General features: G+C 41.4%; 2 protein-coding genes across 5 annotated transcripts; both read left to right on the plus strand.

Moving 5' to 3' along the window:
• The first annotated feature begins 1099 nt into the window (after positions 1–1099).
• Positions 1100–28258, plus strand: LOC145536941 (melanoma antigen preferentially expressed in tumors-like). Of its 4 annotated transcripts, none has more exons than XM_081567260.1 (4): positions 1100–1303; positions 23858–24157; positions 24594–25196; positions 26020–28258. In XM_081567260.1, the coding sequence occupies exons 2-4, from the start codon at positions 23868–23870 to the stop codon at positions 26531–26533; spliced, it is 1407 nt and encodes a 468-aa protein (XP_081423386.1). In that variant the 5' UTR covers positions 1100–1303; positions 23858–23867; the 3' UTR covers positions 26534–28258. The 4 variants fall into 4 exon arrangements, 3 of the variants coding, with proteins under 3 accessions (XP_081423386.1, XP_081423387.1, XP_081423388.1); XM_081567261.1 differs by having other exon boundaries at positions 1153–1303; positions 23855–24157; XM_081567262.1 differs by lacking the exon at positions 1100–1303 and adding an exon at positions 2765–2988 and having other exon boundaries at positions 23855–24157.
• A 468-nt stretch (positions 28259–28726) lies between these two features.
• Positions 28727–46361, plus strand: LOC145535651 (T-complex protein 11-like X-linked protein 2). The gene is given in 8 exon segments (XM_081564048.1): positions 28727–28817; positions 32484–32590; positions 42217–42437; positions 43328–43464; positions 43734–43951; positions 44047–44228; positions 45223–45386; positions 46195–46361. Coding segments are annotated over 8 exon segments (1287 nt in total).
• The last annotated feature ends 20537 nt before the right edge of the window (positions 46362–66898 follow it).

A 66898-nucleotide genomic window follows, 5' to 3' on the forward strand; every position in this document is an offset into this window, starting at 1 on the left:
AGTCGTGTCCGATTCTTTGCGACCCCATGGACTATACAGTCCATGGATTTCTGCAGGCCACAATGCTGAAGTGGGTAGCCTTTCCCTTCTCCAGGGGATCTTCCTAACCCAGAGATCAAACCCAGGTCTCCCACATTGATGGACAGATTCTTTACCATCTGAGCCACAAGGACAGCCCAAGAATACTGCAGTGGGTAGCCTATCCCTTCTCCAGTGCCTCTTCCCAACCCAGGAATCGAAACGAGGTCTCCCACATTGCACACTGAGAAGGTTGGACACAAATACCCTGAATGCCTCTTGTTCTTAAAGGGGTCACAGTTTTCTCCTTCCCCAGAGAGGGGCATGGCCTCACACTCCAAGATTCTTGCCTGGAGAAGCCCCTGGACAGAGGGACCTGGTGCGCGACAGTTCATGGGGTCACAAAGAGTCAGACAAGACTGAAGTGACTTAGCATGCATGCCGTTTTCTCCTTTATGCTGCTTTTGTCAAATGTCAATGTCATTGCTATGCTGGCTTTACTGCACAGAGGCCAGAATACATTTTCCCTATCTGGTGTGGACTCAACTCCTTATTTACCATAGGAGAGGCCTGTGGACACTAGAGTCTGATGGCTTTTTTCATCAAGTGCTAGGTCGCCCGTCAGGCTCCTCGTCCATGGGAATCTCCAGGCAAGTATACTGGAGTGAAAAATAAAAAAAGAATACTGAAGTGGGTTGCCGTGACCTCCTCCAGGGGATCGTCCCGACCCAGGATCGAACCTGGACTCTGGCATCTCCTGCACTGGAAGGCCGATTCTTTACCACTAGCGCCACCTGAGAAGCCTCTTTTTCATCAAGGGGCCAATCGTTTTTAAGTTCAGTCTCTGTTGCAAAGTTCATCGATGTGGACATCAGTTCTCTGGGTTTGAGTCCTGGCCTGGCAGAAACCCTGGCCAGGCGGTATCTAGGCCACACGGAGAGACCTTTTGCCGAGCTTTCCACCCATGGGTTACAGAGACGCGGAGCTGGCATCTGAGAGGAACCCTCTCACCCATAAGCCTCTCTGCCTTCAGTCCCTGTGGGCGGGCCTGTATTTTGGCCCCGCCTCCCGGGACCGAACTGATTGAGTGAGTGGGTGGCATCTGACCGGAACTACACCAATCACGTGCTCTTCTGGCGAGGTTAGCTTGCGGCGGAAACCGTTAAGCCGCCAGCTGCCTCCAGCACTGCGGCTTGTTGGCGGCGACCTGAGGAGAGGGAGGAACGCGCTGCCACTGCTGGGGTCTTGGACGTCTCAACTATTTTCCGACTCTTCTTCCAGTCAGGTACATCTCAACAGTATTTTTTCTATAAACTACGTCTCTACTGATATAAATGAAATTACCTAGGACCAAAGCTTGGGGATTAATAAGAAAGGCGATCGATTGAATTGCTCGCCGGCCAACTCTCCTGTCCACCCTCTGTACAACCCTCTTTCCTTACCTGTGATTAGCTTCAATTTTGTGACTAATCATTTCTTGCTCTCTTTAAAATCCCTCGATCCAAAAAAAACAAAATAAAATCCCTCGATCATGTTGCGTTCCTTTAAAATATCATATTTCTTTGCATCGAATTATTTCTGTGGTTCATAGTGATACGCCAAACTTTAAATTCTAAATGTTGAGATGCATGTTTGTATATATGTGTGGGTGTATATACACGCATATGTGTCTCTGTGTGTATATATATACATACAGAGTCCAGGTTCGATCCCTGGGTCAGGACAATCCCCTGGAGGAGGTCACAACAACCCACCTCAGTATTCTTTTTTTTTATTTTTCACTCCAGTATGCTTGCCTGGAGAATCCCATGGACAGAGGAGCCTGGCAGGCTACAGTCCGTGGAAGCGCAAAGAGTCAGACATGACTGAGAAACTAACACTCTCACTTTCAAACCACTTTGAAATAGTTTGTTAATGGATCACGAGGCACGAACATTTATCCATCTTTATATCCCTCCTCCTAACCGTATTTCAATTGGTTAAACTATTACTAAAAAGTGAGATTTATAGTATAACCGTGGGGCTTCCCCTGTGGCTCAGCTGGTAAAGATGCCACCTGCCAATGTAGGAAACATGAGAGACTTGCCTTTGATCCCTGGGTCGGGAAGATCCCGTGGAGGAGGACATGGCAACCCACTCCAGTATTTTTGCCTGGATAATCCAATGGACAGAAGAACCTGGTAGATTTCAGTCCATAGTGTGGCAAAGAGTCAGACAAGACTGAATCAATTTATCACACAGATATCATTATGGTTCCTTTCAGCAGTGAGTGATTTTTTTAAAAAAATTTTTTGGAAATAACTTTAGACCCGAAAAATGTTTGCAAAAAACAGTATAGAAAGCCTTCGTCCAGATTTCCATAATGTTAACATCTTACATAGGCATAGAAAAATTATGAAAATTGGAAATTAATATCGATGCAGCACTATTAACTAATTTACATACTTTATTTGAAGTCTACCATTTATCGCGGTGATCTCCTTTTTCTGTCCCAGCATCCCAGCATACCATATTTGGCCATCATTTCTCTTTAGTCTCCTCCAGGCCGAGAATTCCTCAAGCTTTCTGGGTCTTTCCCAACGGTGACAGTTTTGGAGATACTGGTGGGGTGTTTTATAGAATGTCTGTCAATTTGGGTTTGTTGGTGTTTTCTTAGGATTAAATGAAAGTTACACATTTTTGGCGATAATACCTGTTTTATTTCCTCTCCTTCATTCTAATGGTGATGGAGTGATTTCTACCATAGGGATCTGGGGGTGACTGCTGAACATACACACTGGACAAGTGCTACCCGCAACAGCTTCTCAGTAATGTTCACTCACTGCCCTCACCGCCTGAGGGCAGAGGACACTACTGGCCAGGTCGAGCCTCAGGGAAGTCATGCTCTGGAAGAGAATGAACAAGCAGGGCTGTGGGAGGCAATCTGTGGTAACAAGACGAGGAGGTGACCCTTGCTTCCCAAGGAAAGATGTGATTAGCTTGTTTGAATACTTCTGTGGGCTGGTGGGGAACTGAAACCTGATAGTCAGGGGCAAGCAGACACTGTGGCTAGTTCCTGTGATAAGGCTGCTTTGGGGCTAGGGGAGTTCTTGCTGGGAGCCAAAAAGAGGGATAGGATTCATCTCAGACTTTCATTCACCGCTTTTACAATTCATCTGTTGATTTTGCCTACAACAAATATGACTAAAAGGTGACTTTCTATGTCCTATTCCTATCATATTTGTTCATTGGAATTCTGTAGAGCTGTCTTTTTTCCCCTCATAATTTTATAAATTTTCAAATTATAAAATTTTATAGAATGCCTTTCTAATTATCAAATCAAGTAATCAAATTCTTTATGTCAATATTGAATTGTGAATAGCTTCATTATATTGTGACTTATAATCAAATTATATCATTATTTAGTTTCTTGCCTTTTTCCAGCTTTGGTGATTAGGAACTCCTTCTTGTGGGGTTTGTGTTCTTTTAGCATGACCTGGTTCTTTTTTGTGTACTTCCCTGCTGGTGTTATAAGATATTCCTGTTCATCTCTTGTTTTTCTTTCCCCACCATGACCCTGAAATCAGAACACTTCTGCCAAAACCCATGTTTCCTTTCCTTGGAAAATGACATTTAGTAGCTGATATCTCCCTGCGTGTTCATTGCTACTGGCGTTTCCTTGCAGCTAGGTCCTCCTTCTCCATTCCTAAGTGAAGGAAATACATTTTGTGTATATGCTTACACTTCCAAATACATTGGAATTTCTCTAGCTATTTCTGTAGATAGTGAAAGCCAGGAGATCACACTGATACTTCTTTTTTTTAAATTAATTACTTACTTTTAATTGGAGGATAATGAGTTTACAATATTGTGATGGTTGATGCGATATATCAACAATCCACTCTAGCCTTATTTGTAACTTCTTTGTCTCACCTGGCTCTCCTTATCTTCAGTATTTACTTATTTGTTCACACCTGATTATACACGATGTAGTTGCAGAAATGCTACCAAATGGTTAGATAGTATGGCCGACCTAATGGACATGAATTTGAGCAAACTCCAGGAGATAGTGAAGGGTGGGGAGACCTGGTGCTACAGAGCTGGGGGTCGCAAAATGTTGGACACAACTTAGTGACTGAACACAAAAACACACCTGTTAGCAGCGGATCTGATGACTTGTGTTTGTGTACACTTCTTTATATCTTAAGCCTCAGAGGATGCAATCAAAGTACTGTTCCCCCAAGGTGCTTAGCTTAGCTATTTTCTTCCTCACCCCTTCTCTTGTGGTTAAGGCATTCATTTGTAATCTATTTAGGTTAATTTGTTGGTGTTTCTAATTTGAGCTTGCCCTCTCCCCGCATATCCTAGTTCATTTTAATTTTTCACTTAATCTTGGGATATGTGAAACACTACTGTGATTCAATCTCAGGGCTACACAAAAACACATGCTGTAGGAGTATGATTCTTTCCCCATGCCTTCTACAGCCTTCCCATTCCCCATTTCTTTCAAACAGTCCCCCTGTAGATAACCAATCTGGTTATCTGGTTGAATCTTCCCTGTATTTACTCTACACAAATGAACAGATACATATGGGTTGTCTTATGTTCCATTGTTTATTAAATGAAAGATAGCATTTTCTACAGCTTTTTTGCACTTTTCCTTTTGCAATAAACAGCATTCCATTAAAAAATAACTCCTTATTCTGTACTCCTTCATTCTTTTTTACAGCTACATTGGATTACACTGGCTTCTATAGGGGCATTTCAGTTGTTTCCAACATTTCGTAATTATTAATACAAACAATGCTGCAGTGAATAACCCTGGGTACACGTGTTTTTGTGTTGGTAGAAATATCTCTTCAAGTTTTATTCCCAACAGTAGGATTGTTGGGCCAAATGTTAAATGCATCTGTAGTTATGTTAGGTATTTCCAAATTTCTCTCCAGAAGAGTTGTACCACTGGCCACTGGGATTCTTTCCTCACTGCCTCACTATCAGAATGTGTTTCTCTATCTTTGTGACCTTTATTGTCATTGTAGGTGAGAAATGATATCTCCGTGTTGTTTTAGTATGGTGGTGGTTTACTTTCTCAGTTGTGTCTGACTCTTGTAACCCCATGGACTGTAGCCTGCCAGGCTCCTCTGTCCATGGGATTCTCTAGGCAGGAAGACTGGAGTGAGTTGTCATTACCTTCTCCAGGGGATCTGCCCCACCCAGGGATTGAACCCGAGTCTCTTGCATCTCCTGCATGCCAGGTGAATTCCTTACCACTGAGCCACCAGGAAAGCCCTTGTTTTAGTATGTATCTGTCTAATTATGAGGAAGTGACACATTATATATATATATTGCGAATTCTCTATTCATAACTTTTCCCATATTTCTGAGGAAATATTAGCCCTTTGCCCTGCAGTACTTGACTTCTCTGTGTATACTTGGACTATTATTCATTTGTCTGTGGGACATCCTGCAAATACTTTATCCCAGTTTCTCCAATGCCTTTTAATTTAGCTCAGCTGGTGAAGGATCCGCCTGCAAGCCAGGATACTCCGGTCCAATTCCTGGGTCGGGAAGATCCTCTGGAGCACAGATAGGCTACCCACTCCAGTATTCTTGGATTTCCCTGCTGGCTCAGCTGGTAAAGAATCTGCCTGCAAAGCAGGAGACCTTGGATCAATCCCTGGGTTGGGAGGATCTCCTGGAGAAGGGAATGGCTACCCACTCCAGTATTCTGGCCTGGAGAATTCCATGGAGTCCCTAAGAGTCATAGTGCCAAAGAGTCATGCATGGCTGAGCCACTTTCACTTTCATTTGCCTTACATTAAAAAATCATTTTTAGTCACATAGAATGTTCTTTCCTTTAACCACCTCTGGAAATTTCATTCAGAGTTAGAAAGCCTTTCCCAATGCTGATATTGAAGAAGAATTCGGCCATAGTTTCAAGATTTTGTTCTGGTTTCATTTTCTTGTTTCGATTCCTAAACCCATTTACAGTTTATTTTTGTGGATGGGAGATGATGGATCTACACTAATGTTTTTAATGTTATTCCAGCATCATTTATTAAATGTTCATCTTTGCCTCAGTGATTTTACATGCCTTCGGACCATATACTAAAATCCCCAACTATAACTGGTGTTATTCTGAGTTTTTTATTCGCTGCCACTGGCCTATTTGTCTATTCCTGTACTGCTACCCCACTGGTATAAGTTTGGGGCTTTATAGTGTGCTTTTATGTCTGATATGATTACTATTCACTCATAGGTTTTCCATTTTACTTATATCCTGGCTATTCTTGCTTGTTTTTTAAAAAATATTTACTAAATTATCCATTGCCCTAACTGGTAAAAATGTTCACTGATATTTTTGAGATTATATTCAATGTATACATAAGTTTAGAGGGAATGAATATCTTTTTAATACTGAGTTATTCTATCTAAGGTCATTCAAAATCTTTCTACTTATTCAAGTTTCCTTCTATGTTGTTCGAAAGTGTTTACAAATTATCCTTGTATAGATGCTCTCGTTAAGTTTATTTCTATACGTTTACTCTTTGTTATCGCTATTGTATATGGGATTTTCTCTCCTAAAGTGTCCTCCAGCTCTGTGTGTGTGTGTGTGTGTGTGTGTAGAAACAAAGACTAATAATTTTTGTATGTAACTTTATATCCTACTACCTTGCTGAATTCTCTTTGTTTTAGTTAATTTGTCATGGTTTCTATAAGACTGTTCAGGTGTGCTATGATATCACCTGCACATAGAGGTGGCTTTACCTCTCCTTTTCCATTCTTAAAAATCTTTTTGGTTTCTCTAGTCAACTGACTAGTGCTTGCTGTTGAAGACTGAACAGGAGTGATGTAGTAGGCATACTTCAGTTATTCCTGACCTTATTGGAAAACCTCCGGTATAAAGTACTTATATAAATAAAGTACTTGCATGAGGAGCTTCTTATATAGCTTTTATCATGTCATAATGCATCCCTGATTCCTATTTCTTGAGTTTTCTGTTTTTTAACATGAATGCCTATTGAAGTTTCCCAAAGATTGGTTTGGCATCTATGGTGATAGTCATATGATTATTGTTGTTCAGTTGCTGTGTCATGTCTGACTCTTTGCAACTGAGGCTCCTCTGTCCTCCCCTGTCTCCCAGAGTTTGCTCAGATTCATGTGTATGGAGTCAGTGATGCTATCTAACCATTTGATTCTCTGCTGCCCCCTACAATTTTGCCTTCCATCTTTCTCAACATCAGGGTCTTTGTCTTTAAATATGTTACCGTGGTGAATGATATCAGTGAAATTCCTAATATAGTGCCAGCCTTGTATTAATGGAATAAATCCCACTTTGTCACAGTATATTACTTTCTAAATGTATTGTTGGCCGTTTGCTAATATTCTATTTAGAGTTTTGGTATCTATGTGTATGTGTTAGTATCCTACTTGCTTCCTAAAAGAAGTTAGGGAAGTTTTCTTCCTTTCGAACGTTCTTACACAAGTCATAAAGCTTTGGTACTATTTGATCTTTGATAGTTTACTAGAATTCACCAATAAATACATCTGAGCAAGGTGCTTCGTGGGGGTAATTCTTATAATAACTTTATCCATTTCTTCTGTGAAAATTGGCTGATTTAAACTTTCTAACACTAGAGTCAGACTTTTGGTAGTCTGTATTTATCTAGGAAATTACCTATTTCATGTAGATTTTCAAGTTGATACAAATATAGGTTGACAAATAATCCCTCAGGTTTTAAGATTCAATGATTATTTCATCTTTTCACGTATTACTTTGTCTTTCTCTGTGATCTTCCTTCCTTCATCAAGCCAGCTTATGGCTTGTCTGCTTTGAAAAACAGGATTTCAATTTGTTATTCAATTTTGTGCCTCATTCATTTCTGCTTTTATCTTTTGTTTTATTTAGTTGTTCTTTTATTCCTAGGTTTTCTTTTCAATTTTCTGAGGCCAGACTTTAAGTCATTTATCTTCATTCCTTTATTTTTACACATAAATGGGTTTATGGCGGTGAAGTTGACTCAGATCACTGCTATAAATGTCTCCCATACATTCTGATATATAGTTTTTCATAGTCATTCTTTATAACTTGACTTTGTATTTCTTGAACTCAGAACTTTTAAAGAAAAGTTAAAAAATTTTCAGGTGGAAAAGCCTTTCTGTTTCAGTTTTTGTTATCAACTATTGTTGCATTGGGATTAGAAAAGACTGCTTGTAACATTTCTACTTTATAGAAATTAATGATATCATCTCTGTGAGATCATTACAATCCATCACTAACAAGTGTATATTCTCTAGCCTTTTTTTGTTGTTGTTGTAAATTTGTTTGTCTTAATTGGAGGCTGATTAGTTTACAGTATTGTGGTGGCTATTGCCATACATCAACAGGAATCAGCCATGGGTCTACATAGTCCCCCAGTCCTGAACCTCCCTCCCAGTTCCCATCCCACCCTATCCCTCTGAGTTGTCCCAGAGCACTGGCTTTGAGTGCCCTGCTTCATGCATCGAACTTGCGCTGGTCATCCGTTTCACATATGGTAATATACATGTTTCAGTGCTATTCTCTCAAATCATCCCACCTTCACCTTCTCCCACACAGTCCAAAAGTCTGTTCTTTACATCAGTCCCTCTCAGCTGTCTTGCATATAGGGTTGTCGTTACCATCTTTCTAAATTCCATATATATGCGTCTATACACTGTATTGGTGTTTCTCTGTCTGACTCACTTCACTCTATGTAATAGGCTCCAGTTTCATCCATCTCATTGGAACTGGCTCAAATGTGTTCTTTTTTATAACTGAGTAATAGTCCATTGTGTACATGTACCACCACTTCCTTATCCATTCGTCCGCCAATGGACATCTAGGTTGTTTCTGTGTCCTAGCTGTTGTAAACACTGCTGCAATGAACACTAGGGTACATGTACATGTGTCTCTTTCAATTCTGTTTTCCTTGGTCTGCATGCCCAGCAGTGGGATTGCTCGGTCGAATGACAGTTCTATTTCCAGTTTTTTAAGGAATCCCCACAGTGTTCTCCATAGTGGATGTACTAGTTTCCATTCCCACCAACAGTGTAAGAGGATTCCATTTTCTCCATACACTCTACAGTATTTATTGTTTGTAGCCATTTGGATAGCAGCCATTCTGACCAGCGTAAGATGGCACCTCATTGTGGTTTTGCTTTGCATTTCTCTGATGAGTGATGTTGAGCTTTTCATGTGTTTGGTAGCTATCTGTATGCCTTCCATGGAGAAATGTCTATTTAGCTCTTCGGCCCACTTTTTGATTGGGTCGTTTATATTTCCGGTACTGAGCTGCATGAGCTGCTTGTGCATTTTGGGGATGAATTCTTTGTCAGTTGCTTCATTTCCTGTGATGTTTTCCCATTCTGAAGGCTGCCTTTTCACCTTGCTTTAGTTTCCTTTTTGTGCAAAAGCTTTTTTTTTTTTTTTATAAATTTATTTATTTTAGTTGGGGGCTAATTACTTTACAATATTTTAATAGTTTTTGCCATACATTGACATGAATCAGCCATGGGTTTACATGTGTTCCCCTTCCTGGACCCCCCACCCACCTCCCTCCCCATCCCATCCTTCTGGATCATCCCATTGCCCCGGCCCTGAGCCCTTGTCACATGCATCGAACATGGAATGGTGTTCTGTTTCACATATGATAATATACATGTTTCAATGCTATTCTCCCAGAACGTCCCACCCTCACCTTCTCCCTCAGAGTCCATAAAATTGTTCCATGCATCTGTGTCTCTTATTCTGTCTCGCATATAGGGTTATCGTTACCATCTTTCAAATTCCATATATATGCATTAGTATACTGTATTGTTGTTTTTCTTTCTGGCTTACTTCACTCTGTATAATGGGCTCCAGTTTCATCCATCTCAGTAGAACCGATTCAAATGTATTTTTTTAATGGCTGAGTAATATTCCATTGTGTATATGTACCACAGCTTCCTTATCCATTCGTCTGCTGATGGACATCTAGGTTGCTTCCATGTCCTGGCTATTGTAAACAGTGCTGCGATGAACATTGGGGTACACGCGTCTCTTTCAATTCTGGTTTCCTCGGTGTATATGCCCAGCAGTGGGATTGCTGGGTCATATGGCAGTTCTATTCCCAGTTTTTTAAGGAATCTCCACACTGTTCTCCATAGTGGCTGTACTAGTTTGCATTCCCACCAACAGTGTAAGAGGGTTCCCTTTTCTCCACACCCTCTCCAGCATTTATTGCTTGTAGACTTTTGGAGAGCAGCCATTCTGACTGGTGTGAAATGATACCTCATTGTGGTTTTGATTTGCATTTCTCTAATAATGAGTGATGTTGAGCATCTTTTCATGTGTTGGTTAGCCATCTGTATGTCTTCTTTGAAGAAATGTCTGTTTAGTTCTTTGGCCCATTTTTTGATTGGGTCGTTTATTTTTCGGGAATTCAGCTGCAGAAGTTGCTTGTATATTTTTGAGATTAATTGTTTGTCTGTTGCTTCATTTGCTATTATTTTCTCCCATTCTGAAGGCTGTCTTTTCACCTTGTTTATAGTTTCCTTTGTTGTGCAAAAGCTTTTAATTTTAATTAGGTCCCATTTGTTTATTTTTGCTTTTATTTCCAATATTCTGGGAGGTGGGTCATGGAGGATCCTGCTGTGATTTCTGTCGGAGAGTGTTTTGCCTATGTTTTCCTCTAGGAGTTTTATTGTTTCTGGTCTTACATTTAGATCTTTAATCCATTTTGAGTTTATTTTTGTGTACGGTGTTAGGAAGTGTTCTAGTTTCATTCTTTTACAAGTGGTTGACCAGTTTTCCCAGCACCACTTGTTAAGGAGATTGTCTTTTTTCCATTGTATATTCTTGCCTCCTTTGTCGAAGATAAGGTGTCCATAGGTGCGTGGGTTTATCTCTGGGCTTTCTATTTTGTTCCATTGATCTATATTTCTATCTTTGTGCCAGTACCATACTGTCTTGATGACTGTGGCTTTGTAGTAGAGCCTGAAGTCAGGCAGGTTGATTCCTCCAGTTCCATTCTTCTTCCTCAAGATTGCTTTGGCTATTCGAGGTTTCTTATATTTCCATACAAATTGTGAGATGATTTGTTCAAGTTCTGTGAAAAATACCATTGGTAGCTTGATAGGGATTGCATTGAATCTATAGATTGCTTTGGGTAGTATACTCATTTTCACTATATTAATTCTTCCAATCCATGAACACGGTATATTTCTCCATCTGTTTGTGTCCTCTTTGATTTCTTTCATCAGTGTTTTATAGTTTTCTATATATAAGTCTTTTGTTTCTTTAGGTAGATATATTCCTAAGTATTTTATTCTTTTTGTTGCAATGGTGAATGGTATTGTTTCCTTAATTTCTCTTTCTGTTTTCTCAATATTGGAGTATAGGAATGCAAGGGATTTCTGTGTGTTAATTTTATATCCTGCAACTTTACTATATTCATTGATCAACTCTAGTAATTTTCTAGTAGAGTCTTTAGGGTTTTCTATGTAGAGGATCATGTCATCTGCAAACAGTGAGAGTTTTACTTCTTCTTTTCCTATCTGTATTCCTTTTATTTCTTTTTCAGCTCTGATTGCTGTGGCCAAGACTTCCAAAACTATGTTGAATAGTAGTGGTGAAAGTGGGCATCCTTGCCTTGTTCCTGACTTTAGGGGAAATGCTTTCAATTTTTCACCATTGAGGATAATGTTTGCTGTGGGTCTGTCATATATAGCTTTTATTATGTTGAGATATGTTCCTTCTATTCCTGCTTTCTGGAGGGTTTTTATCATAAATGGATGCTGAATTTTGTCAAAGGCTTTTTCTGCATCTATTGAGATAACCATATGGTTTTTTTCTTTCAATTTGTTAATGTGGTGTATTACATTGATTGATTTGCGGATGTTAAAAAAAACCTTGCATTCCTGGGATAAAGCCCACTTGGTCATGATGTATGATCTTTTTAATATGATGTTGGATTCTGTTTGCTAGAATTTTATTAAGGATTTTTGCATCTATGTTCATCAGTGATATTGGCCTGTAGTTTTCCTTTTTTGTGACATCTTTGTCTGGTTTTGGAATTAGGGTGATGGTGGCCTCATAGAATGAGTTTGGAAGTTTACCATCTTCTGCAGTTTTCTGGAAGAGTTTGAGTAGGATAGGTGTTAGCTCTTCTCTAAATTTTTGGTAGAATTCCGCTGTGAAGCCATCTGGTCCTGGGCTTTTGTTTGCTGGAAGATTTCTGATTACAGTTTCGATTTCCGTGCTTGTGATGGGTCTGTTAAGATCTTCTATTTCTTCATGGTTCAGTTTTGGAAAGTTATACTTTTCTAAGAATTTGTCCATTTCTTCCAAGTTGTCCATTTTATTGGCATATAGCTGTTGGTAGTAGTCTCTTATGATCCTTTGTATTTCTGTGGAGTCTGTTGTGATCTCTCCATTTTCATTTCTAATTTTGTTGATCTGATTCTTCTCCCTTTGTTTCTTGATGAGTCTGGCTAATGGCTTGTCAATTTTGTTTATCTTCTCGAAAAACCAGCTTTTAGTTTTGTTGATTTTTGCTATGGTCTCTTTTGTTTCTTTTGCATTTATTTCTGCCCTAATTTTTAAGATTTCTTTCCTTCTACTGACCCTGGGGTTTTTCATTTCTTCCTTCTCTAGTTGCTTTAGGTGTAGAGTTAGTTGATTTATTTGATTTTTTTCTTGTTTCTTGAGGTACGCCTGTATTGCTATGAACCTTCCCCTTAGTATTGCTTTTACAGTGTCCCATAGGTTTTGGGTTGTTGTGTTTTCATTTTCATTCGTTTCTATGCATAATTTTATTTCTTTTTTGATTTCTTCTGTGATTTGTTGGTTATTCAGAAGCGTGTTGTTTAGCCTCCATATGTTGGAACTTTTAATAGTTTTTTTCCTGTAATTGAGGTCTAATCTTACTGCATTGTGGTCAGAGAAGATGGCTGGGATGATTTCAATTTTTTTGAATTTACCAAGGCTAGATTTATGGCCCAGGATGTGATCTATCCTGGAGAAAGTTCCATGTGCACTTGAGAAAAAGGTAAAATTGATTTTTTTGGGGTGGAAACTCCTGTAAATATCAATTAAATCTAATTTGTCTATTGTATCGTTTAAAGTTTGTGTTTCCTTGTTAATTTTCTGTTTAGTTGATCTATCCATATGCGTGAGTGGAGTATTAAAGTCTCCCACTATTATTGTGTTATTGTTAATTTCCCCTTTCATACTTGTTAGTATTTGCCTTATATATTGTGGTGCTCCTATGTTGGGTGCATATATATTTATGATTGTTACGTCTTCTTCTTGAATTGATCCTTTGATCTTTATGTAGTGTCCTTCTTTGTCCCTTTTCACATCCTTTATTTTAAAGCCTATTTTATCTGAAATGAGTATTGCGACTCCTGCTTTCTTTTGGTCTCCGTTTGCATGGAATATGTTTTTCCATCGTTTCACTTTCAGCCTGTGTGTGTCCCTAGTTTTGAGGTGGGTCTCTTGTAGACAGCATATATAGGGGTCTTGTTTTTGTATCCATTCAGCAAGCCTTTGTCTTTTGGTTGGGGCATTCAACCCATTTACATTTAAGGTAATTATTGATAAGTATGATCCCGTTGCCATTTACTTTGTTGTTTTGAGTTCGTGTTGAAACATCCTTTCTATGTTTCCTGTTTAGAGAAGATCCTTTAGCATTTGCTGGAGAGCTGGTTTGGTGGTGCTGAATTCCCTCAGCTCTTGCTTGTCTGTAAAGCTTTTGAATTCTCCTTCATATCTGAATGAGATCCTTGCTGGGTACAGTAATCTGGGTTGTAGATTATTCTCTTTCATTACTTTAAGTATGTCCTGCCATTCCCTTCTAGCCTGAAGGGTTTCTATTGAAAGATCAGCTGTTATCCTTATGGGGATCCCCTTGTGTGTTATTTGTTGTTTTTCCCTTGCTGCTTTTATTTTATTTTATTTTTTTTATAAATTTATTTATTTTAGTTGGGGGCTAATTACTTTACAATATTGTAATAGTTTTTGCCATACATTGACATGAATCAGCCATGGGTTTACATGTGTTCCCCTTCCTGGACCCCCCACCCACCTCCCTCCCCATCCCATCCTTCTGGATCATCCCATTGCCCCGGCCCTGAGCCCTTGTCACATGCATCGAACATGGAATGGTGTTCTGTTTCACGTATGATAATATACATGTTTCAATGCTATTCTCCCAGAACGTCCCACCCTCACCTTCTCCCTCAGAGTCCATAAAATTGTTCCATGCATCTGTGTCTCTTATTCTGTCTCACATATAGGGTTATTGTTACCATCTTTCAAATTCCATATATATGCATTAGTTCCCTTGCTGCTTTTAATATTTGTTCTTTGTGTTTGATCTTTGTTAATTTGATTAATATGTGTCTTGGGGTGTTTCGCCTTGGGTTTATCCTGTTTGGAACTCTCTGGGTTTCTTGGACTTCTGTGACTATTTCTTTCCTCAATTTAGGGAAATTCTCAACTATTATCTCCTCGAGTATTTTTTCATGGCCTTTCCTTTTATCTTCTTCTTCTGGGACTCCTATGATTCGAATGTTGGGGCGTTTCATATTGTCCCAGAGGTCCCTGAGGTTTTCCTCATTTCTTTTGATTCTTTTTTCTTTTTTCCTCTCTGCTTCGTTTATTTCCATCATTCTATCTTCTACCTAACTAATCCTATCTTCTGCCTCCGTTATTCTACTGTTGGTTCCCTCCAGAGTGTGTTTTATCTCCTTTATTTCATTATTCATTCTATATTGACTCCTTTTTATTTCTTCTAAGTCCTTGATAAACATTTCTTGCATCTTCTCAATCTTTGTCTCCAGGCTATTTATCTGTAACTCCATTTTGCTTTCAAGATTTTGGATCATTTTTATTATCATTATTCTAAATTCTTTTTCAGATAGATTCCCTATCTCCTCCTCTTTTGTTTGGCTTTGTGGGCATTTCTCATTTTCCTTTACTTGCTGAGTATTTCTCTGCCTTTTCATCTTGTTTAGATTGCTGTGTTAGGCGTGGCCCTTCTGTATTCTGGTAGTATGAAGTTCCTCTTTGTTGTGGAGGTTCCTCACTGCGGTTGGGGTTGGACAGGTGGCTTGTCAAGGCTTCCTGGTTGGGGGAGCTTGTGTCGGTGTTCTGGTGGGTGGAGCTGGATTTCTGCTCTCTAGAGTGCAATGGAGTGACCAGTATTAATTTTTGAGATGTCTATGGATTTGGTGTGCCTCTGGGCAGCCTGTATATTGATGCTCAGGTCTATGTTCCTGCGTTGCTGGAGAATTTGCGTGGTATGTCTTGCTCTGGAACTTATTGGCTCTTGGGTGGAGCTTGGTTTCAGTGTATTTATGGAGGCTATTGGATGGTCTCTTATTAATTAATGTTTCCCCTGGCTTTCAGTCTTATTCTTGCAGTAGCCTCAAGACTTCTCCTTCCATACAGCCTCAATAATAAAACTTTTAGGTTAATGTTGAAAAGATTCTCCACAGTGAGGGATACCCAGAAAGGTTCACTGAGTTACATGGAGAGATGAGGTGGGGGGGGTGGTGTTGAGGTGACCAGGAGGGGAAGAGGGGAATTCAAATGTGGAGAGAGAAATCTAGCCAGTAAGCACTTCCCTCTGTGCTTTCCACAGTTTGGAACCCTCAGAGTGATTCACAGAGATACATAGAGAGGGGGGAGGAAGGTCAGCCCAGGAGGCAGCATCTCAGATAGCTCTGAGAGACTGCTCCCTGTGCAAAAGCTTTTAAGTTTCATTAGGCCCCCTTTGTTCACTTTTGTTTTTATTCCCATTACTCTGGGAGTTGTGTCCAGGAGGATCTTGCTGTGATTTACATCAGAGAGTGTTCTAATCTATGTTTTCCTCTAAGAGTTTTTAGTTTCCTGCCATACATTTAGATCTTTAATCTATTTTGAGTTTATTTTTGTGTATGGTGTTAGAAGGTGTTCTAGTTTCATTCGTTTACAGGTGGTTGACCATTTTCCCCAGCACCACTTGTTAAAGAGATGCTATTTTCTCCATTGTATATTTTTGCCTCTTTTGTCAAAGATAGGGTGTCCATAGGTGCACAGGTTTATTTCTGGGCTTTCTGTTTTGTTCCACTGATCTATATTTCTGTCTTTGTGCCAGTCCCATACTGTCTTGATGACTTTCGCTTTGGAGTATAGTCTGAAGTCAGGAAGGTTGTTTCCTCCACTTCAATTCCTCTTTCCCAGATTGGAGGTTTTTTGTGTTTCCATACATTTTTTGAAATTATTTGTCCTAGTTCTGTGAAAACCTTTGGTAGCTTGATAGGGTTTGCATTGAATCTATAGATTGCCTTGGATAGTGTACTCATTTTCACTATATTGATTCTTCCGATCCACGAACGTGGTATATTTCTCCATCTATTTGTGTCATCTTTGATTTCGTTCCTCAGTGTTTTAGCATTTACTATATATAGGTCTTTTGTTTCTTTAGGTAAAATTATTCCTAATATTTTATTATTTTCATTGCGATGGTTAATGGGATTGTCTCCTTAATTTCTCTTTCTATTTCTTCATTGTTATTGTATAGGAATGCAAGGGATTTCTGTGTATTAATTTTATATCCTGCAACTTTACTATTACCATCGATTAGCTCTAGTAATTTTCTGGTGGTTATTTAGGGTTTTCTGTGTGGAGGATCACATCATCGGCATACAGTGAGAGTTTTACCTCTTCTTTTCCAATCTGGATTCCTTTTATTTCTTTTTATTCTCTGATTTCTGTGGCTAGGACTTCCAAAATTATGTGAATCGTAGTAGTGAGAGTGGACACCTTTGTCTTGTTCCTGACATTAGGGGCAATGCTTTCAATTTTTCACCACTGAGGATAATGTTCGCTGTGGGTTTGTTGTATATGAGTTTTATTATGTTGAGGTATGTTCCCTCTATGCCTGCTTTCTGGAGAAGTTTTCTATCATAATCACGTGTTGAATTTTGTCTAAGACTTTCTCTGCTTCTATTATTTCCACCATTCTATTTACCACCTCACTTCTCTTGTGCCTCAGTCATTCTACCGTTGGTTTCCTTCAGAGTGCTTTTAGTTGCAGGTATGGCATTGTTCACGATTGATTGACTCTTCTTTATTTCTTGCAGGTCCTTTTTAAACATTTCTTGGGTCTTTTCTATCCTTGACTCTAGTCTATTTATCTGTAACTCCATTTTGTTTTCAAGATTTTGGATCATCTTTACTCTGATTATTCTGAATTCTTTTTCAGGTATACTCCCTATGTCCCCCTCTTTGGTTTGGTTTGGTGGGTTTTTGTCATGTTCCTTCACCTGCTGAATATTTCTCTACCTTTTCATTTTGTTTAGATTGTTGTCTTTCGGGTGCCCTTTCTTCAGGATGGAAGTTCATGGTTCCTTATAATTTTGGAGTCTGCTCCCTGTGGGTGGGGTTGGACCAGTGACTTGTCAAGGTCTCCTGGTTTGGGGAGCTTGTGTCTGTGTTCTGGTGGGCATAGCTGGATCTCTTCTCTCTGGAGTGCAGTGAAGTGTCCAGGAGTGAGTTTTGGCATGTTTATGGCTTTGGCATGGCTTTAGGTACCCCTCTTTAATGTTCAGGGTCTGTTGCTGTTTTGCTGGGGAATTAGCATGGTGTGTCTTGCACTGGAACTTGTTGTCTTTTTGGTGGATCTTGGTTTCAGTGCAGATATGGAGACTTTTGGGTGAGCTCTTGTCTATTAATGTTCCCTGGAGTCCGGAGCTCTCATATAGTCTAACGTTCTGGAGTGAAAGGTCCTGCATGTGGCTTTTGGTCTGACTCTTACAGTGGCTAAAGACTTCTTCATCTATACATCACAGAAGATGAAACCCCTAGGTTAATGGTGAAACATTTCTCCACAGCCGGGAACACCCAGAGAGATTCAGATAGTTATGTAGAGAAGAGAAGAGGAAGGAAGGAGCAAGAGGGGTCCAGGAGGAGAAAAGAGGGTGACCAAAGTGGTGAGGGCAATCAGCCATTAATGAAATCCCTAGGTGCTCTCCACAGCTCAGAACACCCAGAGAGATTCACAGAGTTATGTAGAGAAGAGAAGAGGGAGGAAGGAGATAGAGGTAGCCTGGAGGAGAAAATGGAGAGTGAAAAATGGGGAGAGAAGATAAGCCGGTTATAAAATCCCTAAGTGAAAATGGATACTAAAGATTTGATTCTTAAAGGTACAAAATTGATAACAAATATCAGATATAATATTTTAAAAACGTCGAATAGGGGTTAGACTCTCAAAACTACAATATAAAAATAAATGCAAAATCAATCACAAAAATAAAATATATATATATGCTATTTGTTTAAAAAAGTGTTTTTAAAGGTAATTGTAGGCTATCAAATGAAAGTTCAAAGAATAAAAAAGTTTTGAAATTTTTAAAAAAGTTAAAAAGTGATAATACTGAAATTATATCAAGGAATATGTCTGGAGCTACTATGGGCAGTGTGGGGTCACTTCAGTGTCAGATGATCCCTTGTTTCAGCTTATACTTGTTCTCAAGGTCTATTCACAGTCTCAGCATTAGCTGCAGTGTTTTAATCTGTTGCACCTGTCACTTCCAGAGCAGTTCCCCCTTCTCTGTTTATTTTGGCATCCTCTGTTTGCAGATCGCTTCAGTGTCTAATTTCTACCCTGACAAGAGGGAGTGAATGTGGCCACTGATTTAGGCTCACTTATTGATTTGTGTTGTGGGGAGAGAGGGACACTGCAAACATATACCACTGGCACGTGTGGGGAGTGATCACAGTGGATGGACCACAGTGGTTTGGCCCCAGCCCACAGTGGCGTGTACTTTCTGGGTCCACACTGCTCAGGCTCCAGAGTGCTCTGCAAGGGCACTGTCCCAAGTGCGCCCTGCATTTCATGCACTTCCCACTCAGGTTCTTGGGTGCTGCACAGGTGCACAGACCCAGATGGGCTGTGTGTTTTGTGCCCTTCCCATGTCCAAGCAGCTCAGGCGACCAGGTGCTTGGCTAGTGCACTGTCCCAGGTGGGTCGTGCGTCTTATGCACCCTAATGGTTACAGCCACTTGATTGCCCTGGTGTGCTGCAAGAGCACAGCCCCAGGTGTGCCACGTGTCTCCTCTCAGGAGCTGATCTCAGGCTGTGACATACGTGGCAGGTGTGAACCATCCAGGATCTCTGGAATACATGGTTAGCTACTGGGAGCCTGCTCACTGTTTGGTGGAAGATGTGGTCTCTGGGGCCGAGACTGCAGCAGCTCCTTGCCTTCTGGCCCTGGGTGTCACAAACCTACCTCTCTGTCTCCGGGGATGGAGGGCCCTATACAATAGCTGGCTTCCTCTCCTTTAATATTTGCACAATCATTTCTTCTGTGAGTGTGCCAGGGGTCACTGTGCGGCATTAGAGCCTTTCATGGGAAAGGGTTTTTTTTTTTTTGGTCTCTCTGGCGATCCCATGGTTTGGGTTGCTATCTCACATTAGGTCCCTCAGATTGTCCTCAGGGCATTCAGGCCCAGTTCTTACCCTAAGGACCGATGATGCAGCCCGCGCCTCCCTGCCCAGGCCCTCTTGCTGGTGGCGGATGCAAGCATCTGTGAACTTCTCCATCTCCACGTGTTGTTGCAGTTAGGTACGGGTATTCTATGTTTTTTTTCTCTCCTGGTTATGTTCCCCTCTGAGATTCAAAAACTCCCCACAGGCATGCCTGTGAGAGGGTTTCCTACTGTGTGGAAAATTCTTCTTCTTCACCACTCCCTCCCCAGGACAGGTCTCTGTCCCTAAATCTTTTGTCTCTCTTTTCTTCTTTTGTATGTTGTCCACCTCCTATCGAAGAGATTGGGCTACATTTCTGGGTGCCTTGTGTCCTCCACCAGTGCTCAGAAGTTGCTTTTTGGGAGTTGCTCAACATGCAAATGATCTTTTGATGAATTTGTGGAGGAGAGGCTGGTTTCCCCATCCTATTCCTCTGCCACCTCGGGACCACCCTGTTCTCTAGTCTCATACAATCTGATCAGCCGTAGACTGAGTTTGATGTATTAAATCTTCTATTGTTATTGTTTTCTCTTATTACTGTTATTTTATCTACATATGCTTCCCTATTTACTTTTTCTTTTTAATTAGTTTATTTTTTAACTTTACAATATTGTATTTGTTTTGCCATGCATTGAAATGGATCCACCATGGGTGTACATGTTCTCCCCCTCCAGAAGCCCCCTCGCACCTCCCTCCCCATCCCATCCCTCTGGGTCATCCTGGCGCAACAGCCCCCAGCGCCCTATATCATGCAGCGATCCTGGACTGGCGATTTGCCTCACCCATGATAATTTACATGCTTCGGTGCCATTCTCCCATATCATCCCACCCTCGCCCTCTCTCATAGAGTCCATAATACTGTTCTATTTATTTGTGTCTCTTTTGATGTCTCACATACAGGGTTATCTTTACCGATTAACTATACCATATATATGTATTAGTATACTGTATTGGTGTTTTTCTTTCTGGCTTACTTCACTCTGTATAATAGGCTCCAGTTTCATCCACCTCATTGAAGGAGTTTGCAGTACTCCTGGTGCATAAATATTTGTAAGGATTATATCTTCACTGTGAGTTTTTGCTTTTATGATTAAGACATGTTCACGTTTTATGATTAAGACATGTTTCAGTCAGTTCAGTCGATCGGTCATGTCCGACTCTTTGTGACCTCACGAACCACAGCACTGCAGGCCTTCCTATCTATCACCAACTCCCGGAGTCCACCCAAACCCATGTCCATTGTGTCGGTGATGCCATCCAACCATCTCATCCTCTGTTGTCACCTTCTCCTCTTGCCTTCAATCTTGCCCAGCATCAGGGTCTTTTCAAATGAGTCAGCTCTTCACATCATGTGGCCAAATATTGGAGTTTCAGCTTCAGCATCAGTCCTTCCAATGAATATTCAGGGCTGATTTCCCTTAGGATGGACTGGTTGGATCTCCTGGCAGTCCAAGGGACTCTCAAACGTCTTGTCCAACACCACAGTTCAAAAGCATCAATTCTTCTGCGCTCAGCTTTCTTTATACTCCAACTGTCACATGCATACATGACCACTAGAAAAACCGTAGCCTTGACCAGATAGACTTTTGTTGACAAAGTAATGTCTCTGCTTTTCAATATGCTGTCTAAGTCGGTCATAACTTGCCTTCAAAGTATCAGGGGTCTTTTAATTTCATGGCTGCAATCACCATCTGCAGTGATTTTGGAGCCCAGAAAAATAAAGTCTGACACTGTTTCCACTGTTTCCCCATCTATTTGCCATGAAGTGATGGGACTAGATGCCATGATCTTAGTTTTCTGAATGTTGAGGTTTAAGCCAAATTTTTCCCTCTGATCATTCACTTTCATCAAGACACTCTTTAGCTCTGCTTCACTTTCTGCCATAAGGGTGGTGTCATCTGCATATCTGAGGTTATTGATATTTCTGCTGGCAATCTTGATTCCAGCTTTGCTTCCCCCAGCCCAGTGTTTCTCTGATGTACTCTGCATATAAGTTAAAGAAGTAGGGTGACAATATACAGCCTTGAGGTACTCCTTTCCTATTTGGAGCCAGTCTGTTGTTCCATGTCCAGTTCTAACTGTTGCTTCATGACCTGCATACAGGTTTCTCAAGAGGCAGGTCAGGTGGTCTGGTATTCCCATCTCTTTCAAAATTTTCCACGGTTTATTGTGATCCACACAGTCAAAGGCTTTGACATAGTCAATAAAGCAGAAATAGATGTTTTTCTGGAACTCTCTTGCTTTTTCGATGATCCAGAGGATGTTGGGAATTTGATCTCTGGTTCCTCTTCCTTTTCTAAATCCAGCTTCAACATCTGGAAATTCATGGTGCACTTATTGCCAAAACCTGGCTTGCAGAATTTTGAGAATTACTTTATTAGCATGTGAGATGAGTGCAATTGTGCAGTAGCTTGAGCATTCTTTGGCATTGGCTTTCTTTGGGATTGCATGAAAACTGACATTTTCCAATCCCATGGCCACTGCTGAGTTTTCCAAACTTACTGGCATATTGAGTGCAGCACTTTCACAGCATCATCTTTCAGGATTTGAAATAGCTCAACTGGAATTCCATCACCTCCACTTGCTTTGTTCGTAGTGCTGATTCCTAAGGCCCACTTGACTTCACATTCCAGGATGTCTGGCTCTAGGTGAGTGATCACACCATCGTGATTATCTGGGTCATGAAGATATTTTTTCTACACTTCTTCTGTGTATTCTTGCCACCTCTTCTTAATATTTTCTGCTTCTGTTAGGTCCATACCATTCTGTCCTTTATTGAGCCCATCTTTGCATGAAATGCTCCTTTGGTATCCCTAATCATCATGTTTAATGCATTGTTAAAACTCATTCTGAACCACGTATTTCTTTAACACTTTATTCTCTAGTCTATGCATTTTTTCCTCCAGTATCATTTAACACTCCCCTATTGCATTATGATAAAAAGGTTGTTCTATTTTCTTATACTCTTCTCCCTTCTCTCATTTTTACTTGCACATTTTCTGTTTTTTCACAACGTAAAACTTCTGTGCATTAGTCTTCTCCCCTTTCCTCCATGTTCATTTTCATATTACATGTAAAATACTCACCTTGACATAGTTTGGTGAATTTTTCCTCCTCATTACCTGTTGGAACACAATCTGAGTTCTTCTTTTAGAAGATTACTTGCCAAATATTCTGTAAAGAGACGTGTAGGGAATATTGTAAGTTTCCGGGCCACAGTGTTGCTGTCACTCTGCTCAACTTCGCAACTGCAGTGCCAAAGCATTCAGAGACAATACATAAATGATAGATCGTGGCTTTGTTCCAATCAAACTCTATATACCAAATCCAGCAGTGGGCTTCATCTGGGTTAGGGGGCCAGTCTGAAGACTGATCTCTACTCTAGTAGCTTCTTTATTTGAATATAAAATCTTTATGACAGCCTTTCATTTTGTTTGTTTTGGCGATTCAGGGAGAAGTCATGAGTACTCTGATTTGTGGTTTTCTTATGTATTGAAAGAGCCTTAATTTTCCCTTCTGTTTATTTTTCCCATCATTACCCAAGTGCCTACTGAGGCTTCTCCCTTCTTCATTGCCTTATTCTTCCCTAAAAGCTGTATCTTTCAAAAACTGCACTTTTAATAAATCCATGACCCTTAAAGAATTCCTATTAGGAATTCCTCCCCTGTAGTCCATGCTCTCATATTGTAGGACACCTTTTAATATTTTTAGATTTATTCTGTGCTTAGTCATTCTACTGTATTTTTAGATCTGCTTTAAGCCCTTTCCCATCTTCCTTCTTCTCTAACTCTTGGAAGATTTCTATGTCTGTCTTTCTTCTTACCACAAAGCCTAGTCATGGGAGTATGAAAAATCATGCTGAGATTTCATGATTTTTGTTTTATTGACAATTATTTTGAATTTTTGGCATTCTCCATTTTATTTTTTTTAATAAATTTATTTATTTTAGTTGGGGGCTAATTACTTTACAATATTGTAGTAGTTTTTGCAATTTTAAAGAAATTATGAGGGTTTTATGCTGATGCACATTTTCCTTCTTATTGGTTTGTATCTTTTGGGGACGAAATAAATTGAGGATGGTCAAGATCGGCTTCTGCCAACTTACGTATGACCTCTAATGGCATTTTATCTTATGTAAATCTGCGTTATGTGTGCATATATTTAATTAAATACACTCGCAAGTCTATTTTCATTCTATTCCCAGAGGAGAGGTCACTTAAGTTGGCCATATAATTCACCCATATACTTACTCAATAAGCATTTTGTCCATAGCTATCCCTGAAAACAAACAAGAGACTATATATTTCTTCTCAGAACTTCTAATATTCTCCACTCTGAAGCAGGTTTGTGAAGATGGACCAAAAGACCACAGCCACACTCCTCGAGCTTGCTGCAAAGAGTCTGCTGAGTAGTGAGCCTGCAGTGATGCATGCTCTGGAGGAAATCCCAAGAGATCTCTTTGTTCCATTGTTCAACGCTGCCTTCTTTGGTGGGCATAAGAAGATCCTAAAGGCAATGGTGAGGGTGTGGCCTTTTCACTGTCTTCATCTTGGTTCACTGAAGCCACAAGAGTCAAACTATGACATCTTGGAAGCCATGATTGATGGTCTGCCAATCCCCCCAGCCCAGAACTCATCCTTGAGGTAAGTTTACGACCAGAAGATTTATAGGGAGTCAGCAGGAGGGTATGCTGTAGCCTGCGGCAGGGGAGTATCTAACCATCTCCCAACACTAGCCAGTGAGTTCAACAGTTGGGGTCACATTGAGTATTTCCTTGTCTTATAGAGTTGATTAAAGAATAGAGGTGATTGAGGGTACTATGTATGCATTTGAGTGTGATTACATAGAAGTGGGACATGGGCATTGAGACAGACCAGAGGTGACCAGGCATGACCAGAGGTGAAGGAAGTGTGGGGAAAGGATGAAAGATGCTCAGTTTGTGTGGAAAGAACTTCCTGGTGAATGGTGATGAAGTGATAACCAGGATTCAGGTGTTCTCTCCCTGTTTCCCATCATTGATCTTGCTGGGTTATCTTCCCATCAACCACATCTCATGTGTCCTGTCTTCTTTCCTTACAGGGGCCACAAACTGAGGATCCTAGATTTAAGGCACAACTCAAAGTATAAGACAACATGCTCTCACGTCAGGATCGCATTCCCTTTGTGTTTACAGTCACGCATATCCCCTCAGCACACTGTCCTTAACATAGAAAACACTCAGCAGAGTGCCAGGTGCCTTGGGATTGGTAATTCCAGGTGTGAGGTTGAGTCAGCTCAGGAAACCATGGTATTACTAGTGGATATTTCCCTCAATAATACCTTGAGAACACAGCAGTTTCTCACTTTCCTCTGTAATAAAGTTGAGCAGAGCTCTGGGTACTTGCACCTCTGCTGCAGAGATCTGCAAATCAATAGAATGTCTGCCAACAGACGGATCCTTCAGATTCTGCATCTGGGGTGCATTGATCGTCTGGAAACGGATCAAGCTTATCTGAGTGAGATCATGACCCGTTTTTCTGGAAAAATCCACCTGCACAGCCTTAGTTTGTCTAACCTCAGCTTTGGGTCTTATAAGGGAAGGAATTTCAGGTCTATTCTCATCTGGCTTGGGCAGCTGGAAAACCTCCAGGAGCTCAGGTTGTCTTTCTTTTGCCTCAGAGATCAACTACACAAACTACTCAGGTGAGGAGGTTGGGAGAAATCTGGGTTCCCTGAAAACCTCATTGTTAAGACAGAAGGGCCCATTCTTGCATCTTCCTATGCTGCTAGTAACCTATTCCTCCTTCCACCTCAGCATAGGCATTGCTGGGTGTTTGAATCTAGCTGGGGGAAAATGGGGTACCTTATGGTGAGGGACAGATGAGGTTAGTGAAGGAAGCTCTGCTCACTCATTTATTCAGTGACCACAGGCAGACAGTTAGAACATGTCTGTACATAGATTTCTGAAAAACACTCAGTTCTTCTGCTCCTGGATTTATAGCTCTCTAGAGAGGAAGGGGAGGCACTCAGAGAGAAACATTAAGTTGTAGCTCTAATGCACATGCCTGTGGATGGGTCACAAGAGTTAACACTGCCCGATAATTTTGCTCCTGTATTTTCCTGAAGGCTTAGACCCTTGAATGTAGAGCTTGCCATCTGGGAAGTACTTAAAGGAAACCCTCAGTTGCCTGCTTTCCTGGACCCATCCTCACCAAATAAGTCAACCAGATCCAGCACTTATTATTTTGTATATACTAAGTGCATGTGATTTTTTTCACTTAATCCTTCTTGTAACCATGAATAATAATTACTGCTGTGCGCATTTTCAAGGTTAAAACCCTGTTCCTCAGAGTGGTAAAGTAACTTTCTCCGGGTCACAAATTTATAATGTCTGATCCTCAAGTCCACATTGATAACCACCTTTTGAAAACTAGTATAAGCAGTTTATTCTAGAGGAATATATTCCTGTAATTTGGGGCACTTTGCTGTCATTCTTCTGAAATAAACTTACTTTTCCTCTCTTTAGAGTCCTACCACCTCATGTGGATACATTGTGTCTCTCGTTCTGTGGCCTTTCTATCAGAGATGTCACTTCCCTGTCCCAGAGCTCTCAGGCCACCCAGCTCAGAGTATTGAGTCTCAATAACAATCAAATCTTTTCAGAAGCTTATGAGCCCTTCCAGGTTCTGCTGGAGAAGGTCTCAGGCACCCTGCAACATCTGGAGATAAATAATTGTATGATGACTGATTCTATTCTCTCGGCCATCATCCCAACCCTGAACCAATGTACCCACCTCCGCGTCTTTAAATTTGCCTTCAACCCCATTACGATGCCTGTGCTCAAGAGCCTCCTGCAGCACTTGACATCCTTGCCAAGGCTGAGGCATGTGATGTATCCCATTCCTGTCCATTGTTACCAGGATTGGAATTTTCTTTGCAGCTTGAACCGACAGAAACTTGCCGAAGTTCGGGCCCAGGTCAAGGCGATGCTTCACATGTTACACCAGGATCACGTGAAATGGGCCACTTATTCTGAGTAATTTCCACTGTATAAGGAGTTGTTTCATCACTGATACGTGGCTGTTAAGGGTTCATTGTTTTGCCTGAAGCCCAAGTTTGTAGAGATACATATACAAAGTTCTACTGTTCCAGGAAACTGGGGTTTAGGAATGTTGGATATGTAACTGACCTCTATAAAAGAGAAACCTTTAAAAGGAAATAGAGGAATTTGAAACGTCCTCTGGGTCTCTTGCCCACTGCCCTCTACATCTTCTTCTCGTTACTAACCAAGTTATGACTATGTGATATATGCTGACTGAGGCATTATACATCACATCATTTCCTTCTCCACACTGATTGGTCCATTGATCCATTTATGGGCACTTGACACAATTCAGGTCTGTTGAAACTCTTCCTGGAGGTGGTAGTTGTTCAGGAATTTTACCCTCTAGGTACCTGCAGATTTCCCTCTGTTTCTGATTCGCTCAGGTTGTTTATCAGGAAGCATATGCAGGTAAAAAGAAACAGACTATGCCCACTACCTAGTGGCATATTCATCAGCATGTTACTGCCTCAATTTTCAGGTCTCAGAACCCCGGCTTTGTTACTGGCTATTCCACACACGTTCACCAAGCGTCGGTTATGATTTAGGAACTTTTGCACATGCTAAAAAAAAAATAAAGTCCCTGATCTCACTCGAAGTGTAGATACTCCTATCATTTACTAGTTTGTCTGTTTTCCCTAGAGCATTTGAGAACTTATTTATCCCCTATAACCCTCCTCCCCCCCCTTTTTTTTTTTAACATTTTCCCTTACATGATTGGCTCAAATGATATTGGCCTCTTTTGTCCTGTTGGATAGCTGCTCAGTCCTCACATCATGGCTTGAATGTTGCCTGCTCAGATAGGTTTTCTGTTCTCTCTTATTTCCCCATTTAAGTAGATTCATTCTGATGTTTCTTTGTCTTAATGTACCATGTACAGTTGCTTCATGGTACACATTGTTCCGTATGTATTCATTCTGTCTGCTATTCCAGTAGAGTTGCACTGTTCAGTATGGTGCACACTAAACATATGTGATTACTGAGGTCTAGAAATTTGGCTATTCTCAAATGTGATGTACTCTAAGTGCTAGATGCACACTGTGTATCCAAGAGTTAATAAGAAACAAAGGATGTAGAATAACTGATCAATCATTTATGTATACTGTTTCCATGTTGAACTGATAACATACTGCATTTCAAAAACAGTAAAGATAAGAGAATGTAAATTCTTTATATTGTTATATGTTAAAATGATAGCATTGTATTTCAAAGCATTAGTAAGGAAAATGTTAAAATAATTACCTGCTCCTATGTTTACAAGTCAATGTGATAAAATAAGGCATTTCAACAGTCACTGAGAGAAAATACTGTTAATTAATAGATTGTTCCTAGTGTTTATATGTTGAAAGGGTAACAGAAAATGTCAAAAATTTGGTAACAAAAAAAGAATAGAAAAATAGTTAGTTGTTTGTGTATCGTGTTTCCTTGTTGAAATGAAAACAGATTGCATTTTAAAAACTTAGTAAGAAAGAAAAATGTAACAGTAATTAATAATGTGTTCATTGTTTGCATGTTGAAGTGATAAAACAATTTTTAAAACTCAGTAAAAAAAAATTTGTTATTTTTCCAACATGGTGAAATGATAAACCATTTCAAAGTCTTGAGAAAATATAAAAATTAATACATAATTATTAAAAATAGCTAACAACTTGTTCCTAACTGCATTTAACGACTGCATTTCTCAATTTGAAAGGCTAATATGTTAAAATAACTATTAAATTGTGTACATTGTTGCTTTTTTTGAAATGACAATAAATGTCATTTCAAGGGAATCATAAGGAAAGTAGAATGCAGCAAGGTTATCATTAACCTGATACTAAAACCAGAGACAGACACTACAGGAAAAAAAATGACATGGCAACAGCTTTGATGTATATAAATAGAAAAATCCTAAACAAAATATTAGCAAAACGAATCCAACAATATATACATGGACCATACACCGTAACCACACAGCATTTATTTCAGGGTCACAAGGATGATACAACATCTGCAAATCTATGTGTGATGCACCTTTACAATAGAACAAAAGTTAAAACTCACATAATTATCTCAGCAGATGCAGAAAAACTGTTTGACACAATTGAACATCCATTCATGACAACAACTCTCAACAAAGTTTAGAGGGAATATGGCTCAAAATACTAAAGGCATGTATGAGAAACCCACAGCCAACATCTCAGGGAGCAGTGAAAAGCTGAAAGACTTCCTGTGGAATTCAGGTACAAGATAAGGATACCACTCACATCACTTCTATTTAACATATTATTGAAAGTCTTACTAGCCACAGCAACCAAATGAAAACAAAATCAAGTCCCCCATACTGGAAGGGAAGAGAGAAAACACATCCTTTGCAGATGACATGATACTTTGTATTGAAAGCTCTAAAGACCACCTAAAACTATTACAACTCATGAATGAATCCTTTAAAGTTGCAGGGTAGAAAATTAACATGCAGAAATCACTTACATTTCTATACACTAATAATGGAATATCACAAACAGAAAGATTTTTTAAAATTCTGTTTCAATTGCATCAAAAAGAATAAAATGCCTAGGAACACACGTAACCAAGGAGGTGAAACCCCTATACTTTAAAAACTGATGAAAGAAATTGAAGGTGAATAGAGAACTAGATATCCTGTGCTCTTGGGTTGAAAGAATTAATATTGTTAAAATGTCCATACTACCCAAAGCAATGTACAGCTTTAATGCAATCCCTATCCAAATACCCATGCCATTTTTCACGAAACTAGAACCAATAATCCAAAATTTATATGGAATCACAAAAGACCTCCAATTGCTAAAGCCATCTTGAACAAAAAGCAAAGATGGAGGTATAACCCTCTCAAAATCTAGACTATACAACAAAGCTACAGTAATCAAAACAGCATAATACTGGTACAGAACACAGACATAGATGAATGATGTAGAATAAACAGTCCAGAAATAAACCCATGCACCTATGGTCAATTAACCTATGAAAAAGGAGGCAAGATATACAATGGAGAAAAGACAGTTTTCAATACGTGGTGCTGGGAAAACGGGTCTGCTGCTAAGTCACTTCAGTCGTGTCCGACTCTGTGCAACCCCATAGACGGCAGCCCTCCAGGCTCCGCCGTCCCTGGGATTCTCCAGGCAAGAATACTGGAGTGGGTTGCCGTTTCCTTCTCCAGTGCATGAAAGGGAAAAGTGAAAGTGAAATCTCTCATTCCCCGACTCTTAGCGACCCCATGGACTGTAGCCTACGAGGCTCCTCCATCCATGGGATTTTCCAGGAAAGAGTACTGGAGTGGAGTGCCATTGCCTTCTCTAGTCATGTACTTGGAAAACAAAGATTAGAACTTTCTCTCACACCATATACAAAAATAAACTCCAAAGGTTTTAAGGAGCTGCGTTTAAGACTTCAAACCACAAAGCTCCTAGAAGAGAACATAAGCAGAACACTCATTGACAAAAATAGCAGTATTTTTTTGATGAGTCTTCTAAGGCAAAAGAAATAAAAGCAAAAATAGTCAAACGAGACGTAATTAAACTTAAGAGTTTTTGCACAGGCAAGAAAACCATAAAAAATGAAAACCTAAGGATTGGGATAAAATATTTGCAAACAATGTGATCAAGAAGGGTTTTGAATTCAAAATATATAAACAACTCATAGAACTAAGTATCAAAACAAAAAACAATTCAGTCAAAAATGGGCAGGAAGCCTGAATAGACATTTCTCCAGAGAAGATGTACAGATGGTTAACAGGCACAGGAAAAGATGCTCAACATCGCTAATAAGAGGGATACAAATCAAAACAACCATGAGGTACCACTTCACTGCAGTCCAAATGGATGTCATAAAAAGGTCTACAAATAACAAATGTTCGAGAGACTGTGGAGAACAGGGAGTTCTTTCACCCTGTTGGTGGGAATGGAAATTGGTGCAGCCACTATGGAAAACCATATGGAGCTCCTTCAAAAACTAAAAATAAAACTACCACATGATCCAACAATTCCACTCCTGGATATATATCCAGAACAATAACAAAAACAATGAAAAGATACATAACCCCATTGTTCATAGCAGCACTACAGTAGCAAATGTATGGCAGCAACCCGTGTCCATCAACAGATAAATGGATAGAATAATGTGGTGCACGCTCGTGCCTATGCACACACACACACAGACACAAACACAGACACACACACACACACACAGAGAGAAATATTACTCAGCCATGAAAAGAATGAAATTCTGCTATTTGCTGCAATATGGATGGACCTAGACAATATTATGTTTAGTGAAATGTCAGACATAGAAGGACACATACTGTATGACACCACTTGCATGCGGAAACTAAAAAAAGAATACAAATGAATGCATACACAAATTGGAAACAGACTCACAGATAAGGAAAACAAAATTTTGGTTACAAACGGGTGAGGGAAGGTACAAGGGACAAACCAGTGGAATGGGATTAAGAGATACAATTACTAAGTATAAAATAGATAAACAGCAATCATATACACTGTAGCACAGTGAATTATAAGCATCATCTGATAATAGCTAATATTGGGGTATAACCTGGGAAACTACTGGATCACTATGCCATACACTGAAAACTAATATAATACTGTAAATCAACTATTGTTGTTGTTTTGTCGATAAATCGTGTCCGACTCTTCTGACCCTGTGTATTAATCATTTACCACCAGGATCCTCTGTCCATGGGCTTTCCCAGGTAAGGATACTGGAGTGCATTGCCATTTCCTTCTCCATGGGATCTTCCTGACCTAGGGATTGAAGCCACATCTTATTCTTGGCAGGCAGCTTCTTTACTGCTAAGCCACCAGAAGAGTCCAAATCAACTGTACTTCAATTAAAAAGAAAAACCATGCAAAATTCTTTAATGAATTATTCATCCTGCTTCTATAATGAAATAATACGCTACATTTCAAAGACCTACCAAAAATAAAACACTGATTAATTAATAATGATGGTTACCACCATGCTTACATGAAAGATCTTTAATTGTACCAGTCTGATTTAAGATATTAATAATAGCAGCTTAACTTTGATTGCATGGAAAAACTCTATGCTTTTATTTTTTCCCATCTCATTTTGTGTTACTGGTGTCCTGGTTTACATCTTTTGATATTGTGAGCACTAACAAATTATTGCAACTTTATTTTTTAATAATTAATTAATTTAATTTAAATGGAGGCTAACTACTTTACACTATTTTGGTGGTTTTTGCTGTATATTGACATGAGTCAGCCACAGGTGTACATGTGTCCCCCCATCCCGAACTCCCTCCCACCTCCCTCCCCATCCCATGCTTCTTGGTTATCCCAGTGAACTGGCTTTGAGTGACCTGTTTCATACATCGAACTTGGACTGGTCATCTATTTCACATATGGTAACATACATGTTCCGATGCTATTCTCTCAAATCATCCCACCCTCGCCTTCTCCCACATGGTCCTAAAATCTGTACTTTATACCCGTGTCTCTTTTACTGTCTTGCATATAGGGACATCGTTACCATCTTTCTAACTTCCAGGTATATGCATTAATACACTGTGTTTGATTTTCTCACTTACTTTACATTGTATAACAGGCTCCAGTTTCATCCACCTCATTAGAACTCAGTCAAATGCAGTTTTTAATAGCTGAGTAATATTCCATTGTGTATCTGTACCACAACTTTCTTGTCCATTCGTCTGCTGATGGACATCTAGGTTGCTTCCACGTCCTAGTAAACAGTGCTGCAATGAACATCGGGGTACATGTGTCTCTTTCAATTCCAGTTTCCTGGGTGTGTATGCCCAGCAGTGGGATTGCTGGGTCATGTGGCAGTTGTATTTTCTGTTTTTCAAGGAATCTCCACACCGTTCTCCATAGTGGCTGTAGTAGTTTGCCTTGCCACCAACCGTGGAAGAGGGTTCCGTTTTCTCCACACCCTCTCCAGCATTTACTGTAGACTTTCTGACGGGACCCATCTGGCCAGCGTGAGATGGTACCTCATTGTGGTTTTGCTTTTCATTTCTCTGAAAATGAGTGATGTTGAGCATCTTTTCATATGTTTGTCAGCCATCCGTGTGTTTTCTTTGGAGAAATGTCAGTTTAGTTCTTTGGCCCATTATTTGATTGGGTCATTTATTTTTAATACATTTCACTTTTATACGGAAGTTTCAAGTGTTCTCAATTTGACTATTTGCTTTACTTTTTCTTGTGAGTTACATCCTTTCCAAGGATTTTATGTTTATTAGTTGGTGTCTTTTTGTTTCCGCTTAAAGAACTCCCTTGAGCATTTTGTTTAAGGCAGGTCTAGTGGTGAAAAACTCCCTCAGCTTTGGTTTCTCTGGGAATGTCGTTATCTTTCTTTTCTGAAGGACAGCCTTTCTGAATAGAGTATTCTTTGTTGTCACTTGTTTTCTTTCAGCACTTTGAATATATCATCCCACTCTCTCCAGGACTGCAATGTTTCTTTTCAGAAATTTCCTGATAGCCTTATGGGGTTGCCTTTTATGTGACAAGTCGCATTTCTCTCACAAACTTAAAAATTCTCTCCTTTAAAGGGAACCATCTTACAGTATCGGTGGTAATGTAAATTGATACTGCCACTATGGAGAACAGTATGGAGGTTCCTTAAAAAAGCTAAGCATATGTATGGCAAAAACCACTACAATATTGGAAAGTAATTTGCCCCCAACAAAATAAATCAATTTATTTAAAAAAATAAAAATTAAAAAAATAAAAAAGTAATAAAAAAAAAAGCTAAGCATAGAATTATCATATCACCCAGCAATCTCCCTCTTGGGCATACACCCAGAGAAAACCATAATTGAAAAAGACACATGGCCCCAGTGTTCATTGCAGCACTATTTACAATACCCTGGACATAGAATCAACGTAAATCTCCATCACAGAAGAATGCACAAAGAAACCGTGGTACATATATACAAATATATACAACGGAATGTTCCTCAGACACTGAAAGGAATGACGTAGATACTGTATACAGAGGGAAGGAATTCAAAGTGAGATAAAGAAACATCATACAGTAACAATTGTGGAATCTAGAAAAAAGACACCGATGAACTTATCTGTAAAGCAGAAATAAAGACAGACATAGAGAATGGACTCATGGATACTGAGGGTGGGGTAGGGTGTGGGATGCATTGGGGGACTGGGATTGACACACACACCCTACTAGGTATAAAGTAGGTAACTAATGAAAACCTACTGTATAGCACAGGAAACTTTACTCAGTGCTCTGTGGTGACCTAAATAGGCAGGAAAACCAAAAACGAGGGGATATATGTTGATGTATAGCTGACTAACGTTCCTGGATACCAAACTAACACAATATTTTAAAGCAAATATACTCCAAGAAAAACTGACCTTAAAAAAGTTGAAATGAAATTCTATATTGTAAGAACTAAAAATAAGTAAAATATCAAAACAGTTAGAAAAAAAACCAATTCTTTTCCTGTCTTTGACTTTTGAGGTTTTTATTAAAATGTGTCTTCATATAACCTACTCTGAGATGATATTGTTCAGGAAATTGGGAGTTTTATGAATTCGGATGTTGATGTTGTTCCATAAATTGAGTAGTTTTCAGCCATTATTTCCACAAATAAAATTTTCCCTTTTCTGTCTTTCCTCCTCCTTCTGTCTCCTCCTCCTCCTTCTCTTTTGTCTCCTTACCTAGGGTCCCCCATTATGGGTCCATGTAATGGGGTTCAAAAAGTCTCATAGATTTCCGCCACTCTTTTTCATTTTTTTCATGTCTGATTAGATAACTTGAAATTATCTATTTTTGAGTTCATAAATTCTTTCTTCTGCTTGACACAGTCTGCTGTTCAAGGTCTCTAGAATATTTCTACTCTCAACCATTGTATTCTTCAGCTCCAGAATATCTTTTTGGGCTCCTTTTCATGTTTTCTATCTTCTTGTTGACTTTCCATTCTGTTCAATTATTGCTTTCCTGATCTCATTGCATTGTCTTGTAACTGTCTGAGCATCTTTAAAGCAATCATTCTGAATTGTTTGTCAGGCACTTCATGGACCTGCGTTTCTATGGGGTCAATTAGTGGGATATTAACTTGTTCATTAGTGCGGTGTTGGGCTTCCTAGATTTTTCCCATTGCTGGAAATCTCACGTTGGTGTCTTCACATTTGAGGAATCACTCTCCTCCACCAGTCTTTAGGAACTTTCTTCAGGAGATAAGCACGTGCACCAGTCAGCCAAGCTAGGTATACTGGGGGGTCTCTTAGCCTTCCTCTATGTATTCATCTGATCAACCCCTCTTGTTCATCTTGTGAATGAAGTGTTAGGATGATATACACCGTCTGTCAATTGCACAAAGCTAGCACATGTGATGATAGCCTCTTATTTATTATCCCTATCTTGGTCCCCAGAAGTGATTAAGGTACAACTGTTCACCCCATCAAGCAAAGTGGTCCCAGTTCTCTTTCTATGCCTGTGCATGTTCTGTAGAGGTTTGATTGCACCTTCAGCAGGGGTGTCTATGGAATGCCAATTTTGAAGAGGAAGGACACAAGGAGTGCTGAGGATGCTTGTAGGCCAATTGGGGCTTCCCTGGGTGATGGGTCCTGTGAAGTTTGTGAGGGGCAGTCCGTGAGGCAGTTAGTAGGAACAGCAGAGATTTGTTGAATTGGTGTCCAATTGGCTGTCATTCTTTCCCCAACTCGTTGTTTGCTGTTGTTCAGTTGGTCAGTCGTGTCCAGTGCTTTGCGAAACATGGACTGCACCATGCCAGGCTTCCCTGTCCTTCGCTATCCACTGAAGTTTGCTCAAACTCATGTCTACTGAGTCGATGTCATCAAACCATCTCATCCTCTGTGGCCCCCTTCTCCTCCTGCCCTAAATCTTTCACAGCATCAGGGTCTGTTTCAGTGACTTGGCTCTTTGCATAAAGCAGCAAGGGTGCTGGAGCTTCAGGGTCAGCATCAATCCTTCCAATGAATGTTCAGGGTTGATTTCCTTTAGCACTGAATGGTTTGATCATCGTGCTGTCCAAGGGACTCTCAAGAATATTCTGCAGCACCACAGTTCAAAAACAGTAATTCTTCAGTGCTCAGCCTTTTTATGCTCCACCTCTCACATCCATACATGACTACTGGCAAAACTATAGCTTTGACTATATGGACATTTATCCGCAAAGTGATGTCTCTGCTTTTGAATATGATGTCTAAGTTTGTCATAGCTGTTTTCCAAGGAGAAAGCATCTTTTAATTTCATGGCTGCAGTCACCGTCTGCCGTCTGCAGTGATTTTGAAGCCAAAGCAAATAAGATCTCATACTCTTTCCATTGTTTCCCCACCTATTTGCCATCAAGTGGTGGGGTCAGAGGCCATGATCTTGGTTTTCTGAATACTGACTTTTAAGCCAACACTTTCACTCTCTTTCTTCCTCTTCATCAAGGGGCTCTTTAGTTCCTCTTCGCTTTCTGCCATTAAGGTGGTGTCATCTGCATATCTGAGGTTACTGATACTTCTTCAGTCAATCTTGATTCCAGTTTTAGTTTCATCCACCCTGGCATTTTGCATGATGTACTCTGCATATAATTAAATAAGCAGGGTGACAATATATAGTCTTGAGGTACTCCTTTCCCAATTTGGAACCAGTCCATTGTTCCATGCCTGGTCCTAACTGTTGCTTCTTGACCTGCATACAGGTTTCTCAGGAGGCAGGTAAGGTGGTCTGGTATGTTCATCTCTTTAAGAATTTTCCACAGGTTGTTGTGATTCACACACTCAGTGGATTTAGTATAGGCAATGAAGGAGAAGTAGGTGTTTTTCTGGAATTCTCTTGCTTTTTCTATGATCCAACAGATGCTCTCAATTTGATCTCTGGTTTCTCTGTCCTTTCTGAATCCAGCTTGTACATTTGGAAGTTTTCAGTTCACATACTATTGAAGCCTAGCTTGAAGGATTTTGAGGCTTACTTTGCTAGCAGGTGAAATGAGTGCAATTGTGGGGTAGTTTGAATATTCTTTGGCATTTCCCTTCTTTGGGATTGCAATGAAAACTGACCTTTCCCTGTCCTGTGGCCTGTGCTGAGGTTTTGTGTGCATTTTTGCTTCCCTTGTAGCTCAGTTGGTAAAGAAGCTGCCTGCAGTGCAGGAGACCCAGGTTTGATCCCTGGGTCGGGAAGATGCCCTGGAGAAGGAAATGGCAACCCATTCTAGGATCCTTGCCTGGAAAATCTCATGGACACAGGAGCCTGGTGGGCTGCAGTCCATGTGGTTGCAAAGAGTTGGGCATGATTGAGCGACTAACACTGACTTACTTACACTTCTTAATATCTTCTGTTTCTGTTAGGCATATACACTTTCTGTCCTTTATTGTGCCCATCTTTGCATGAAATATTCCCTTGGTATCTCTAATTTTCTTGAAGACATCTCGACTCTATCCCTTTCTATTGTTTTCCTCTATTTCTTTGCATTGTTCGTGAAGAAGGCTTTATTTTCTGTCCTTGCTATTCTTTGAAATTCTGCATTCAGATGGGTACATCTTTCCTTTTCTCCTTGCCTTTCACTTCCCTTCTTTTCTCAGCTATTTCTAAGGCATCCTCAGACAACCATTTTGCCTTTCTGCATTTCTCTTTCTTGGTGATAATTTTGATCATTGCCTCCTGTGCAGTGTTAGGAACCTCCATCCATAGTTCTTCAGGCACTCTCTCTATCAGGTCTAATCCCTTGAAGCTATTTGTCACATCCACTGAATAATCCTAAGGGATTTGATTTAGGTCATATCTGAATGGCCTAGCGGTTTTCCCAACTTTCTTCAACTTAAGTCTGAATTTTGCAATAAGGACTTGATTATCTGAGCCACAGTCAGCTCCCAGTCTTGTTTTTGCTGACTGTATAGAGATTCTCCATTTTTGACTGCAAAGAATATGATCAATCTGATTTCGGTATTGACCATCTGGTGATGTCCAGCTCCTTGCTATCCCAAGATTATTTAGCCCTGCTATTCCTTCTGGGTTCTGTATTTAGGCAAGAAAGAAGTGCAATTCTTGGGCAGCCTCTAGCACCACTGAATCATTTAGGTGTTCACCACACTCTCACCTTCCCTTGTGGGAAGTATTACCAGTCTAGTGCATCTCTCTAGGCATTGATATGTATAGTCTTGGTGGAAGATTGATATTGGTTAAATGACCCTGTTCTTAGTGTCTTCAATGTGTCTATTCTTGGATTTTTTTAATAAATACATCAGGGTGCTGAGCCTTTACCACGGGACACTGGGGCTCCTAGGAAAAAAAAAACTCTCCATGGTTATTTGCCAAAATGTGTACTTGCAGATTCCTGCCAACTTCCTGACATCACACTCCACAATTATGTATTGAATGGAAAATATTTGAGTGGATATAAAAGAGGCAATCCATGAAAATGTTCATTCTAGTCTGGTACTACGCAAGTCTATGAATTACAAGTTTATGCACAATGTGTTTCACATGGAAGGGGTCCACACTACACTGAAGAGTCATATCAGGAGAAAAGACAGAGCTCATAAATCAACACCATACACAGAATCCCTGTGGTCTCATTTCTCTCCATCCTTTACTGGGCAGAAGTTTTCATTGTGAAGGTAATTTTTTATTTCTGTGCTGTGGTACTCCTCACAGGATGAGCCTATTATTCAACCTATTACATTCACCCCAGAGCTGTTGAATACTACATTGTGATGACTGATGCTCAGTCACCTCAGTCGTGTCTGACTCTTTGCGACCCTATAGGATGTAGCCTGCCAGGCTGCTCAGTCCTTGGGATTCTCCAGGCAAGATTACTGGAGTAGGTTGCCATGCCCTCATTCAGCGAATCTTCCCGACCCAGGGATTGATCCCAGGTCTCAGGCCTTGCAGGCAGATTCTTTATCACTGAGCCACCAGGGACTGGAGGGTAAGCATACTCTGCTTTATGTCATAGAGTACTACCTGGAACTGCTTCTCTTCTTTCCCATTGGTTAATACCGACAATAGAGTTACATCTATTTATGTAAATGAATTTCACAAAGATACAAACAAAAACAGGTTTTGAATACAATTTCCGCAGAAATAACACAGTTTCATCTGATGCTAGTAATATCACTGTACTGTTGCTAGGTAAGTCAGCTTTGCTTTCTGAAAGTACATTCACATAGGGTATCTAGCTCACTTGTACATATTTGTGTTAGACCCAGGATTTCAGTATTTACCTTCAGGGTAACAGCATCACAAGTGTTCTGTTGCTATCATTTCCCACTTTTCCATGTGAGATGAAGCCACTCCTTCTCCTAAAGCCACTGGCACCAACTTCCAAAATGGCCAGCTCAAAGCAAAAAAATAACAGAAGAGAAATTTGTTCTCATGAAATCCTACCAAATCACGGGCAAGCTCATCAAGCTGCTTGCCTAAATACAGTGCTTGATAATGTCTAAACTGGCCCCCAGAGATACAGATCTTTAACTGCTGACCGGGGTCCACTGATGCAGCTCAAAGTTTTTAGAAGGTCCTGAGAAAAACCTGGTAATCCTCTCAGAGAAAGAGTGACTGATTGGAGTATCAGGTCTGACAGAAGCAAAATCTGACTTGAAGAGGGATAAGGAGAAGGCCAGAATTTGTCTTTTGATGTAAAAAGTTGAGCCCAGTCACCCTCAGGAGAGCATAGTTGGGCTAGGTAAAATTGTTGTGCCTATTAAAAGAAGTATACTAATTAAAAGAAACTATAATCACATGCTAATTAAAAGAACTATATTTGGCCTTGATGTCAGATTCCATTCTATGACTATATATAGATGTTTCCTAACTCTGTCTTAAAATTTTAGAGTAATTTCTATTTTAAATAAAGATAAGCCTCATTTGTGGCTCTTAATTTTGTGTGTCCCATAAGTAATTCTCCACAGTTAGATGAGACACAGTCACTTGCACAAGTAAATGTCTTCACTTACTGTTCTTCACTCCAAAACTTAGGACATTTTTCAGTAAGCCTAGAACCACAAACAGAGTCTCTTGTCTTTTCTAAATTCCTCATCTTTAGCCGCAATGGAAAATTAGATCTGCTGCATTTTCTTCAGCTCATATATATAGCCGTGCCATATTGCAGAAACCTAGCAAAACATCCCCAGTAATGTATAGCATTGTTTACCAAAGCCAGCAAACCAGAAAGATTAGGTCAAACTAATTTTGGACATACTGATGATCCTGCAGTTTCCCACACAAACCAGCAAAATAGGTGTTTCTGGATGTTCAGTTTAACAACAAGCTCAACCCTACAAGATATGTTCCTACTCTTTTTCTCTCCATTCTGGGGAGACACAGACAGAATATGAACTGTAAGATCTAATCAATTCAGATTCCACTCATTTGTAACTGTTGTAATTCAGGCACATGGAGTATGGTGATTAAATGTTCTGATAGCTTCTTTTCTGGGTTTATTTAAAAGAAGAAAATGTTTTCAGCTAACATGAAGCTATTCATGTACTGCGCACACACACAGAGAGACACACACACACGCGCGTGCGCACGCACACACACACACACACATATATATATAGAGAGAGATAGCTTTCTACTATACACAAAACTTAGAGGCCATGAAATAGATTCAGCTGTGACTGGGTCTAATTAGCAGTAGTACTAGAAATGACTTATGTGGCATTCCAAAGAGATCTGTCATGATCTCATCTTTTCAGTAACTGAGGCTGATTTGCCAGATTTTGTCAATTAGTAAAGTTTATCCCACTGTTACTTTTCAGTGTGAACCTAGTGTGTGACCAGAACACAGAGTCTGGAACCAGTCTGCTGTCTGTATACCATTCTTGGTTGGCCACCTACAATATCCATGACCTCTTGGTCAAGAGAATGTTTTCATACCTCTGGAATTCCTTGTCCTCATCATAACCTTCTGTATCAGCACCAATCTATAGAGTTACCTCTCTGAAATGAGTTATCCTTTTAAAGCGTATGGCTCATAGTAATCAATAGACACGGTTTTTCTCCCCAAATTAAGAACTGCAACTCAGCAGATTTGTTTTAATCATTTAGACCTGCATGAGACTGAAGTCAACAGTGCTTATGTGGACACGCTGCTTTGGCTCATACAGTAGTTTCTGCAGCAGTAGTTTCCTTTGCTATTATTTTCTCCCATTCTGAAGGCTGTCCTTTCACTTTGCTTATGGTTTCCTTTGTTGTGCAAAAGCTTTAATTTTAATAAGGTCCCGTTTGTTTATTTCTGCTTTTATTTCCAATATTCTGGGAGGAGGGTCATAGAGGATCCTGCTGTGGTTTATGTCGGAGAGTGTTTTGCCTATGTTTTCCTCTAGGAGTTTTATAGTTTCTGGTCTTACGTTTAGATCTTTAATCCATTTTGAGTTTATTTTTGTGTATGGTGTTAGAAAGTGTTCTAGTTTCATTCTTTTCCAACTGGTTGACCAGTTTTCCCAGTACCACTTGTTAAAGAGTTTGTCTTTTCTCCATTGTATATGCTTGCTTCCTTTGTCAAAGATATGGTGTCCATAGGTGCGTGGATTAATCTCAGGGCTTTCTATTTTCTTCCACTGATCTATATTTCTGCCCTTGTGCCAGTACCATACTGTCTTGATGACTGTGGCTTTGTAGTAGAGCCTGAAGTCAGGTAGGTTGATGCCTCCAGTTCCATTCTTCTTTCTCAAGATTGCTTTGGCTATTCGAGGTTTTTTGTATTTCCATACAAATTGTGAAATTATTTGTTCTAGTTCTCTGAAAAATACTGTTGGTAGCTTGATAGGGATTGCATTGAATCTATAGATTGCTCTGGGTAGTATACTCATTTTTGCACTATATTGATTCTTCTGATCCATGAACACGGTATATTTCTCCATCTATTTGTGTCCTCTTTGATTTCTTTCATCAGTGGTTTATAGTTTTCTATATTTAAGTCTTTTGTTTCTTTAGGAAGATGTATTCCTAAGTATGTTATTCTTTTCATTGCCACGGTGAATGGAATTGTTTCCTTAATTTCTCTTTCTGTTTTCTCGTTGTTAGTGTATAGGAATGCAAGGCATTTCTGTGTGTTGATTTCATATCCTGCAACTTTACTATATTCATTGATTAGCTCTAGTAATTTTCTGGTGGAGTCTTTAGGGTTTTCTATGTAGAGGATCATGTCATCTGCAAATAGTGAGGGTTTTACTTCTTCTGTTCCAAAGCTGGATTCCATTTATTTCTTTTTCTGCTCTGATTGCTGTGGCCAAAACTTCCAAAACTATGTTGAGGAGTAGGGGTGAGAGTGGGCACCTTTGTCTTGTTCCTGACGTTAGGGGAAATGCTTTCAGTTTTTCACCATTTAGGATAATGTTTGCTTTTCTTTGCATTTGTTTTTGTCACAGTTATTTTTCTTCCTATCTTTATCTCATTCTGCCCAGAAAATAGTACAGCACTACTGTTACTACTAATCCCAATGAAGCCTTAAATTATAACTGGCTCCTAAACAGAGAGAAATCATATTCTGAATATGCAATTGGGAAACCTGGTTTCTGGAGCCCCAGTAGACATAGGCTGGCATGCCTTTGCCTTAAGGAGATTGTTCATCAAAGAGTGCTTGGGGTTCCAAATAATCTGGCTCCATTGATTGTCTTTTCTGGGCAGATATTGCTATCACTGCTATTACCACGCCAGAACAGCCTAAGAGATGAGATTGAAGAAGCTCTGGACATAGATCTCCTCAAGCAGGAAGCAGAGCATGGGGCCCTGGATGTCCCTCATCTCTCCAACTACATTCTTAATTTGATGACCCTGCTGTGTGCACCAGTCCGAGATGAAGCAGTGCGAAAACTAAAAAGCATAACAGATCCTGTGCAGTTACTGAGGTGAGAAACTAGATGTACTGTTCCTGAACACTAGATGTAGTATCCTGTCGTAGACACTGTACCAGAAAACTCTGGGCCAGATACTGGGTTATAGCCCCTGGCTTGCCTAGTTCTTCTATACTGAAGAACGGAGTAATACCTCTATTGTTCCTCTCTGGATTATTGGCTTTTATTTTCAAAGGATGGCTTCTCAGAAGCCTTTTGATGATCTTCAGATCATTTGGACCCTTTCTAAGAAATGATGCTGTTCAGATACTGGCTTCCCAGGTGACACTAGTGGTAAAGAATCCCCCTGCCAATGTAGGAGATGCAAGAGAAGAGGGTTCACTGCCTGGGTCGGGATGATCCCGTGGAGAAGGAAACGGCAACCCACTCCAACATTCTTGTCTAGACACCAGAGTACAGTATCTGTTTCTCTGGGAGATTTCAAGCAGCACTTTTGCAGATAATTTCTTATGTATCCTAACTCAAACCTCGTGGGGGAACAGGAATGAGGATGATCCCTGTTTCACAGATAGAACAACCAAGACCCAGAGGTAAAGTCATAAGCCGAATGAGTTGCAAATTCAACCGCCATCATCCCAACTACCCACAGAGAGTTAGAATTTTAGTCATTTTTCTGAGATGGAGTACCTACAGTGGAAAGAGCGCTAGACTGGTAACTAAAAGGTCAGAAGATGCATCTGTTCCTAGCTCTGATAACAACTCACACTGTGGCCTTGGGTCCCTGGCTGCAATGTGTGTATTTGTAAATTGAAGTAGGACTGCGGTTTTTAAGGCCATTTTTAACTCTAAGACACTGCGATTTTAGGACTCTTAGCTTGAGTCCCACCTCACCCCACTAGATTACCTTTTAGAGTGTAAGCATGTGATTTTTCCTCCATTGACAGGGGCATCTTCCATGTTCTGGGCCTGATGAAAATGGACATGGTAAACTATCCTATACAGAGCCTCCCACCCTACCTGAAGGAACATTTTATCTGGTATGAATGAGCTAAATTCCAGGAACTCCTCAACAAGCAACCCAGTATGTTCAAAATTTAAGGACAGGAGAGGGGGAGATTTGACTTTCGGTCTGATTTCTTGCACTGATAGGATACTTTCTTTTTTTATTTTTTGATAAATAGTTTCTCCCTGTTGGACAGGGGGCTAGGGCCTGGGGTAGGAAGAAGGAACATTTCTCCAAGAGAAAAAATGTACAAAATCACTTATTTATTGAGGAAGAATATATCCTCAAGCCTTACTTTTCAAGCCTTGGTGTTTGAAGATATTTACATATTCCCTTCTATGTCATAGATCTCCTTGATTGCACCACAAAATGGTTAACCAAAACAGCTCTAGACCTCACTACACCACCTTCAAGTTCTCCTGACTCTCCCAGCTCCTCCAGCATGGCCCGCTCATCTCCAAATTGGGCAGTGGACAACCCACAACTTCCCAGTTCCACAATGGTGCTGTTCCAGGGTTACCTGAACCTTCTTCTCTGGGATCTTGACAGTAACGAGTTTCCTGAGGTAGGAACATAGGTTAGAATATTGCCTTTTTGTTTTGTATTCGATACCTTAACTAAAACACTCTTCTGACAGCTTGCTTTTCCCTGCCTCACCAGACTCTGCTAATGGATAGAATCCAGCTGCGGGACATGGAGTCCCAGTTGAAGCAGTTGGCCATTCTGGCCTCAGTCTTGCTAGTGGCCAGAAGTTTCTCTGGTAGCGCTTTATTCAGTTCGACTGAATTTGTGAATAAACTGAAACACATAACCAAGGCCCTGATGGGGGAATTTAACTCCAGGTAAACTTCATAGAGGCTTCCCCGGTGACTCAGTGGTAAAGAATCTGTCTGCCAATGCAGGAGACCCAGATTTGAACCTTGGGTCAGGAAGATCCCCTGGAGTAAGAAATGGCAACCCACTCCAGTGTTCTTGCTTGGAGAATTCCATGGATAGATGAGCCTGGCAGGCTGCAGTCCACGGGGTTGCAAAAGAGTCAGACATGACTTAGAGACTAAACAACATGAGCAACAACAAATTTCCTAGATCTTTCTGAGAGTGGAAACTAGTATGTTGGTTTTGGAACTTAGGCAGTTAATGTATTACTGCCTTATTCTTCATCATAAACCACGCAAAAGACCTTGGGCATCATCTTCAAAGGTCATTGGTGCCTTTTGATAAACTGTTTTAAGGCTTGTGATGGAAACAAAACCTATTTCCAAGGAGGTGAGTGTGGTAACTAGTTTGCTATGAAAGATTCAGTACTGTGTGTGCTAAAAGTGAGTCATTATATACTTAAATAAGTGACACTGGATTTGTGTTTGTATATCCAGAAGTTGATCCCTTGGTCAATATGTATCCATAATTTGCTTCAAGCAGGGCACCTCAGCTGAAGTAAAAAGAAGAACTGGAAGTTCAGACCTCAATATATTTACAAGTTAATTGCTGAAGTAGGGAAGACAACTATGGAAAATGCCTAAGAAATCTTAAAACAGAATTTGAATAAAGTTTATGGGGCCAAAGAATACTGAGTAGATCCAAGAATGGAACTGAACCCTTGTCCAATTTGTTTCATTTGAAGTGGAGAATAGTATGAATTAGTTGATATGTACGAATTAATATGTGTGAAATAATTGACATCTTGAGGGTAACAATGAAATGATTTGAAATGCTGAGTCCCCTGTTAGTGGTGGAGAGCTGGAATTCTTTTGTAAGTGGACCTGGCTTCTGGTGTTGGACTCTCTGGGCTTTGCCCCTATGCCAAGGTCACTCTGCTTTCTGTCCTTCATTATCTAGGCCTGAAGAGGCTATGGTGACTGTGAGTGAACAAGTGTCTCAGAAAATACATGAACGCCTCAAAGACATGGGCCTAACTGCCCTGAGTAGTGAAAAGAAAGCCTCTCTTAGAGGCCAACTTCAGAACATCGCCAAGAAAGAGAACCATGTTCGTAGCATCATTGGTAAGAGTCCTCCTATGGTGGTGGGGCTGGGAAGGGGTGGCAAGAATGTGGAAGGTAAGAAGGTGGATTCAAGCCTGGAAGTCAATTGTGAAGCCATTCGAAAATGGAATGATCGTTGGGAAAGTCTTTTGGCTTTAGTTTCTTTATGTATGATGTGCAGAACTGAAATAGATCTCTTTCAGTTTGAAGGTTTTAAGGTCAGCTAGGATGCGTAACTTGCAGGTGCTAGTGCTGAGTGATTCCTGGTCATTCTCTAACTATAACCCAAGACCTGTGATGGGAAACCCTTTCTATATCCCATGCTTTAAGTTACCATGACGGTCACTACTTCCCTCTAAGGAACTGATGCTAATTTAGGCCGAAGGATATATTCCCTGCAAGAATGGGAGCAGTGAACTCGACCACCTTGCTTCTAATTTTTGAATCTTGACATAGTCTGATATGGTTGTAGGACCCAGTGTTGGTACACTGGCTGCAATGTGTGTCCTTAGAATTTCATGTACAATGTCTAGGATCCTCTTGTTAGGTCACACGCATCGGGAGCTCACTTAGCACCCCATAACATTATAAACAGCCAGAGACTTACTGGCTGGACATCTTTCAATAATGCATTGCTTTTAGGAGCTTTATAGCATTCCTTCTTCCAAAAGAAAAGAAAAAAATTCATTAACATGGTTTACCTAAATGAGTGGGTAGGTCAGTGAAAATGTGTTAATTTAAACGTCGGTGAACAGAGAGGGCAAGGGCATTGTGAATTTCTTCTGAAACCTCTTTGATCTTTCCCTTTTAACTTTTTTCTTGCACACAGATCAGCAGACCCACTTGTTTCTCAAAGGCTGTTTGGTTCACAGGATGCAGGAGTCTCTGCTAGACTTCCCTGTTGGCATTATTCTCATCAAGGGGGAGTTGACAAAACTGGGTTGGAAGTTTTTCAATCTGATGCGTCACAATCAGCAGGTATTTAGCCCCTATTAAGATATCATCCCTCCAGCTCAGGCCCAAGAAACAGAAGTGGGGTCTATCTGACAGTGCCAGGCCCCAGTCTGGCAACAGGGACCCAGGAGAGAGGGCTCAGCATGTTCCTGGGATGACATCACCTGTGGCGAGCCGAGTAACATCTTCCTCACTATGGCCTGGACTCAGGGCTGCAGGATTCCAGCATGTAAATACAAACTGGCCCAGCCCCCTTCATAATAAACTTCTGTGCTGCAAGAAAACCTTGGTTCCTTCTGTGTTGCGACTGAATCCAGGTTTCGTGCCCTTATCCCCTACTGTCTGAGAACCCATGAGCTCACAGTTCTCTTTCACTGGCTCATCATCTTCCTGCCTGGCTTGAGCAGGCATCAGGGCATCGGCTGCTAGCATTGTTTCCTCCAATGGAAAATCATTTCCTTGAGGGCTGTGAAAACTTTCTCTGGAATTTTTCCAAAGTATGAGTTCTGGAAGTATAAGGGCTTCTAGAGGTTGGGAATACGCTGAGTTACAGATCAGGGGAAGACATAGAACCCTATTTCCAGTATCACTTTTTCCCTATAATTTTCAAACTGCAGTAATAGTAAGAGCCGCCACATCCTGTTCTGGTGTGGAGGACATGAAGCAGTATGCAAAAGTGAGGACTGGGTTAAAGTCAATATTGTCTGCCAACAAGCATTCATTTGAGGATATTTCTCAGCCTCAATGGGCTCTCTCGCTCTCTCTCTCTTTAGTGATCCTGGGGGTAAGTTTTAGACTCTCTCAAACCAATTGCAAATGCAAGCACTTAGGTCACAGACACTTGTTTCAAGTTCATCTCTGGTTCCATTCTGTAGCTAAATCTTCTATTGTCACATTTCTAGGCTTAGAACACTTCTTTCTTCTTGAGATAAATGACCTGGGTATTCAAGAGTGGGACAGCCACCATGTTTCTTCCCGCTTGCAGTCTAAGCCTCTAACTCCCAGATTGTGATTGTCAACTCATTTGGCATCACAAATGACAGATGTCCTAGATTCACAAAGATCTGGGCTTGTTTTCTTCAATTGTAGAGAGTCATCCTATCATTTGACCTTTGACTGTGTGGATCACAACAAACTGGAAAATTCTGAAAGAGATGGGAATATCTGACCACTTGACCTGTCTCCTGAGAAATCTGTATGCAGGTCAAGAAGCAAGAGTTAGAACCAGACATGGAACAACTGACTGGTTCCCAATCGGGAAAGGAGTATGTCAAGGCTATATACTGTCACCCTGCTTATTTAACTTATATGCAGAGTACATCATGGGAAATGCTGGAATGGATGAAGCACAAACTGGAATCAAGATTGCCAGGAGGAATATCAATAACCTCAGATATGCAGTTGACACCTCACTTATGGCAGAAAGCGAAGAAGATCTAAAGATCCTCTTGATGAAAGTGAAAGAAGAGAGTTAAAAAAAATTGGCTTAAAACTCAACATTCAGAAAACTAAGATCATGGCATCTGGTCCCATTACTTCATGGGAAATAGATGGGGAAACAGTGGAAACAGTGACAGACTTTATTTTTTGGGGCTCCCAAATCACTGCAGATGGTGGCTGTAGCCATGAAATTAAAAGACACTTGCTTCTTGGAAGAAAAGTTCTGACCAACTTAGACAGCATATTAGAAAGCAGAGATATTACTTTGCCAACAAAGGTCCATCTAGTCAAAGCTGTGGTTTTTCCAGTAGTCATGTATGGAAGTGAGAGTTGGATTATAAAGAAAGCTGAGTGCCAAAGAATTGATGCTTTAGAACTGTGGTGTTAGAGAGGACTCTTGAGAGTCCCTTGGAATGCGAGGAGTTCCAACCAGTCAATCCTAATGGAGATCAGTCCTGAATATTCATTGGAAGGGCTGATGTTGACGCTGAAACTTCAATACTTTGGTCACCTGATGCAAAGAACTGACTCCTTTGAAGTGACCCTGATCCTGGGAAAGACTGAAGGAAGAAGGAGAAGGGGATGACAGAGGATGCAGTGGTTGGATGGCATCATCAACTCACGGCCATGAGTTTGAGTAAACTCCGGGAGTTGGTGATGGACAGGGAGGCGTGGCGTGCTGCGATCCATGGGGTCCCAAAGAGTCGGATAGGGCTGAGTGACTGAACTGAACTGAAGTGACCCTATCATTTACAGGCCAACTACAACAGACCACCAGCACTCTAGGAAAGCAGGGGGGAAATTAGCTCACCTTTGGACTTGTTTGAAATGGACAGGAGAAAATAAAAATTCACTTGTGGGATATTATAACTGCATGGGGCAAAAAAATGTCCTCATCATTTCAGGGGATGGGAAGAGCTGAGTATAATTTACTTAATCCAAGAATAATAACAGATGGGATCTGAGTTCCATTACTCCCAGGGTAATTTTTCTAGAAGATGGATCCCAGGTGTTTGCTATATCTAGGTGAATAGAGTGATATCTTTATTGGCTAAATATAAGGCACACAGAGGAAGGAGGCTGGCGGGCTATAGTCAACGGGGTCGCAAAGAGTCAGGCATGACTGAGTGGCTGAGCAAGGCACAGAGGGAAGCCGGGGAATGAATCATTCAAGGGTTCTAGTCTCGTGACTTAGTTTCAGGAAAGAGACAATGGCTGGTTAATGTGCATTTAATAATCAGGCTGTGAATTTTGTCTAGCTGGATTTTTCTAATCTGATTTGCCAATATTGATATATTTAAAAAAAAATCTTCACTTTGGATTTGTTTTACATAAAAATGTACTCTGAAGGGATCCCTGTGGAAATGACTGTTGGTGGCAGGAGAGTTGGTGGATATAGACATTAGACTGAAATGAAATTTTGCCTTATAGTTTACAACTGAAATTTGGTATAATTGATTTCTTTGAGATTCTGAGCTAGTTTTATATCTCCACATGGAGGAGATAGAAATCTTAATTGTAAACAGGGAAAGATGGCTCCATTGAATGCTGCTCACCATTTAAGGGGAAAATATATTCATATATACACACCCTGAAATGGTGAGGACATTTTCCTCCCATCCAGTTATAACACCCCACAAGTGAATTTTTATTTTCTCCTGTCCATTTCAAACAAGTCCAAAGGGGAGTATGTGTGTATGTGTATCCGCTCTTCTTCAACTCAAGCTAAAGGAGAAGCCCAGAAACGTGCAAAGATGTTCCCTTAACTCACTTAACCAGAGAAGATAAACAAAACACAGAAACACGGTGTCTGTCTGACCCTTGAATACTCACGTCATTTCTCTCAAGAAAAATGAAGTGTTCTCAGGCTCAAAACGTGACAAAAAGGTTGGTTCAGCTGTAGGATGGGACCTGTATTCACAGGCGGATACTTTACCAGTGATCCACCTGGATTGGCAGTATGTGCACAAGATTAAATACGGTAAAAAGCCAGTTTCTGTAGCATGCGTGTGATTCATTCAACCTAGAAGAAATGGCCATTTTTACCATTTTGTGTATCCTTCCAGAGATTTTCTCTGCAAATGCAAGTACACCTAATAATATTATGATCACATACAGGCCAGGCATTCTTTTAAGCTTTCTACATATATGTTTGGTTTTTTTTTTAATAAATTTATTTATTTTAGTTGGGGGCTAATTACTTTACAATATTGTAATAGTTTTTGCCATACATTGACATGAATCAGCCATGGGTTTACATGTGTTCCCCTTCCTGGACCCCCCACCCACCTCCCTCCCCATCCCATCCCTCTGGGTCATCCCATTGCCCCGGCCCTGAGCCCTTGTCTCATGCATCGAACATGGAATGGTGTTCTGTTTCACATATGATAATATACATGTTTCAATGCTATTCTCCCAGAACGTCCCACCCTCACCTTCTCCCTCAGAGTCCATAAAATTGTTCTATGCATCTGTGTCTCTTATTCTGTCTCGCATATAGGGTTATCGTTACCATCTTTCAAATTCCATATATATGCATTAGTATACTGTATTGTTGTTTTTCTTTCTGGCTTACTTCACTCTGTATAATGGGCTCCAGTTTCATCCATCTCAGTAGAACCGATTCAAATGTATTTTTTTTAATGGCTGAGTAATATTCCATTGTGTATATGTACCACAGCTTCCTTATCCATTCGTCTGCTGATGGACATCTAGGTTGCTTCCATGTCCTGGCTATTGTAAACAGTGCTGCGATGAACATTGGGGTACACGCGTCTCTTTCAATTCTGGTTTCCTCGGTGTATATGCCCAGCAGTGGGATTGCTGGGTCATATGGCAGTTCTATTCCCAGTTTTTTAAGGAATCTCCACACTGTTCTCCATAGTGGCTGTACTAGTTTGCATTCCCACCAACAGTGTAAGAGGGTTCCCTTTTCTCCACACCCTCTCCAGCATTTATTGCTTGTAGACTTTTGGATAGCAGCCATTCTGACTGGTGTGAAATGATACCTCATTGTGGTTTTGATTTGCATTTCTCTAATAATGAGTGATGTTGAGCATCTTTTCATGTGTTGGTTAGCCATCTGTATGTCTTCTTTGGAGAAATGTCTGTTTAGTTCTTTGGCCCATTTTTTGATTGGGTCGTTTATTTTTCTGGAATTCAGCTGCAGAAGTTGCTTGTATATTTTTGAGATTAATTGTTTGTCTGTTGCTTCATTTGCTATTATTTTCTCCCATTCTGAAGGCTGTCTTTTCACCTTGTTTATAGTTTCCTTTGTTGTGCAAAAGCTTTTAATTTTAATTAGGTCCCATTTGTTTATTTTTGCTTTTATTTCCAATATTCTGGGAGGTGGGTCATGGAGGATCCTGCTGTGATTTATGTCGGAGAGTGTTTTGCCTATGTTTTCCTCTAGGAGTTTTATTGTTTCTGGTCTTACGTTTAGATCTTTAATCCATTTTGAGTTTATTTTTGTGTACGGTGTTAGGAAGTGTTCTAGTTTCATTCTTTTACAAGTGGTTGACCAGTTTTCCCAGCACCACTTGTTAAGGAGATTGTCTTTTCTCCATTGAATATTCTTGCCTCCTTTGTCGAAGATAAGGTGTCCATAGGTGCGTGGGTTTATCCCTGGGCTTTCTATTTTGTTCCATTGATCTATATTTCTATCTTTGTGCCAGTACCATACTGTCTTGATGACTGTGGCTTTGTAGTAGAGCCTGAAGTCAGGCAGGTTGATTCCTCCAGTTCCATTCTTCTTCCTCAAGATTGCTTTGGCTATTCGAGGTTTCTTATATTTCCATACAAATTGTGAGATGATTTGTTCAAGTTCTGTGAAAAATACCATTGGTAGCTTGATAGGGATTGCATTGAATCTATAGATTGCTTTGGGTAGTATACTCATTTTCACTATATTAATTCTTCCAATCCATGAACACGGTATATTTCTCCATCTGTATGTGTCCTCTTTGATTTCTTTCATCAGTGTTTTATAGTTTTCTATATATAAGTCTTTTGTTTCTTTAGGTAGATATATTCCTAAGTATTTTATTCTTTTTGATGCAATGGTGAATGGTATTGTTTCCTTAATTTCTCTTTCTGTTTTCTCAATATTGGAGTATAGGAATGCAAGGGATTTCTGTGTGTTAATTTTATATCCTGCAACTTTACTATATTCATTGATCAACTCTAGTAATTTTCTAGTAGAGTCTTTAGGGTTTTCTATGTAGAGGATCATGTCATCTGCAAACAGTGAGAGTTTTACTTCTTCTTTTCCTATCTGTATTCCTTTTATTTCTTTTTCAGCTCTGATTGCTGTGGCCAAGACTTCCAAAACTATGTTGAATAGTAGTGGTGAAAGTGGGCATCCTTGCCTTGTTCCTGACTTTAGGGGAAATGCTTTCAATTTTTCACCATTGAGGATAATGTTTGCTGTGGGTTTGTCATATATAGCTTTTATTATGTTGAGATATGTTCCTTCTACTCCTGCTTTCTGGAGGGTTTTAATCATAAATGGATGCTGAATTTTGTCAAAGGCTTTTTCTGCATCTATTGAGATAACCATATGGTTTTTTTCTTTCAATTTGTTAATGTGGTGTATTACATTGATTGATTTGCGGATGTTAAAAAAACCTTGCATTCCTGGGATAAAGCCCACTTGGTCATGATGTATGATCTTTTTAATATGATGTTGGATTCTGTTTGCTAGAATTTTATTAAGGATTTTTGCATCTATGTTCATCAGTGATATTGGCCTGTAGTTTTCCTTTTTTGTGACATCTTTGTCTGGTTTTGGAATTAGGGTGATGGTGGCCTCATAGAATGAGTTTGGAAGTTTACCATCTTCTGCAGTTTTCTGGAAGAGTTTGAGTAGGATAGGTGTTAGCTCTTCTCTAAATTTTTGGTAGAATTCCGCTGTGAAGCCATCTGGTCCTGGGTTTTTGTTTGCTGGAAGATTTCTGATTACAGTTTCGATTTCCGTGCTTGTGATGGGTCTGTTAAGATCTTCTATTTCTTCCTGGTTCAGTTTTGGAAAGTTATACTTTTCTAAGAATTTGTCCATTTCTTCCAAGTTGTCCGTTTTATTGGCATATAGCTGTTGGTAGTAGTCTCTTATGATCCTTTGTATTTCTGTGGAGTCTGTTGTGATCTCTCCATTTTCATTTCTAATTTTGTTGATCTGATTCTTCTCCCTTTGTTTCTTGATGAGTCTGGCTAATGGCTTGTCAATTTTGTTTATCTTCTCGAAAAACCAGCTTTTAGTTTTGTTGATTTTTGCTATGGTCTCTCTTGTGTCTTTTGCATTTATTTCTGCCCTAATTTTTAAGATTTCTTTCCTTCTACTCACCCTGGGGTTTTTCATTTCTTCCTTCTCTAGTTGCTTTAGGTGTAGAGTTAGTTGATTTATTTGATTTTTTTCTTGTTTCTTGAGGTACGCCTGTATTGCTATGAACCTTCCCCTTAGTATTGCTTTTACAGTGTCCCGTAGGTTTTGGGTTGTTGTGTTTTCATTTTCATTCGTTTCTATGCATACTTTTATTTCTTTTTTGATTTCTTCTGTGATTTGTTGGTTATTCAGAAGCGTGTTGTTTAGCCTCCATATGTTGGAATTTTTAATAGTTTTTTTCCTGTAATTGAGGTCTAATCTTACTGCATTGTGGTCAGAGAAGATGGCTGGGATGATTTCAATTTTTTTGAATTTACCAAGGCTAGATTTATGGCCCAGGATGTGATCTATCCTGGAGAAAGTTCCATGTGCACTTGAGAAAAAGGTAAAATTGATTGTTTTGGGGTGGAAAGTCCTGTAAATATCAATGAAATCTAATTTGTCTATTGTATCATTTAAAGTTTGTGTTTCCTTGTTAATTTTCTGTTTAGTTGATCTATCCATATGTGTGAGTGGAGTATTAAAGTCTCCCACTATTATTGTGTTATTGTTAATTTCCCCTTTCATACTTGTTAGTATTTGCCTTATATATTGTGGTGCTCCTATGTTGGGTGCATATATATTTATGATTGTTACGTCTTCTTCTTGGATTGATCCTTTGATCTTTATGTAGTGTCCCTCTTTGTCCCTTTTCACATCCTTTATTTTAAAGTCTATTTTATCTGAAATGAGTATTGCGACTCCTGCTTTCTTTTGGTCTCCGTTTGCATGAAATATGTTTTTCCATCCCTTCACTTTCAGCCTGTGTGTGTCCCTAGGTTTGAGGTGGGTCTCTTGTAGACAGCATATATAGGGGTCTTGTTTTTGTATCCATTCAGCCAGCCTTTGTCTTTTGGTTGGAGCATTCAACCCATTTACATTTAAGGTAATTATTGATAAGTATGATCCCGTTGCCATTTACTTTGTTGTTTTGAGTTTGTGTTGAAACATCCTTTCTGTGTTTCCTGTTTAGAGAAGATCCTTTAGCATTTGCTGGAGAGCTGGTTTGGTGGTGCTGAATTCCCTCAGCTCTTGCTTGTCTGTAAAGCTTTTGAATTCTCCTTCATATCTGAATGAGATCCTTGCTGGGTACAGTAATCTGGGTTGTAGATTATTCTCTTTCATTACTTTAAGTATGTCCTGTCATTCCCTTCTAGCCTGAAGGGTTTCTATTGAAAGATCAGCTGTTATCCTTATGGGGATCCCCTTGTGTGTTATTTGTTGTTTTTCCCTTGCTGCTTTTAATATTTGTTCTTTGTGTTTGATCTTTGTTAATTTGATTAATATGTGTCTTGGGGTGTTTCGCCTTGGGTTTATCCTGTTTGGAACTCTCTGGGTTTCTTGGACTTCTGTGACTATTTCTTTCGTCATTTTAGGGAAATTTTCAACTATTATCTCCTCGAGTATTTCTTCATGGCCTTTCCTTTTATCTTCTTCTTCTGGGACTCCTATGATTCGAATGTTGGGGCGTTTCATATAGTCCCAGAGGTCCCGGAGGTTTTCCTCATTTCTTTTGATTCTTTTTTCTTTTTTCCTCTCTACTTCGTTTATTTCCATCATTCTATCTTCTACCTCACTTATCCTATCTTCTGCCTCCGTTATTCTACTGTTGGTTCCCTCCAGAGTGTTTTTTATCTCCTTTATTTCATTATTCATTCTATATTGACTCCTTTTTATTTCTTCTAAGTCCTTGATAAACATTTCTTGCATCTTCTCAATCTTTGTCTCCAGGCTATTTATCTGTAACTCCATTTTGCTTTCAAGATTTTGGATCATTTTTATTATCATTATTCTAAATTCTTTTTCAGATAGATTCCCTATCTCCTCCTCTTTTGTTTGGTTTTGTGGGCATTTCTCATTTTCCTTTACTTGCTGAGTATTTCTCTGCCTTTTCATCTTGTTTAGATTGCTGTGTTAGGCGTGGCCCTTCTGTATTCTGGTAGTATGAAGTTCCTCTTTATTGTGGAGGTTCCTCACTGCGGTTGGGGTTGGACAGGTGGCTTGTCAAGGCTTCATGGTTTGGGGAGCTTGTGTCGGTGTTCTGGTGGGTGGAGCTGGATTTCTGCTCTCTAGAGTGCAATGGAGTGACCAGTATTAATTTTGGAGATGTCTATGGATTTGGTGTGCCTCTGGGCAGCCTGTATATTGATGCTCAGGTGTATGTTCCTACGTTGCTGGAGAATTTGCGTGGTATGTCTTGCTCTGGAACTTTTTGGCTCTTGGGTGGAGCTTGGTTTCAGTGTATATATGGAGGCTATTGGATGGTCTCTTATTAATTAATGTTTCCCCTGGCTTTCAGTCTTATTCTTGCAGTAGCCTCAAGACTTCTCCTTCCATACAGCCTCAGTAATAAAACTTTTAGGTTAATGGTGAAAAGATTCTCCACAGTGAGGGATACCCAGAAAGGTTCACTGAGTTACATGGAGAGATGAGGTGGGGGGGGTGGTGGTGAGGTGACCAGGAGGGGAAGAGGGGAATTCAAATGTGGAGAGAGAAATCTAGCCAGTAAGCACTTCCCTCTGTGCTTTCCACAGTTTGGAACCCTCAGAGTGGTTCACAGAGATACATAGAGAGGGGGAGGAAGGTAATATAGGTGAGCATGAGTAGAAAGGGAGGAATCAAGAGGGGAGAGAGAGATCTGGGCAGTATCCTGTTCCTGAAGTGTTCTCCGGTACCCAGAACACCCTCAGAGATTCACAGAATTGGGTTGAGAAGAGAAGGAGGAGGGTGGGAGAGAGAGGTTCCCTGGGGGAGAAGAAAGAGCATCAATAGGGGGAGAGAGTGATCAGGCCAGTGATCACACTCCTGAGTAAAAATGGGTCCTAAAGATTGGGTTCTTAAATGTACAAAATTGATATCAAATATGTAAAACAAAGTTTAAAAATCTAGAGTAGAGGTTAGACTCTTATAAAACTTACAATATAAAAAAAAGAAAAAAGGAAACAGTGTAAAAAGAAAAAAAACAGTAAAACAGTAAAAAAAGAAAAGTAAAAAAAAGGAAAACAGGAAAAAAACATTAAAAAAGAAAACACAAAAGGTATAAGATATATGTATGTAGTTTGCTTCAAAAATAGGGGGTTTTTTTTTTTGCAAGTTAATAGTGGGTTATGAAAATGAAAGTTAAAGGTGTAATAGAGGACTTGAAGAAAAAGGAAAGAAGAGAAAAAAATTTTTTTTAATTAAAAAAAAAATTAAAAAAAAAAAAATAATAATAGTAAAAAATATATATATCCCGGACTTTCTCTGGAGCTGTTGTGAGCAGTGTGGGATCTGCTCAGTTTCAGATAGATCCTTATTCCTTATACTTTTCAAGATCTATAGGTCCTTTTCAATGCAGTCGGTATTAACTACAGGGATTTTAATCTGTTGGTCTGTCCCTTCCAAAGTGCTTCCCTCTGTTTATTTGGCTTCTGTTTGGAGATCTCTTCAGTATCTAATTTCCGCCCTGCAACAAAGCGGTGGAGGTGATCTCTTTAGGTTCGCTTGTTCAATCGTGCTGTGGGGAGGAAGGAACACTGCAAATCTGGCGTGTGTGTGGTAAGCTCGCAGTGTCTCGGCCGCACTGGGTTCGCCCCCGCTCACGGCGTGTGTGCTTTCCCCGTCTACCCTGCTCAGGCTTCAGGTTACTCGGCCGGGGAGCGGGCCCTGAGCTGCGTGCACTTCCCAGGTCTAAGCCGCTCAGGTTCAGGCTCCCGGTTACTCCACAAAGGCGCAGACTCGGTTTCGCCCGCGGCTTGTGCCATCCCCGGTCGGAGCTGCTCAGGCGGCCAGGAGTTTGGCGAACGCACTCTCCCCTGTTGGGGCGGTGCGGCTTATCACCCCCCTGGTCCCCGCCTCGGTTTACGGGCGCGCCCGGCTCCGGTGTGCTTTGTGTCGGTTCTGGGGAGCTGGTCTCTGGCTGCGACCCTCCCGGCGGCTGTCGACCCTCCGGGATCTCAGGCAGTCTTTGCTTAGAAACTGGGAGCCTGTTTGCAGTTTGGTAGGGGGTGCCCTCTCTGGAGCCGAGTTTGCCCCTTTCCGGCTCTGGCGGGCCCCGCCTGCCCGCTGTGTCCCGCGGGGGATGGGGCGGTCCGCAGCCGGCTAGCTCTCCTCTGGTATCGCTCAGTCCTTTGTTCTGTGAGCGGGCCGGCAGTGCCTTAGAGTTGGGCTTTTCGCGGGATAGTTCTCTCTCTCTCGCTGTCCCACAGTTTAGGTTACTATCTCACGTTAGCTCCCTCAGATTGCCCTCGGGGCACTCGGGCCCGGTCCTTACCCTAGGCAGTGCCGCCCGCTCCTCTCCGTTCAGCCTCCACTTGCTGGTGGCGGATGATGCGAGCGTCTGGGGTTCTTTGCTGGGAGTTGCTTTAGGCATGTAATCTGTGGATTTCATTTATTTTTTCCTCCCAGTTAGGTTGCCCTCCGAGATAAGAAATCCTCCCCGACACCCGCCGGTGAGAGGGTTTCCTGGTGCTTGGAAATTCCTCCTCTTTTACGACTCCTTCCCCGGGACAGGTCTCTGTCCCTAACTCTTTTGTCTCTCTTTTTATCTTTTATAATTTCTCCTACCTCTTTTGAAGATAATGCGCTGTCTTTGTGGAAGCCTGACGTCCTCAGCCAGCCTTCAGAAGTAGTTTTGTGAAGTCTGGTCACTGTTCAGATGTTCTTTCGATAAATTTGTGGAGGAGAGAGTGGTCTCCCCATCCTATTCCTCCGCCATCTTAGCCCCGCCTCTACATATATGGTTTTATGTATTCCTCCATTGCTTATTTCCAGTATATATTCCTAGTTCTAGTGCAGTATTCTTGCCTAGGAAATTCCATGGATAGAGGAGCCTGGTGGGCTATAGTCCACGGGGTCACAAAGAGGTGGACAGAACTGAGCACACCTGCACGGAACAGTGTGGCACAAGCAGCTCTAACGGGCATTAGAACCTGTTTTGCTTTTTGGTTTTCTTCTCTGGTTGAGTGAGTTAAGGGGACATCTTTGCACATTTCTGGGGGCTGAACGAAGTTCTTCTGAGGATTGTTTGAAGCCACTGGACTAGATTATCTTGGAAGGTTCCTGGGTTATTTTCTTACAGTGGCTGTAACAAATTACCATGAACCTGGTGACTTAAAATAACACACATTTATTCTCTTCTAGCCCCAGAGGTCAAGTACAAAATCGGCTTTACTGGGTACAAACCAAAGTTTATTGGCAAGGCCACTGTCCCTTTGGCAGGCTTTCTCTAGGGGAGAATTTCTTACGTTGCGTTTTTTACATCTAGAGCTGCATTCTTATAGTCCTTGCCTTGTGACCCATTCATCCGTCATCTGAGCCAACAACATAGTATCTTGCTTCAGTCATAACACTGCCCTCCTTCTTCTGTGTCAAATCTCCTTCTCCTTTCCTCTTTATAAGGACACACTATTACATTGAGGGCTCACCAAGCTAGTCTCCTGGTGGCTCAGACGGTAAAGAATCTACCTACAATGCAGGAGACCTGGGTTCGACCCCTGGGTCAGGGAGATCCCCTGAAGAACGGATTGGCTACCCACTCCAGTATTCTTGCCTGGAGAATTCCATGGGCAGAGGAGCCTGGCGGGCTATACTCCATGGGGTCACGAAGAGTCGGACGCGACTGAGTGAGTAACACTTTCACTTTTCGCTTTTGAGATAGTCTCCCCATCTCAAGATCCTTAACTTAATCACATCTGCAAAGTCCGTTTTGCCAAATCAGGTAACGTTCACAGATTTCAGGCACTAGGGCATGGATATCCTTAGAGGCCATTGTTCAGCAGACAACAGTCTGTCTTCTGACCCCTGCAAGGACTCAAATCCATCCATCATGCAAAACACATTCATCTCATCCCAATATTCCCCAAAATCTCAACATATTACCTATCAAGTCCAGAATCTCACCTGTAAATCATTTAACCAGATATGTGAGAAACTGGGTATGATTCTCCCTGTGGCAAAAATTTTCTCCATCAGTGGGTCTGTGAACTAGTAAAAAAGTTACCCCTTCCCAAAATACAGTAGTGGGATAGGTATAAGATAATAGTTACAGACATTCCCACTCCAAATGGGAGAAAATGAAGAAAAGAGTTATTGACTCCAAGCAATCTTGAAATCCAGCTAGGTAAACTCCACCAGGCTACAAGGCCTGGAAATCATCTTCTGTTTCTGGAGATTCTGGCCTTCGTGCCTGAGGGTCTATACTTCACATCAAAGGTTCTGTACTCAGAATCATCCTTCCATTTTTCTTGAACGATACTACATGTTTGCAGCTGAGTACTTTTTATCAATTTGTTTCCTTCCTGTAGGTTTTTGGGAATCTAACACCCTTTTTTCATTTATATGCTGAAAATTTGCTCCTAAGACATGTCCTTGATATTTTCTAAAACAATTCACCATTCTTTATCGGAGACTTTTTGGATGGATAGAAAAGATCTTAACTTCACTTTAATTTTTGTACATATATTTGTAGCATAGTTGAAAGCTTTTTCAGTCATATAGCTAGTTTTTAATTTCTTTGAGGATATCTATACCATGCCTCCAATGTACACAACCCACCTACTTGGTGCTGAGGAAGATGAGGAAGATAAAATCCTGCTGTAGACCTGGATATACAGCTGTCAGAAATGGTAGTGTGTAAGGTCCAAGCAGAAGCACTGGAAAGGTGTGACCTCTGAGGGGAGAAGGAATTTAACAAGAAAAAAATTAAGAAACTAGTGTTTTTAATTAATTTATTTATTGGATGCATGCTGCAACATGTGGGATCTTAGCTCCCCAACCAGGAATGCACCCCAAGACCTGCTGCATTGGAAGTGCAGAGTCCTAACCAACCACTGAACTGCCAGGGAAATCCCACAAATAGAATTAAGTGGGAGGCATTTTCTATGGTGTCTTCTTGAAGCCAAATAAGCATTCAGTTATTCACAAGTTGTATAATTTTTGCATTTAAAACATCACTGAGAACTCCCCTGGTGCTCCAGTGGTTAGGACTCTGTTTTCACCTCCTTAGGCAGGGTTCAATCTCTGGTTGAGGAACTAAGATCCTGCAGTGCAAGCTGCATGGTCCCCATGCACCCACCCCCAAATAATCAATGAATCAGTTCACTTCAGTTCAGTCGCTCAGTCGTGTCCGAATCTTAGCGACCCCATGAATCGCAGCATGCCAGGGCTTCCTGTCCCTCACCAACTCCCGGAGTTTACACAAACTCATGTCCATCGAGTCGGTGATGCTATCCTGCCATCTCATCCTCTGTCGTCCCCTTCTCTTCCTGCCCCCAATCCTTCCCAGCATCAGAGTCTTTTCCAATGAGTCAACTCTTCACATCAGGTGGCCAAAGTATTGGAGTTTCAGCTTCAACATCAGTCCTTCCAATGAACACCCAGGGCTGATCTCCTTTAGGATGGACTGGTTAGATGTCCTTGCAGTCCCAGGGACTCTCAAGAGTCTTCTCCAACACCACAGTTCAAGAGCATCAATTCTTCGGCGCTCAGCTTTCTTCACCGTCCAACTCTCATATCCATACATGACTACTGGAAAAACCATAGTCTTGACTAGACGGACTTTTGTTGGCAAAGTATTGTCTCTGCTTTTCAATATGCTGTCTAGGTTGGTCATAACTTGCCTTCCAAGGAGCAACGGTCTTTTAATTTCATGGCTGCAATCACTATTTGCAGTGATTTTGGAGCCCCCCAAAATAAAGTCTGACACTGTTTCCACTGTTTCCCCATCTATTTGCCATGAAGTGATGGGACCAGGTGCCATGATCTTAGTTCTCTGAATGCTGAGCTTTAAGCCAACATTTTCACTCTCCTCTCTCACTTTCATCAAGAGGCTTTTTAGTTCTTCTTCACTTTCTGCCATAAGGGTGGTGTCATCTGCATATCTGAGGTTCTTGATGTTTTCCCGGCAATCTTGATTCCAGCTTGTGCTTCTTCCAGTCCAGCGTTTCTCATGATGTACTCTGCATATAAGTTAAATAAGCAGTGTGACAATATGCAGCCTTGATGTACAACATTTCTTATTTGGAACCAGTCAGTTGTTCCATGGCCAGTTCTAACTGTTGCTTCCTGACCTGCATACAGGTTTCTCAAGAGGCAGGTCAGGTGGTCTGGAATTCCCATCTCTTTCAGAATTTTCCACAGTTTATTGTGATCCACACAGTCAAAGGCTTTGGCATAGTCAATAAAGCAGAAATAGATGTTTTTCTGGAACTCTCTTCCTTTTTTGATGATCCAGAGGATGTTGGCCATTTGATCTCTGGTTCCTCTGCCTTTTCTAAAACCAGCATGAATATCTGTAAGTTCACAGTTCATGTATTGCCGAAGCCTGGCTTGGAGAATTTTGAGCATTACTTTACTAGCGTTTGAGATGAGTGCAATCGTGCAGTAGTATTAGCATTCTTTGGCATTGTCTTTCTTAGGGATCAGAAAGAAAACTGCCCTTTTCCAGTCCTGTGGCCACTGCTGAGTTTTCCAAATTTGCTGCCTTATTGAGTGCAGCACTTGCACAGCATCATCTTACAGGATTTGACATAGCTCAACTGGAATTCCATCACCTCCACTAGCTTTGTTCGTAGTGATGCTTCCTAAGGCCCAGTTGACTTCACATTCCAGGATGTCCGGCTCTAGGTGAGTGATCACACCATCGTGATTATCTGGGTCGTAAAGATCTTTTTTGTACAGTTCTTCTGTGTATTCTCATCACCTTTTATTAATATCTTCTGCTATGTTAGGTCCATACCATTTCTGTGCTCTATCAAGGCCATCTTTGCATGAAATGTTCCCTTGGTATCTCTAATTTTCTTGAAGATATCTCTCATCTTTCCCATTCTGTTGTTTTCCTCTATCCCTTTGGATTGATCGCCGAGGAAGGCTTTCTTATCTCTCCTTGCTATTCTTTGGAACTCTGTGTTAAAATGGGAATATCCTTCCTTTTCTCCTTAACTTTTTGCTTCTCTTCTTTTCACAGTTATTGGTAAGGCCTCCTTAGACAGCCATTTTGCTGTTTTGCATTTCTTTTCCATGGGGATGGTCTTCATCCCTGTCTCTTGTACAATGTTATGAACCTCCGTCCGTAGTTCATCAGGCACTGTCTATCAGATCTAGTCCCTTAAATCTATTTCTCACTTCCACTGTATAATCATAAGGGATTTGATTTAGGTCATACCTGAATGGTCTAGTGGTTTTCCCTACTTTCTTCAATTTAAGTCTGAGTTTGGCAGTAAGGTGTTCATGATCTGAGCCACAGTCCCCTCCTGGTCTTGTTTTTGCTGACTGTATAGAGCGTCTCCATCTTTGGCTGCAAAGTATATAATCAATCTGATTTCGGTGTTGACCATCTGGTGATGTCCATGTGCAGAGTCTTCTCTTGTGTTGTCGGAAGAGGGTGTTTGCTATGACCATTGCGTTCTCTTGGCAAAAATCAATGAATAAATTTACACAATTTCTGTACTAGCAAAAGAAGGAAACGTGCTAAAAGTAAATATTATAGACTTTATGCTAAGATGCCTGACCAAAGAAGAGCTTTACTAATCAGTGGAGAACTGGTTGCTACTGCCCCCTTGCTACTCCTGATTGGATGGATGGTTTAGTGAGGCACTGGTATGGGCCCCGCCAGGGTCTGCCCAAAAGCCTGGCTGAGCATTAAGACCGTGGATCTTGACTATGTACATAGGTGAACCTGCAGGAGGATCATTAACGCGGTTCTGAGAGCGTGGAGGCCTCTCCAGGCAGCTCTCCAGCCTGCCCCCATGCGGGACGGGAAGAGGGCAGGGAGGCCGCCGGAGGCCGGTCCACGCCTTTGCAAGGGTCTGCTGCCTGGGCGGCCCGCAGTCGGGCCTTAGTCTTCTGAAAGGGACGACAGTGAGAAGGGGTGGCGTGAAGCGATTGGGTGGGAAGGCAGCTCCTCGCCTTCTCCCCACACGTCTTCCTCTCCTGCCTACACCCGGAACACCCTGAACCCTGTCTGGGGGGCCAAGGCGAGCCCCGCCTTCGCGTCCCGGGAAGTCTTCTCTGGCGTGTCTCTCCTGCCCGACCTCCCTGCCACGTCCCTCGAGGTTATGTTCGAGGGTTCCGTGGGGCCCAGCCCCTCATCTCCAACGCTCCTTCGTCACTGTGGCCAGTTACGACACCTCCACCCCACCCCCAGCCCGGGTGTGCCCGACCAGCGCATAGCCTCCCGTGTGTCTGGGGCAGAGCCTCAGGGCTACGCGGAGTGGCTGAGGCTGCTCCCCTGCGGGGGTGGCTTGCAAGCCTGCAGCCCAGCGCTTTTCCCCGCCTTCTGCGCCTCGGGCCTCCCCTCCGTCGGTTAGGCAATTTCTCCCCATCCTCGCCTGTGGCTGGGAGGGTGCCTGAGACGCGGGTGCGGGGAGGGTCCCGGGGTTTGGGAAAGACAAGGGGCGATCGGGGAGCCAAGGGGTTCTGCCTGCTTTCCAGGGGACCCGGGGTTGTCGTCGGCCGGCGGGCGCCCAGCGCCCAGTGATCCCTAGTCAGGGGCCCAAAGCGCGGAAGCCTGCGTGCCCCGGGCGGTCTGTAGGTGGAGAGTGGTGGTCCAAGGCGGGGTGGCGGCTGTGGGGCGCTCCGCCCCTGCTTTGTCTGCCTCGCTGTTACCTAGCCTGTCCTGGGGCGGAGGTTTAAAGGCTCCTGGGGAGGTCGCCTGTCCGCCTTGGGGCCGGGCCCGCGGCTAGTCAGGAGACTGGTCTCTTCTTCCCCAGATTCCGCCGCTCCAAGGGGCTGTGGCGCCCCCTGGCGCCACGGTCACCCAGGCGTAGGCAGGCGGGAGGGGGCTACCGGCAGCGGTTGTCTTGCCCGCAGCCGCTTGTTCCCCTGCTTGGGACTCTCGTCCTGGAGGGAGGAGGGAAACCCCTCCGCCCCCCACACCCCCAGAGCCTGTGCGGTGTCAGAGGCTGCCCCTGCTGGTCCCTGCCTGGTGCCCCATCTGGAACTTTCCAGACCATCAGGTCCGCTGTTTCCCTCCTGGGCATCCTCCTGGGTGAATGTGCCTGGCCAGGGGCTGGTCTCTCTTGGGATGGGAGGGGGGCTGAAGTCAAAACCAAACTGGTAGGACTCTTAGCAGTGGATCAGAGTGTGTCTTGCTGATCAAAGGCCTGCGCACCCTGCTACCCCAGTGTTGCTCTGCTGGGGGTGTCCTCTCAGGCCCTCCAGGTCCTCCATCCCGCTAAGTGCAGACATGGGGGCACCTGCCTTTGTGGCAGATGCCTGGGAACGCTGCCCATGAGAAGGAAGATAGGAAGACAGCTTACATAGAGGCCCTGGCTGCGGCCTCCGCGGTCGGCCCCTCCTCGGCAGCTTCCACGTGCTTCAAGCAGTCTCTGGGCCTGCTCCCCTGGGATGTCCAGCATGGGGAAGATCTTGCAGTCCCCGCGGTGCATGTGGCGCCAATCCGAAGGTGGTCCCCGCCCTGCTGTTGGCCTAGTCGCGCTTTCCCACCTCCTCTGCGGCCCCCTCCCCACTGTTTTCTTATCTACTAACTGTGGGCTTCCCAGGCTGGAGGAGGGGCATGCTTCCCTGGTAAGGGGAGGAGGCTTCCCTAGTAGGGAGCTGATGACTAAGGAGTAAAGAATCATCCTGCCATGCAGAAGACCTGGGTTAGATCCTTCCGTCCTTCCACTGGGAAGAGCCCCTGGAGAAGGAAATGGCAACCCACTCCAGTATTGCCTGGGAAATCCATGGGCGACAGAGCCTGGCAGGGCTACTTACTGCCCATGGGGTCCAAAAGAGGTCGACATGGCTGAATGACTAAATATGCCATGACATAGAAGTGACAAAGTAGGCAAGAGATCAACAAATAATACATGTAAAAAGGAAAACGCTTCCTCAATAAACCTCTAGATAGATGCCAAATCACATTAGCTTAAAAAATGAAAATTAGGAGATATAATAAGTGAGAAAGCCACCTTGAAGAAAATTTTACATGATAGTAACTCTTAAAAATAATATACAATCATCCTAAACACTTTAAAATATTTTAGGTAGGTAAGCACATTAGCTAAGGACAAATGCATTTGGAAAGTTTGCCCCAACCTAGTAAATACTGGATATCTAAGAGTCACGGTGATGGATTCATATAGATGGAAGACGCAGAATGACTTTATCTTCTAAATACACATTTAGAGTGTTTAATATTTTGTAATTAGCAAAATTTGTTGAGTGAAACACTAGAAAATATATACTAATAGGTTGACCAAATATTCACATGTATTTTTAGGTTTTCTTGAAGGTTTATTTCAGTGTGTGTCTATTTTTTGTCTTACACTTCCATCATCCAAACTGTTCACAACTCTTGTGCAGATTTCTCTTCAGCTCATGCAGGAGATGGATTTCTTCTCTCAGGTCACAGAGACTCCAGAAGAACTTGCTGTTAGGAGAGAGAAAATTCCAGAAAGTTCTGCCTGATACCCTGTCTTCACTCCCTCTCCCTTGCTAAGTAAGCTGGTCTGAGACTTCCAGAGTTCCAATTCTGTCTCTGACAAACAGGGAACATGGATCCACATTGTCCACATTTTTCCAAAAGAAGCAGCATGACTTTTACCCCTACTATTATTTCAGTGCCCACTAAGCTCCGCTTCCTGTGTCCTTTATGCTTTCCATTTCTGTCCCTGGTATGCCCTCCCTGGAACGGGCTGGACTGTCATGCAGCTACTTTCAGTACTTTTTGCAACTTTGATCTTCCTTCAGAAAAATCCCATAATATGGCACCAGGAGTTTATTAAAACTATTCGTGGTGGTATCATGTTCCTTCAGTTAGAGCTCAGTCCCAGTGTCTGCATCTCCGTGTAGCATCTGAATGACTCCTGACAAGCTCCTATATTTCATTAAGCCTCAGCATCCTAAGAGAGGGCCAAGACCTGGCAGTTCTGCATATCAGAGTCCTGATCAGAACACAAGAAGGAAGAAAATATGAAGCAGGAGGCACAGGGCCTGGCATGCAGCAGGCCCTCAGAGTTCGCTGGATTTGTAGATCCAAGTAACTGGGACCCAGGCCTCCTGATTTTAGCTACCTGCTTCTGCATGGGTGGCTCGGTTTCTAAGGGTTCTCTCGGTGTTACACCGGTAGCAAAGTGGGGGTGGGGGGAGGGCAGTAAGAACTGGGAGCTCAGTCTCCTCTGGACCCTAGGGCTCTCCTCTCTCTCCTTGGAAAAGGAACTTTTTTGAGGGCTCATCTTGCTTATGTGGCCCTGACAAGGTGATTTAGAGACGATTCTTGGTTCTCTTGACCATTTTTCCTTATTTTTCCAAAACACCATGACTTCATCCCATAGACTCTCCTCACAAACACTCCGTGAAGACCTGGTCCCTGAGCACAAGCCAAACTGGGTGAGTCAGTCAGCATGAGGTCTTGACCTTAGGACCCTATATGGTAGGTGGGATTGTGAGATCCTCCCCACCCTAACACACAGGACACCCAGGGCACTCCCCTTTACACAGATGATGCTGGCACAATGGCTCAGGTTGATTGTTTTCCACTCTTCTAAGGATGTGTGCTGAGTGAGCCCTAACACATATGCCATGATTACATGTGATGAACCTCTCCTCTTGTGGCTAACGTCATGGCTGATGTAGAATCTTCCCTCTGCTGAAGGGGAAAGGCTCTAATCATGTGATTGCTTGAGTCTTGCAGAACTCCAGGCTCATAACTACTCCTTCAAAATCTCTGCGCTAAAAGACTTGACTAAACTCAAGCATGGCTTCTAGCAGCTTAAGTCTATGGCTTAGAGACACCCCC

This window comes from Giraffa tippelskirchi, chromosome X (assembly GCF_054371585.1).
Source record: "Giraffa tippelskirchi isolate mGirTip1 chromosome X, T2T-mGirTip1v1.2.pri, whole genome shotgun sequence".
NCBI classification, from domain to species: Eukaryota; Metazoa; Chordata; class Mammalia; order Artiodactyla; family Giraffidae; genus Giraffa; species Giraffa tippelskirchi.

Excerpts from the sequence above, each read along its gene's own strand:
- LOC145536941 (XM_081567260.1), top strand. The coding sequence starts at position 23,868 with ATGGACCAAAAGACCACAGCCACACTCCTCGAGCTTGCTGCAAAGAGT. Across the intron at positions 24,158-24,593 it reads GCCCAGAACTCATCCTTGAG|GGGCCACAAACTGAGGATCC; the intron begins GTAAGTTTACGA and ends CTTTCCTTACAG. Across the intron at positions 25,197-26,019 it reads CAACTACACAAACTACTCAG|AGTCCTACCACCTCATGTGG; the intron begins GTGAGGAGGTTG and ends TCCTCTCTTTAG.